We start from the raw sequence: 72,089 nt of genomic DNA, 5'->3' as shown, positions 1-72,089 counted from the left end.
TTATGCACATAGGGTATTCAACAAAGGAACTCATCCTACGTTGTAACAGAGAACAGGGATTACTACAAACTGCTATTGTCAAAGAAATCTTCCATAAAGAAATATTTATGCAGAATATTCTTTTTAGCACTGTGAGAAAACCTTCATTCTACAAACATTTGTTGATTACCTATGGCTTGCCAGACCCTGATGTGGTCCCTGAAGATTTAGCAAAAAATGAGACCGACAAATCCATACCTTCAGGGAGTTTACAGTCTAAAGAGTGTGTGTTTCAAGAACAGAGAGATCAGTGTGGCTGAGCCAAAACGGAGGGTGGCAGGCAACGACCTCTGAGATGAAGTAGATACCAGGCCACTTAGTGCTCTTCAGGCCATTGTAAAGGGCTTCTCAGGCGGTGCTTGTGGTCAAGAATCCAACTGTGCAGGAGACAGAAGAGATGTGGGTTCAATCCCTAGGTCAGGAAGATCCCCTGGAGAAGGGCATGGCAACCCACACCAGTATCCTTGCCTAGAGAACCCCATGGACAGAGGAGCCTGGTTGCAAAGAGTTGGACGTGACTAACACGACTGAGTAAACCATTATAAGGAACTTGGATTTTACTCTTTCCAAGATACAACCATTTGCAGGAGATACAAGCCTTCAGGTGTATATCAATCTGTGTCAAGGCACAGATTAATATATGCTGAGTTGGGGGGAATCAGAGAAGTGGCCCAAGTGGTTAGCACACACTTAATGACAAGTGGGCTATGAGCTAAATGCCAAAAGAACCTGAAAATGTGGATAGCTTTGGGGAGGGGAAGGTGGGAAAAATAGCAAGAAGAAGAGCTAAGAAGTAAAATCACTAATCATCAGGGAGACCTGCTATGTCACACTGGATGGTCACTTCATCATCACGCCTGTCTTCTCAGCCAGTGTGGGAGCTCCAGGAGCAAGGAAACCATCTTCTTCTTTCTGTTCCTGCATCTTGCACACACGATGCTCTGAACCCATTAAAGCAGATGGTGTGTACTGAAAACACCCAGAGGAGAGAGGGGAGGGGAATGTGGCATCAGGCTTTGTTGAAAACTGAAAGTTCATGAAGCATGTATAATAACCTACATCCATCAAATTTATGTTCCATCCACTTGTCTGTTGATCATTGTATCACATAGAAATGGCCATTTTCAAAATGTGAAGAACCTGCTTGAAATTATCTGACTTAAAATATAGACTCTTTAGAAGGATAGAACTTTCCTTTGGGGGCCTTGGAAGGAAACACAGAGCCAGGAATCTCCAGAATAACTGGATCAAAGTACAAAGGGGTCTGGGTATGTGTTGACACAGTGATGAGGGAACACAAAACAAGTTTCAGACATAAGCTCCATACCCAAGGCACAACGCCATACTAACTGCAGTCACGAGTGCGTGAGGGAGCTTGTCACGTCGGCAGTTCTGTTCAGCATTTCCAGGGAGAGAAGCTGCATGGATGTATCTACTGAAGGATTCTCCTGAGCAGTGCTGAGGAAACCAGCCAGTTAATAATGAAAAGCATTTATTAAATCCCTGCAAGACTCGTGCTTCTTCAAATTAGATGAAGAAATTCCCACTGAGGCCAAGTCACTAGGAAGACTCCTGAGGAACGTTAAACATCCTCAGCTCCTCTAAAGGAGCATTACCACCTAGACAGGGATCATCCCAAGCCTGGCACAGCAATAATTTCATACAGAAAAAATATAGGCAGCTATGTCCACCATCTTAAATATACAGCAGTAGGAAGAGCACTGGTGTGAGGTCAGGGGGAAGAAGGAGAAAAAGATGATGTCAGTGGGGATATCCTCCCTGACCTGGTACTGGAGGAGAATGGGCTTCCCTGCAGGAGATACAAGTTCAACCCCTGGGTCAGAAATCCCCTGGAGAAGGAAATGGCAACCTGTTCCAGTATCCTTGCCTGAAGAACCTCATAGACAGAGGAGCCTGGTGGACTACAGTCCATGGGGTCTCCAAAGAGTCGGACACGACTGAGCAAGTAAAACAACAACAAATATATGTGTGTGTATCTGAATCACTTTGCTGTACACTGAAACTAACACATTATAAGTCAATAAAAATTAGCATTTTTAAAAAATTTTATCAGAAAAAAAGAAAAAAGATAGATGTGATTGTTTTAACATATTGAAATTTAACATATTGCTTGTTACTGCAGCAAAAGCTTATTAATGCAGTCAATAACTTTGTAGAAACAGAAAAAGAAATAGTACACCTTGTAAAGGAAGCTGAAATGATGCCACCTCTTTTGCATAGCTATTCAGATGTCATAGATTCAAACTCTCCTTTAAAAATCTTCCAAGCAAAACAAAGTCAGCTGTGTCTGAGATCTCGTATACAGTATAAATGGGCTAGCACATTAGTAAGTAACGTGGTAGGTGATCAAGAAATAACTGAGGTAGGCTTGATCAATCAAACACTTAGCAAAGACATTACTGGGAAGATTAGCAATCTGAAAATCAGGAACCCTGGTTTTAAAGCCAATTGTACGTCTGAGTGAGCCTGTCAGGCACTAGTATTGCATGATTTAGGAGATACATGTATACACAAACACAGCCAGACAGATCAAAAACATCTCCCTTAACACTCTGGTCCAAAACTGTCGCCATGATAAACTGCAGCCTGCCCAGGAAGTACAAATCAGAAAGTGAAAGATCTGGAAGCTGTACCACGTGAGACATTGCTGATAACTGAAGAAACTGAGGATGTTTAGTCTAGGGAAGATAAGACTCCAAGAGACATGTTAGCTGCCTTCAAAGACTTGAGGATGTTCCCATAAACAGATTAGCCCTAATCTGAACAGATACAGACAGCAAAACGGGGGACAACAGGAGAAATTTACCAGGACATCCATCTCAGTTCAATTTGCTAGGTGTTCTGTTCAGATGGCGTAGACCCGGGGATTCACATATGTCTGACCTGTATCTGGCCACCCATGTGAAACCACAGTGACTGACAGACAAGTGACTCCACAGCTGAGATACAAACATAGAGCTGCTACTGACAAGCTTGAAGAAACAGAAGAGCAACAGAAGCCAGGACCTCAGCTGAGAATCTGCCACCAAAGACTCTGGCCAAGTAAGCCACAGTAAGCCACACATATGATGGTCCAGGGCTTCCCAGGTGACGCTAATGGTAAAGAGTTCACTAAGAGACATGGGTTCAATCCCTGGGGCTGGAAGATCCCCTGAAGGAGGGCATGGCAACCCACTCCAATGTTCTTGCCTGAAAAATCCCATGGACAGAGGAGACTGGCAGACTGCAGTCCATAGCGTCAGAAAGCGTTGGACAAGACTGAAATGACTTAGCATGCATGAAGGTCAGAAGGAGGTCGTGCTTTCAGAGATAGGGTGGTGACTATAGATGAACCCACCATGCCTTAACCTCCAGCACGTGTATGCATCTGGGACAGAAAAGTCAAAGGTGTAAGAGTACGAGAGCAAATGTAACATTCAAAGATCCAAGCAAATCTGCTAAGGACTGTCTTTAGATAATAAAAGACAGGAAAGGAGAAAGGCTTTCGCTAAAACCTTGAGAAAGGCAAACATGAGCACCTAGGATTGCAATACCAAGGTGTACAGTCTGCAGCCAGAGGATCCAGGAGGTTTCAGCAGAGAAGAGTTGTGGGTGAGGGCTGGCTGGGCAGCAGGCCAAGGGCCCCTGAGAGCTGCCTAGTGGGGGTGGGAGGGCATGTCAGCAGTAGGGGACAGAAAGACGTGGTCATCCACCAGAGCTGGGTGATGCTAGCACGTGGCTGTTCCCTGGCTCCCATGCATGCCAGGCCCTGTGCTACAAGCTCCATACACGTTAACTCTGATCCTCCCCACAGTCCTGTGAGCTAGTTCAGTTCAGTTCAGTTGCTCAGTCATGGCCAACTCTTTTCAACCCCATGAATCGCAGCACGCCAGGCCTCCCTGTCCATCACCAACTCCCAGAGTTTACCCAAACCCAAGTCCATCAAGTAGGTGATGCCATCCAGCCATCTCATCCTCTGTCGTCCCCTTCTCCTCCTGCCCGCAATCCCTCCCAGTATCAGGGTCTTTTCCAATGAGTCAACTCTTTGCATGAGGTGGCCAAAGTACTGGAGTTTCAGCTTCAGCATCAGACCTTCCAATGAACACCCAGAACTGACCTCCTTTAGGATGGACTGGTTGGATCTCCTTGCAGTCCAAGGGACTCTCAAGAGTCTTCTCCAACACCACAGTTCAAAAGCATCAATTCTTCAGCGCTCAGCTTTCTTCACAGTCCAACTCTCACATCTATACATGACCACTGGAAAAAACATAGCCTTCACTAGATGGACCTTTGTTGGCAAAGTGATATCTCTGCTTTTTAATATGCTATCTAGGTTGGTCATAACTTTCCTTCCAAGGAGTAAGCGTCTTTTAATTTTATGGCTGCAATCACCATCTGCAGTGATTTTGGAGCCCCAAAAAATAAAGTCTGACACTGTTTCCACTGTTTCCCCATCTATTTCCCATGAAGTGATGGGACCAGATGCCATGATCTTCGTTTTCTGAATGTTGAGCTTTAAGCCAACTTTTTCACTCTCCTCTCTCACTTTCATCAAGAGGCTTTTGAGTTCCTCTTCACTTTCTGCCATAAGGGTGGTGTCATCTGCCTATCTGAGGTTATTGATATTTTTCCCGGCAATCTTGATTCCAGCTTCTGCTTCTTCCAGCCCAGCATTTCTCATGATGTACTTTGCATTTAAGTTAAATAAGCAGGGTGACAATATACAGCCTTGATATACTTCTTTTCCTATTTGGAACCAGTCTGTTGTTCCATGTCCAGTTCTAACTATTGCTTCCTGACCTGCATATAGGTTTCTCAAGAGGCAGGTCAGGTGGTCTGGTATTCCCATCTCTTTCAGAATTTTCCACAGTTTCTTGTGATCCACACAGTCAAAGGCTTTGGCATAGTCAATAAAAATAGATGTTTTTCTGGAACTCTCTTGCTTTTTCGTGAGCTAGTTAGTGCCCTTCTTATCCCATTTTATAGACAGCACCAGCCAGGCAGAGAGAGGCTCATAGCTAGGAAAGGCAGAGTGAGACTTTGAACCTAGGAAATATGGCTTCTGAATTAGGTCCTGAACCAGAAGCCAGGAGCTCAGGGCAGAGAATAAGCAGTGAAGCTGGGGATGAGAGTGGAAGGGCTAGCACACGACCTGGGTACAGGAGTAGGGAGGGGTCTCCGAAGGCTTCTTCACATCCTGCGGTTGCAAGGAGGGGCTCTTCAAACCTGGCACCTTCAACTGCAAGTTCCATTTGCCTGGGTAAAGAATCCACCTGCAGTACAGGAGACACAGGAGACGCAGGCTCGATCCCTGGGTCGGGGAGATCCCTGAAGGAGGAAATGGCAACTCACTCCAGTATTCTTGCCTGAGAAACCCCATGGACAGAGGAGCCTGGAGGGCTACAGTCCGTGGGGTCACAAAGAGTAGGACACAACTGAGCAGGCCTGCATGCAAGCAAGGTACAGAAAGAAAAAAAAAAGGACGAGAAAGATTTTGCTGCATTCCTAACTGTCCAGCCACATGAGGGGCAGCTCCCGTCAGCCACTGCTTCCTGCTGCTCCAGATGTTCCAACAAAGGCCTGCTCCCGGGGAGAGTCAGGAAGGGATTTCTGTAATCCCTTCGTGTATTTGCAAAATCAGGCAGGAAAGATTTGAAGCTGGTTACTGTTTTGTTTGCCTTCATTTACTCCCTCTCCTCACCTCCAAAGGCAGGCTCCAACCTAATTCGATAATCCTACCTAGCCGATAAACTTCCAAGCCATAATTATTCTCATCCTCACACAAACCTGCTCTTACCGTCATTATCCTTGGAACCCACTGAACCCTCAAGCATCCAGGCCAACACTACAAGGATACCTCCCTCCTCCCAAGGGCCCCGCAAGCCTTCCTTAGTTATAGCTGTGAAGTATTTTGAGAAACCTGAATTAAAGTGCTAGAGAAAGCACAACACACATTTATTGCTCATCTTGGAAAGACAACAGCAATAAGCTTCCAAACTCCCTTTGATTAGCATAATCTGGGGGTAATGAATATGGATATTGTCAATAGTCACTTAGAAGCATGTTTTCTTTTGCACATTTTGTTCTCTCCAGTAAATTTCCAACCAAGAAAGGAAATGCCCCAAGTCCCTGCCTGCATCAATAAAGCAAACACTCAGAGGAATTACATGGGGGGAAACAGAGCCAGGAAGGAATTCTCACCACCTTCAACCTTTCTTCTGGTTGATTTTCAGTGTTTTCACCATGATTTCTGATTATCATTGAAACTCTCAGTTCCCTAACCCATCTGGTTCTTTTCTCAGTGTCCTTGTGACAGTTTCTGATGAAGGGCTATCAGAACAAATATCCCAAATGGTATCCAGATAGCACAGCATCCATAGTCACCTCCTGAAAAAGACAGCTGCTGAGAGGCACAGGTACCTGCCTAGGAAGAGAAAGAGGAAGTACCTGTGGGCCTTGGGACCTCACGTGGAGAATGGCAATGGGTCAGTCAGGGTTTCTCCAGAGAAAGAGAACCAAGAGGATTTATAGAGTTACTATATATATGAGGAGGGTTCCTTAGAGGAATTGGTTCATGTGTTATAGAGGCTGAGAAGTCCCATGATCAGCTATCTGCAGGCTGGAGAACCAAGAAAGCTGGTGGTATCAGTCAGTCTGATACCAAAGGCCTGAAAATTTGGGAGGGGCCAGTGGTGTGAGTCTTAGTCTAAGTCTGAAAGCTCAGGAACAACAGGACTTCCCTGGTGGTCCAATGATTAAGACTCTGTGCTTCCAATGCCAGGGGCACAGGATCAGTCCCTGGTCAGGAAACTAAGATCCCACATGTTGCATGGAGCAGCCAATAAATAAATGATTTTTAAAAAGAACCAAGATCACCAATGTACAAGGAAAGGAGAAGATGAATGTCTCTGCTCAAGCAGAATCAGTGAATTCACCCCTCCTCTGCCTTTTTGTTCTATCAGGCCCTCAACGGATCAGACGATGTCCACCCATGCTGTTTCGTCCTAATCTCTTCCAGAAACACCCTCACAGACATATCCATAAGTATTAATAGTTTACCAGTCAGCTTGACACATAAAATTAATCATCCCAGGCAGTATCTGGTTTTCTACACCAGCACTGCAGTCATTATTAACATAGCAGTGGACCCCCACCCTGCAGTGTTAGAATGAGCAAGGGAACTCTAAGGAATCTCTATGTTGATGCCACAGCTCAGACCAATTAAACTGGGGTCCCTGGGGTTGAGAGTCCCTTGGACTGCAAGAAGGTCCAACCAATCCATTCTGAAGGAGATCAACCCTGGGATTTCTTTGGACGGAATGATGCTAAAGCTGAAGCTCCAGTACTTTGACCACCTAATGTGAAGAGTTGACTCATTGGAAAAGACTGATGCTGGGAGGGATTGGGGGCAGGAGGAGAAGGGGACGACGGAGGATGAGATGGCTGGATGGCATCACTGACTCGATGGACGTGAGTCTGAGTGAACTCCAGGAGATGGTGATGGACAGGGAGGCCTGGCGTGCTGCGAGTCATGGGGTCGCAAAGAGTTGGACACAACTGAGCGACTGAACTGAACTGAACTGAACTGGGGTTGAGACCAAGCACCAGTGTTCCTGAAAGATCCCCAGGTAATTCCCCAGGGTAGCCAAGTTGGAGAAGCAGGGCGGCCATCGGCAGCAGGCCCACACCTCACTCCCCTTTGTATGCTGGTCCTGGGATTAACACATCAAGCAGCACGAGCCTTCAGTGACCAACAATGACCTTTTTAATAACGTAAATCACATTGTGTTGCCACCTTAATAAAATCCTCCCATGGCTTCTCATGGCTCTTAGAGTCAATGCAAGCCCCTCATCTTGGCTTGAAAGACCCTCAGCAGTACGAGTTTGCACACCTCAGGTGGGAGAAGGGAAAAGTGTTAGTTGCTCAGTCATGTCTGACTCTTCACCACCCATGGGCTGTAGCCCTTTTCATACCATTCATGGGGTTTTCAAGGCAAGACTACTGAAGTGGCTTGCCATTCCCTTCTCCAGAGGATGAAGCACAAGCTGGAATCAAGATTGCAGGGAGAAATATCAATAACCTCAGATATGCAGATGACACCACCCTTATGGCAGAAAGTGAAGAGGAACTAAAAAGCCTCTTGATGAAAGTGAAAGAGGAGAGTGAAAAAGTTGGCTTAAAACTCAACACACAAAAGATGAAGATCATGGCGTCTGGTCCCATCACTTCATGGCAAATAGATGGGAGAAACAACGGAAACAGTAAGAGACGTTATTTTGGGGGGCTACAAAATCACTGCAGAGGGTGGCTGCAGCCATGAAATTAAAAGATGCTTGCTCCTTGGAAGAAAAGCTATGACCAACCTAGAGAGCATATTAAAAAGCAGAGACATTACTTTGCCAACAGAAGTCCTAGTTAAAGCTATGGTTTTTCCAGTGGTCATGTATGGATGTGAGAGTTGGACTGTGAAGAAAGCTGAGCACCGAAGAATTGATGCTTTTGAACTGTGGTATTGGAGAAGACCCTTGTGAATCCCTTGGACTGCAAGATCAAACCAGTCCATCATAAAGGAAATCAGTCCTGAATATTCATTGGAAGGAATGATGCTGAAGCTGAAACTCCAATACTTTGGCCACCTGATGCAAAGAACTGACTCACTGGAAAAGACCCTGTTGCTGGGAAAGATTGAAGGCGGGAGGAGAAGGGGACAACAGAGCATGAGATGGTTGGATGGCATCACTGATTTGATTAACATGAGTTTGAGCAAGCTCCGGGAGTTGATGATGGACAGGGAAGCCTGACATGCTGCAGTCCATGGGGTCACAAAGAGTCGGACACGACTGAGCAACTGAAATGAACTGGACTGGACTGTAGCCCACCCAGCTCCTCTGTCCAGGCAAGGAATTTCAAGGAATGTCCAGGAATTTCCCAGGCAAGAATACTGGAGTGGTTGCCATTTCCTTCTCCAGGGGATCGTTCTGACCCAGAGATGGAACCCGGGTCTCCCTCATTGCAAGTCGGTCCTTTACAGGCTGGGCCACCGGGAAAGCCCTCAGGCAGGGGAGCTGAGACTAACTCTGCAAGCAGGGCCAAGGGCCAGCTCTGCCCTAATGCACTTCATGACGGCAGAGGAGCTACTGGACCCCCTGCCTTCTCTGCCTCGTGTGTCAGTGCAGGTTTGCCTAGGATTCAACCAGCTGACACACGTAACGCTCTAACACGGCACCTGACTCCTCCTCGCCACCCCAACCCAGTGTCACTCAGTTCCCAAAGCAGTCATCCCGTCTCCCCTCTGGCCCGGCTCTGCAGGACACCCTCCCTGACACCTGGCATGACTTCCCACCACTCGGGAGCCGATGCTACGACTACAGAGACCCTCTCACCCCTTCACTGCCCTGTTTTATTTTCTTTATAGCCTGTATTCATTCACCAGGGCTGCTATAACAAAGTATCATAAACTGCATGACTTAAACAACAGAAATGCATTATCTCACAGTTCTGGAGGCTACAAGTCTGAGATCAAGGTTCAGAAGTGTGGGTTTCTTCTGAGGGCTTTGAGTAAAAATCTGTTGCTGGGCTCTCTCCTAGGTTCTGGTGCCTGGCTGGCAGCCCTTGGTGTCCTCTGGAAGGCAGATGCATCACCATGATGTCTGCCTACATCTTCACATCCCGTACTCCCTGTGTGTGTGGCTCTGTGTCTAAAATTCCTCTTTTTATAAGAACACCAGTCATGTTGGATTAGGGTCCCATCCTACTGCAGTGCGGCTTCATCTTAGTTACCGCTGCAGAAACTGTGTTTCCAAATGAGGTCACTTTCTCAAGCACTGAGAGTTAAGGCTTCAACATATAAATTTGGGGGGAGGGGATACTGTTCAACCCATAACATACCTTCATCCCTCTCTAGAATGATCTGGTTTTATTTTTCTGTCTATTGAATTATCTTGTCTCTCCTCACTGAATGTCATTGCTTATATTGCCCGATTGTCCTGCAATGGCCATGCTATGCCTTTGTCACACACAAAAAATAATAAAAGATAAGTCTTTCAGAAAAAACACAAAAATGAACCTTCTCCCTTGCACTGTGATTTGGGTGACTATCTCATCTCCAGTTCTAGACTGGAAACTCCATGAGAGCAGGGACTGTGTCTTTGCATCCCTGAGCTTAACACCATGCCTGCTCATAATAGATGCTCAGTACATACTGGCTGGGTTGGATTAAACAGATATGTACACTGATTTCCCCACAGGAGCTCAAGAGCTCAAGTAGAGCACTATTCTTGCAGCCTTCCAGATATACCTTTTCTCACAAATCTGGAAATCTTAATAATGTTAGCACTCTAAGCTTTTGAATGACACTGCCATATACAGTGGCATGATTCAACTATACTGATATCTTAGATGTTGTCAAGAATTAACACACAGCATGAAGCAATGCTGTCAAATCTAGGAGGAAATTAAACCAGTAGGTCCATCACCCAATCCCTGTGAACTAAACTGCCACATTTCACCTAATTCTAATTAGGTTGTGTTTGCAATGTCTTTAGAAGCAGACAAGTGTTACATCAAGTGCTAAGTAGTATTAATTAATAATATTGGTATATTATACCAGCTGGTACTTGCTGTAAATGTAAATGTTCTAAGCCTATCTGTATAGTACCTGGAATCAATGTTCTAGCTGTACTTTAAAAATTCTTCATAGAATTTGATAAAGCCTCTGACTTCCAAGTCTTCCCTGGTAACTCAGATGGTAAAGAATCAGCCTGCAAGGCAGGAGACCTGGGTTGAATCCCTGGGTCAGGAAGATCCCCTGGAGAAGGGAATGGCAACCCACTCCAGTTTTCTTGCTTGGAGAATTCCATGGACAGAGGAGCCAGGCAGGCTACAGTCCATGGAGTCACAAAGAGTCAGACATGACTTAGTGACTGACGCTTTAACACTGACTTCCAAAGAAAGTAGCTTCATATAATCTTTGCATTTTCTGTAACAACTTGACAAAATTTTAGAAATCATCTATTACAACAATTCTCAAATCTATCAGACCAAGTATCTCTTTTTTATAATAAACATTTTGACACACCCTTCTTTAATGTCCTAAAGCAAAATTCATGAGTAACCTGCCTGTATATAACTTATTTCAGTATATAAACACTCAGGCAAGTACAAATATTGTCATAAGATGCTGGCACTGTATGAAGAATCACTGTCAACATGCCAGTTTCAAATGGCACCTTTGCGGGCTGTTATAGGTGTGCTGAATGGGCGATGCAGTACCATGGGTTGCACTGAAAGGGGGTCTTGGTTTTCCAAAATGGTGATGAACTCCTTTCAAGTTTCAAATGAAAGAATTTACAATCTTCCTTCAATATATTCTATAATTGCCTTCCTGGAAAAGCCAAGAGACTGGTCTACTAAAAACATCCAAAATAGTCTCACGTGCTTATATGTTAAACAGGGATAGGTTTCAGTTCACATCATCATAACCAGATTCTTCCCCTACAAGAATATCCAATGAGACATCTGAAGATAGTATGACACCACCCAACACGTTTAGCATCTCTGGGCCCCACCCACCAAATGCCATGGGCACTGCTCCTACCCCAACCTCTGAGAGCAAAAATTCTCAAAATTTTCCACTTCATTAGAGAACAAAATTCCAAGACAATCCATGGGGTGGCTCTGCCCCTCTTGAGATCTAACTTTACATCTTTATATTAAAAAATGAGGATTTGTGTCCCCAAAGAATATGCTCAAGAATCACAGACCAAGCCTTAGCAGAGCCAGGTAAGAGGCACTTGTGGGTTGACAGAAGAGCATCTTCCACCTGCCAGGCATTGTCTTAAGATCTTTCTGTGTATGTGTATCCAGCTCTTTGCGAACCCATGGACTGTAACCTGCCAGGCATCTCTGTCCATGGAATTTTCCAGGCAAGAATACTTAAGTGGGTTGCCATTTCCTTCTCCAGGGCATCTTCCTGATCTAGGGATAAAACCTGGGTCTCCTGTATTACAGGCAGATTCTTTACCATCTGAGCTACCAGGGAAGCCCCTAAGATCTTTTTAGACAAACACTTATTTAATTCTCACATCAACACAAGGCAGGAGGCTTGACCATCCCCACTGTACAGTTGAAACTGAAGTACAGAGACATGACATAACTTACTGCAGGTCCCGTGGCCGAGCCCTAACTCAGACCACCCTCTTCAGAAGGACCATGCAACATAGCACAAACTACAGACTGTCATTTAGGACTGGGAGGGACACAAAGCGGGCAAAGCAACCCTCTGCGTTATGAATACACAGGACAGATCAGTTCCACCAGTTCCGTGCACCGACCTCACCTCTGTCTCCAGGTCATGGTTTGTTCCCCGCTTGGTCTCACCTTCCTCTTTCTTGTGTGTTTCCTGCAGACATTCATGCCCAGCAGAAGGCTGCTGCAGGTCCCTCTGGACCTTTCCTGAAAGGGAGATCCCCATTCACTAGATGAGTTCCAGAAGCAGCCACTGAGGCTTCTGCAGCCCGCCTCTGTCAGCTGACCTTCACCACTGCCTGTCTCTCAGGATGAGTGGCTTCCTCACCTCCCTCGACCCCCGGCGAGTGCAGTGGGGGGCCGCCTGGTATGCCATGCACTCTCGGATCCTGCGCACCAAACCGGTGGAGTCCATGCTGGAGGGAACTGGGGCCACCACGGCACATGGCACCAAGCTAGCCCAAGTGCTCACCACCGTGGACCTCATCTCGCTCGGCGTCGGCAGCTGCGTGGGCACGGGGATGTACGTGGTGTCTGGGCTGGTGGCCAAGGAGATGGCAGGACCCGGTGTCATTGTGTCCTTCATCATTGCAGCCGTCGCGTCCATACTGTCAGGTAAGCCTCTCGATGAAGGCGAAGGCCGCGCTCGCCAGCCTGTTACCGTTCCTCCCGCTCTTCTGGAGTATTCAGTAGTGAGAGGTCTGAAATGGTAGAGCTTTTTGCGTTGACTAGCCGGAAGTTCAGCGCTAGGTTTGGCTCATTGGGTAGCTTCCTTTTCCTTTGGTTTCTCCATCCAAATAATTACCCTGGTGCCTACCCACTGCCCAATGTCTCATTCCCTGTCGTGTCCCAGTGGCTCTATTTTTATTCTAAGTCTCCTTTCATGGGAAGGTAGGTCAGTTCCCTTTGCGTGGGGGGGTTCGTGGGGGGGGGGGGCAGGATATAGCCAAGATATAAATAATAAATAATGGATAGGCAGAGTAGCAAAATGACACGTCAGTAAACCTGATGCAATTGGGACTTGACAAGTCTCAAACTGGCATTGTGATCTCCAAGGAGGAGGAAACCAAGCTAAGAAATATAAAGCATTGTGAGAACCACAAAGCACCACCTGCTGCAAGCGCTTCAACAGCTTGATATTCTGCAGCGGTAGCTCAGCAAGCCCCTTCTCTCTCCTTGAGAAAAAATCATAAAGCTCATTTGTTTGTTTTTTTAAATAAGGCACCAGGGCTTACATACTGATAGTTTATGAAACAGCGCTATTTCTTTTTCCTCTTTCCTCCTCTTGAGTTGGGGTCCACAGTATTTTCCCAGAATGCCAGGGATGGGTCAGTGGAAACCCTGAAAAAGAAGGGAAACGTCTTGCTCTTGATGCTTATACTGCAAAAGCTCAAGGTGGATTTGAGGGTGGCAAATCACGTGGGTCAAGTCGTGTCTTGGCAATGAATGCTGTGGCCTCTTCAAATGTTTCTGGAGCAGTAAAGGTGCTGACTTATACTGGGAGTTCTGTGTACTAATGCATACGACCACAAGGAGAGTTCCACACTAGTATCACACATCCAGGCTAAATAGTCTTCATCTTTATGGGATGCACGGGCTTCCCAGGTGGCATTAGTGGTAAAGAACCCACCTGCCAATGCAGGAGAAGCTAGAGACGTCTTCCCTCTAGGTTGGGAAGGTTCCCTTGGAGTAGGAAATGGCAACCCACTCCAGCAGTCTCACCTGGAAAATTCCATGGAGAGAGGAGCCTGATGGGCTACAGTCCGTGGGGTCACAAACAGTCAGACACGACTGAGCATACACCCACACATGCACACATCTGGGATGCACAGACCAGGGACATGCAACCACAAAGTACACTGCTTTACGTTCGTCATCTTTTTAATGTGATGAGAAGAATGATTCTGTGATGTGAAAGATTTATCTCCTGCCATGGCTTATATCCTTGTTGGTTTTACCACTATATTTTCCTTAAGTCATTCTCTAATATGCCTGAATATCCTAATAACTGAGATTCCTGCAGAAAAGAGGACTTTTTTCCTTATAGATGAAAATAAATTTTATTCACATGAATGAATCCTGTGGATGCTTGAAATTCTATTAACCTGATTGCAATCATTTTCAAACTTGTTTGGCAAAGAAATTACTTGGGGGAAGATGCCAGATTCTTACTCACCATAAATTTATAAATCTGAAAATGTCAGCATACAGAACAGAATAGCAATGGTAAGACAAAAGGCAGGCATATAACCACATGTCCTACAGAAGGCATAGGGCAGATGGCTAAGGTCCTGCCTGGTCAATGCAGACCACTTGCTCTCTGCTCAGTCGCTCAGTTGTGTCCAACTCTTTGTGGCCCTATGGACTCGAACCCTCCAGCTCCACTGTCTATGGATTTTTCAGGCAAGAATGCTGGAGTGAGTTGCCATTTCCTTCTCCAAGGGATCTTCCCAACCTAGGGATCAAACCCGCATCTCCTGCATTGGCAGGTAGATTCTTTACCTGCTGAGCCATCGGGTAAGCCCCACAGTCTCCTCTATGTCCCATTCTATTGTGCCCCAGTCCCCCAAACCCACAATAGTTCCCACAAGTGAATCCCCACAGCTTATCCTTCATGGTGCTAGCTTACATTTAGAAATCAGAACCAGGCCCAGTCACATTCTGGGAGCCTCTCCCCCTCTAAACGTGCTCATGTGTAACCTAGACCAGGGCTCTGGAGGGAGTATTGACACCACAGATATTGGCAAACACTACAAATCAGCATTTGTTTGTTTGTTTGTTTGTTGTTTTCAGAGAGTGCGTTGTTATACATTAACCAGCACATCACTGGCCTAGCTTCTCCGAAGGCCCCAGTACTATCCAGTAACTCCACCAGGCACCAAAAGAAAGCTCTGCTTCTCCCCCATTAGGGACACTCCTCTCTGCACCTGATCTCAGCCATAGTACTGCTCTATCCTTTGTAACAGACACCTCCTCACTGAAGCCAACCAGAACCTTCCCTGAGCTCCCAGCCAGGGCCAGGACCAAAATAACTATGCCAAAGTTGGCAATTTTATATTAGGTTTCTTCATCCAGGCCTCTCACTCTATGATCCTTGGTCACTAAACCAAGGAAAGCACCCCTCCACCATGTTCCTTCCACTCCCACATCGTGACCTCAGTAGTGCCTCCCACTGGATTCAGTTCCCCACCGCTTCTCCATATCACAGTAGTCAAGCTCCTGTCTACCCTCAGGCTTTTTAATACATGGTCCTTTTCTCCTCTGGCCTTAAGCAGAATGGTTTTAATTTGCATTTCCCTAATTATGAATATTTGAACATCTTTTTTTATTTATTTGCCAGGCATATATATACTCTTTGGTAAAGTGTTTGTTCAAATCTTTTTCCCATTATTTAATCGGAGTCTTCAGGCTTTTTTAATCAACTTTTAAAACTCCTTTATATAGTTTGCATACAAGGCCTTTATTAGATGTGTGGTTTTATAAACATTTTCTCTCAGCTTGTGGCTCATTTTTAAATTTTCTTTTGATTTTGTTTTCTTTTTTAAAATGCTGATGCCCAGGCTCTACCCCCTAGAGATTCTAATCCAATTCAGTTGGATAGGGGTACAGCCCAGGGATTAATAGCTTTTTTTTTTTTTAATTCCCTGGGGAATTCTAATGTGCAGCCCAGGTTAAGAACTACTCCATTATAGGAATCAGGACCTACCTATGGAATAGCCATGACCTACAAGAAGAGGGAACATATGCTAAGATAAAAACTATTTGGCCAGCAGATTCTTAAGAGATTTTTACCCTTGTGGCATCATCCTCCATGCCATGCAAACCAGTTTACAATACAGAACAAATCAGACTAAGAGAGGGAGCCACTTTCTCTATAACTGGACAAGTTTCAAAGCTACAATAATTTCCCAGGCTCCTCCTACCATTCCTGCCCCAACACCACAGCTGCCCACAGCCTATCACAGGTAGAGGAAATTTATCAGAGGAAGCAGCTTGTGCTGTAACCTTTACCCTTCATCCAAAAGGTCTTATCTACTCTCAAATAGCTCAGCAGCACACATCCAGACCCCATGCCCGTGCCAAACCTTAGAAACCCTTTGTGTATACCAGATTGTATAAACCAGATAGGGGAAGTAGTTTTCTCTCTGGTCACTGCTGACAGATTTATGAAGAGATGAGGGATGAAAGCAGGATAGTTTTCAGAGTTCTCTAGTTTAGCTGGCTTGGGATGAAACACAAAGCAAGGTCTCCATGCCAGCGACACCTGGCCATTCAATGCAACCTGCCCCAAGAGGCTCCTGTGGAGGTGAGTGGGGAAATCAAACTTGTTTATTTCCAGTCCTTTTAATATTAATAAAACTGAACCTCAAATAGAGTATAGGTCTGAATGACCCCGAAGATCATGCACTGTCTACGATAACTCTTTGAGCCCACATCTCAGGGGGTTTTGTAAGGATAAATGACAGTAAGCATTCACAACATAAGTCCCCTGGCTGGTACACAGTACTGATAATTTTTATCTGCTCATGAAAAACAGTAGCAAAAATCTAATAAGATACAGTTTGGGAAAGCTGTATTGGGTACCCACTATATGCCAGTCTTAGGGCAATACCAGAAATAAATAAGAAATTGTCTCTACCCTAAAGGACCAATCACTTTTTGGGTTTATCTCCACTGTTGGAGATGAACACTAAACCTGATAAGTAATTACAGCAATAATAGTACTGATAATAACAGTGGCAGCAGAAGCAGATGATTTGAGCACTTCCTGTGTACCAAAAGAGTTCTAAGTGATTTACACATTATTTCACTCAGTCTTCACAACAACCCTATGTGGTAAGTGGTGTTATTGTCCTCATATTACAGATGAGAAAAAAGGAGGTTTCTGAAAAGTTTGGCAGTTGGTTTAAGGTTCTTGCTTAAGAGGTGACAGAACAGGGAAGGGCATGAACAGTCTGACTCCAGGGACCACTTGGCACTCTCAGTCTATGGTTCAGCACTAGGGTTGATCATTTTGTGTTAATCATGTGAAAGATTCTCACTCTCTCTTTCGCATCTTCTCATCCATCGGTGAGCCCTGGTAACTGAATCCCTGGGGAGGTGGTAAGGGGAGCAGAACTCTTTCCCACAGACGAGGCTCCCAATCTCCTCCCTGCGCCGGTTCTGCAGATCTCCACAAAGTTTAAGCTGGGCCTCCTCGTTCCTGTGTTCATCTCCAGTTGATTTTCACAGCCAAAGAGATCTCTAAAGACTTAGGGTCTATTTAGGTAGTCTGGTGAGCTTCCCCTCCTCAAACTGAAGCAGAGGTGAGAGGTGACCACCAGAAGGGTTGGCCCTTCTGCAACCTGTTTTCAATGACCCAGATCGCTCATTCATTCCACAAACTTGCATTTACTAGTTCCTCCAAACATATCTGAGAAGAAGGCAATGGCACCCCACTCCAGTACTCTTGCCTGGAAAATCCCATGGACAGAGGAGCCTGGTAGGCTGCAGTCCATGGGGTCGCTAAGAGTCAGGCATGACTGAGCGACTTCACTTTCACTTTTCACCTTCATGCATTGGAGAAGGAAATGGCAACCCACTCCAGTGTTCTTGCCTGGAGAATCCCAGGGACGGGGGAGCCTGGTGGGCTGCCGTCTATGGGGTAGCACAGAGTCGGGCACAACCGAAGCGACTTAGCAGCAGCAGCAGCAGCCAAACATATCTGAGAACTGCTCTTAATCACTAGGGGGAGTGGGAGAGGCAGAAACATTGAGAGGGTAGAGAAGAAATGCAAAGATGAACAGATGCGGGGCAGCCTTCAAGCTTCTTGAAGACTAGCTCTCCAACATATTGTCCAAATACACAGCTGTAAGTTGGAAATCTTAATAATAATAGCGGCTGCCCCTGATGTTTGTAAAGTCTCTAAGACATCAGTTAGTAAACACTTGATAAATGTTAGCCACTACTATTATTACTGTTGTTATTATTATTATTAAGCGAATACCGTGCCCTAGGCACCATGCATATACTACCTCATTTAATCCTCTCAGCCTCCCTGCTAGGCGATAGTACTGTTCCTGTTGTATAGCTCACCATAATAGCTAAACCACTGGGCACTAAGAATATGCCTGGCACCAGCTGAAAACCAGCTGCACAATCCTCCCAACAAATCCTACAAAATAAGTACCACTGTCAGATTCACCCTGCAGGTGACAAAACTGAGGTTCAGGGAGGTTGGGTGACTTGTCCAGGACAACAAAGTAGTCAGAGGCAAAAAAAGGCAAGTCTAAATTTGATTCTGCCTTCTCCAGAGGCTGTTACCCCCATGTTGCTTCATGCAGCCACACCCCCCCCAAAATTTAAAAACTCACCAGAGAAAACTGAGTGAATCAAGGAAACCCTCATTCTTTTTTTTTAACTAAAGCTTCATTGTTATTGGGGTTTTAAAAGAGCCTGCAGCTCACTCTGTTCTATTGATTAAATGAGTACTTTTCTAGATCAAAACTTCTGTAACCTGGGTCATGAAAGTGACTTCAAAGTGCAGTGCCTTTCCGTCACCTGTCAGCAGAGAGAAGGGTACTGTGAAGTGCAGGCAGCTCTTCCACAGGGCGCTGGATTGACAGCCCGGTAGGAAGGCTGTCAGTTACCAGTTCAGGAAAGGTGAGCACAATCTAATAGAAATATGCAAGTTTCTCAGATCACTTAATGTGAAAATAAGCTCCCTCCAGCAAACCCAGGAGAGGCTGGGCTTCTTTTACATCTTCTCCAGCACTGGCTGGGGTGGACAGGACATACTGAGAGCACCCAGCGTGGCTGTGGGAGGGACTGGTCACCAGCTCTGTGCTTGGCAACGCAGAGATGTCGCAGAAGACAGGAAAGAACTCCAAGACAAGGGGCTTGGCATGGATGCGAAGAAACAAGACAGGCACACATGAAATAGTCGTGGGCACTGCAGGAGACAAAGGGCCTGGCACACCTGGGATCTGGTCCAGCCCTGTCCCCCAGCAGCTTGGGACCCTGGAACAAGTCATTTACATCTTGTGCCCTCAGTTTCCTCCTCTGCAAAATGAAGAGTTTAGATTAAAAGTGAAAGTGTTAGTTGCTTCAGTCATGTCCAACTCTTTGCGACCCTATGGACTGTATCCCACCAGGCTCCTCTGTCCATGGAATTTGCCAGGCAAGAAAATTAAGAGTTGGTTGCCTTTCCTTTCTCCAGGGGATCTTCTGGACCCAGGGATCAAACCTGGGTCTCCTGCATTGCAGGTGGATTCTTTACCATCTGAGCTACCAGGGAAGCTTGCCCATATGAGTTAGGGTGAAAAAGAGAACCCAGGGAGGGGAAAGATTTGTAAAAAAAGGTCCAGTGCCTCAATTCCCCCCCACACACACCCCACCACCACATAGCATGGGAGTGACCAGTCCCAGAGCTGACATACCTCACTTCAAGCCCTGCTCAGCCATTTACTTGTGAGACTTAAAAAATGCACTTAACCTAGGGCTCCCCAAGCAGGTTGCCAAAAATGACAGATGTGCCAGGGTATTGTTCCCTTAGCCCTCAGGGCCACAGGAGGTGGCCAGGCTTGTCACTTGTACCTATGAACAGCCTCGTCCCTTTACACAGGACCTCCTGACCACATTCATACACGTGCCATTGTCTAGGTGTATTCTGCAAGTGGAAAAGATCAGGGAGTCCTGAGAACCTACCTAGATCTTGACCTCAATTTCTATAAATGGAATAATGACAGCCTCAGCACCATTATGACCTTGTGAGATTCAGATCACGTATGGAAAGCGCTAAGCAGAGCTGGTGCATATAGTCAGTATTTAGTAATGTTCGCTATTATTTTTATGACTATCACTACTGCTGACCAGGTCTCCAACCTAAGAAGGCTAGGCTTGTTCCTGGTGCAAATGAGCCATCTGTGGTTCAGATTCGGAAGTCCCTCCATGCACACGTAGCAGAAGACTCAGACCCACCTCCTACCCACCCTTTCTCCAGATAAACAGTGGGCGAAGAGCTTGCTTTTACTTCTGAAGGTATTTGCCCAAGAGGAACTCTATCTCTACAGGGACAGTCCCTTCAAACAAGTTGTGCTTCAAAACATACAAGAAGACGGTTCCTCAGAAGACAAGTAAATAAATATATAGAAAAATTCCAAACTGTAGTAAATGCTCCATGTAAATTAAACAGGGTACCATGACAAAGTACTCTCTCTCTCGGAAAAAAGATATTTAAGCAGCCTCCGTTCTGTGCAGTGAAATAGGGGCTAGAGATGAGTCAGGCACAACAACCAAGGATAGCCACCTGATGCAGGTGTGCAGATGGAAACCATGAAGAGCAGTTGTGCCAGGCACCAGCTCTCGCCCTTGGAGGCCTGGTAAAGGCAGACATTGTGACCGGCCACAGCAGCTCAGGGACTGCTCGTGCCAGCCACCTGCTCTAAACATCCGGTCCCACTCAGTGTCCCTCCTCATGCTGCCAGGTCACAAAGGCTGGGGTTAAGGGGCCAGGGCCACCCAAGTGAATCAGGGAGGGCCCTGCAAACTCTCCAAGCCCTGGAAAAGAGGTAAGGTCACCAAAGCAGAGGGGTATGAAGAGAAAAGAACTAAGGGCAGGACTTTGTTAAATGGCCACAGTCAGATGGAGATGGAGAAATAGGAAGCAACAATGGAGAAAGAAAAATGTAGGCAGAAGAGTAGGAATGAAACTGAAGGAAGAATAGATTCTTACACAAGGAAGTGAAGAATGTGTAAGTGCTGACATTTCAAGACCCAGGGACACTGATGACTGGCCTTTCCAGTGGACTGTCTACCTCCTGTACCCAGGAGCTGGCCACTTCTGGGGTACAGCATAGACAAACACTATAAGACAAAGGGTAGAGGTGGCACGAAAAAGAACAGCAAGCAATAAAGTGAACCTTTGATTTAACAACCCAGGGAATGCATTCATCCTGGACACAGCCTGGGCCTGTGCTTTATTGTGTGTCCATGGGTGACTGTATGTGTGTGAAAAGCAAGCATCACACGTTTCATGCTCTACTTCACCACTGACATAGACTTCAGTTCAGTTCAGTTGCTCAGTTGTGTCTGACCCTTTGCAACCCCATGGACTGCAGCACGCCAGGAGTTTTCTCAAACTCATGTCCATTGAGTCAGTGATGCCATCCAGCCATCTCATCCTCTGTCGTCACCTTCTCCTCCCTTCAATCTTTCCCAGCATCAGAGTCTTTTCAAATGAGTCAGTTCTTCACATCAAGTGGCCACTGTATTGGAGTTTCAGCTTCAACATCAGTCCTTCCAATGAACACTCAGGACTGATCTCCTTCAGAATGGACTGGTTGGATCTCCTTACAGTCCAAGGGACTCTCAAGAGTCTTCTCCAACACCACAGTTCAAAAGCATCAATTCTTCGGTGCTCAGTTTTCTTTATAGTCCAACTCTCACATCCATACATGGCTACTAGACATAGACTTGGGTCCCAAAATTCCATGCAAAGTAGTTGAAAATATAGAAATATATGTATGCATTTACATAATTATGCATGTATACATGAACACTCATAAATATATCTTTATATCCTATCAGTGCTTCAGGAATTTCCTATTCTGGAATGAATTCAATAATAGTCCTTGGCAACCTACTGTATAGTACAGGGAACACTACTCAAATGTTCTGTGCCAGCCTGGCTGGATGGGAGGGGGTTTGGAGGAGAATGGATACTTGTATATGTATGGCTGAATCGCTTCACTGTTCACTTGAAACTACCACAACATTGTTAATTGGCTCTACCCCAATACAAAATAAAAAGTTTAAAAAAATTAATAGTCCTTTGCTATTTATCTTTTAATCAGAAAATAATTGCCTTACAATGTTGTGTTGGTTTCTGCCATACAACAATGTGAACCAGCCATAAGTAAGCATATATCCCCTCCCTCTTGAACCTGCCTCCCACTCCTTGGCTATTTATCTTGAGATTTTAGTTATAAATACCCCAGTTTATAATTTCCTAGACTTTTTAAGGAAAATAAACAATGCAGTAAGTTCCTCTTATGTATAAAACATGGATACAAATGCCTGCTCCTTCACAAACACTTCTAAGCGTGTTTTAATTATGAGAGCACTCGACATGAAACATCAGGCCGAAAGCACTCCACGTTCCCCCTGGAGGGAATGCCTCTGTCAAGAAGCCACTGACATATGCAAGGGATTCACTGCTCCATTCACTGGAGTGGTCTTACCGAAGAGTCAGCTAAAATCCCACCTCTGCTACTGCATTCAGTAGGGGCTGTCTAGTTGGGAAAAAACCCATCAGGACCACTTAGATGAGAATCTGGCAAGAGCAGTAACCCCTGGATCCTGGTCAGCTGTGCCCAGTACTGTTTAACACACACACTATCCTTCCTACCTCATGGGCCAGTAGGCAGCAACACTCACTCCTAAAATACAAACTTCAGACTTATGCCCTAGGGAAGACCAAACTCTTCTAGAGTTTGTGGGCTAGAGAGCAGAAACAGGGCCGGAGAGGAAGGGAGGTGCAAGTGGTAGGCGTTCGTATCCTGGGAGGGAGGACAATTAGAGAAGCTGGAGCTGCCACCGGGTCCCTCCACCCAGAAAGTTCTCTCTAACTGCCTCCCAAATCCTGAGCCTCTCTCTGGCCCTACTCTGCCCTCCCTGCATGTGGCCACTTTGGAAAAAAGTCAAGATGATGCCTGTCTCTTAAGGGGGTTTCTCTGGGAATATCCTCCACTGAGAGCAGGCCCAGGCCCGCGAAAGACTATCTGGGTCTCACCCTCCCAGGCATCTGCCGAGAACACAGCCTGTCCCAGCAGAACCTGGTCCTACCTGCTCATCAAGTGGGCTGAGGAGGCCACACAAGTGCTCAAGTGTGTTCCCTTAGCACTCACTTTTGATCCTGCCCATTAAATTCTCAGGACAAGGGGGTAGTGGTCTGGTCCCCTCACTTCTTAAAACTGCCCTCTGTTGGTGCCACATTCCTGTGCTTCAGGAATAGGAGCATTGCCCAATTTTGGAGAGAAATGAGCTGGAAAATCTTTGACAAGCTGTTATTTCCATGCCTGCTCTCCTTGCCTTTCTGCACAAAGCCATTTTGGTCCAGTCATCAGAGTCATCTGGCCAAGGGGCAGCGCAACCCCATGGACTGCAGCCTACCAGGCTCCTCCGTCCATGGGATTTTCCAGGCAAGAGTACTGGAGTGGGTTGCCATTGCCTTCTCCACATAAAGAAAGGCTGAACAAGAAAATGGGAACTCTCTTTTCATCTTCACAATTTCTAACTGGATTTGTGGAACAGAACAGTTATCCCTATACTAAAGATTAAGAACCCAGAAAGAAATTTTTCCAGGTTCAGATTTAGAAGTGAACCAAGCACACACAGGGCTTGATCTGAATGCTAGATTACTTCTGATATCTCTGCTAATGTTGACTCTCTAACACCATCAGCCAACAATAATTGCTTCTAATCTCTTTTATTCCACCTACGAGGCCAAGGCTCCCACGTAAACACTCCAGAAGCTACTTCTAAGTAAAGTTCTCAGATTCCTTTTCCTCAACTATAATTACAGCCATAGATGCCGCTGGAGGGGTGCCTGCTAAATGCCAAGACCCATGACAGCTTGCCTGGTAGGCATCACCATTGCCATTTTCCAGATGGAGAAACTAAGACTCAGTGAATTGGGTGACTTACTGAAGGCCACAGTTAGCAAAACTTCTAGTTGCCATTTATCAAGCACTTACAGTGTGCTAGACACTAGGCAACATGATCTGTGTGCATTATCTTATTTAACTGTCCTAAGTACTCTCTGTCTCCCTCGAGAGGCTGTGTGACTCCTATGACACCTCACAGCTTCTCCTAAAGCCAAGAGGGGCTGCTGATGGAGACTCTAGCCTTACCTCACAGCTCACTTGAGCATCTGATGGGTAACTGCATACAATGGGCCTAACAGAGGTAGATGCCCCCAAACATGTTTTCCTTTTTGTAACATCTTTTGCCCTCTGAGGCTGCCTTTGATGTTTACCCAAGGTCACCAACATGAAATTGTTAGGAGCAGAAAAAAGGGCGGTTTGAGACCACCTGCCACCTTAGCAATGAAAAGGGATCAATCTGGGCCAGAAGACAGACTCAGAAGCAACTAACCCTGTGGATTCTTTAGTTGAAAGCAGCCACATGATCATTATTATTATTACCATCCTCATACCTTGATAAGGTATTAAAAATTAACTAATGTACACTAATGATGATATTAACAACAGCATGACTAGACTGTATAATTCATCATATTATGGAATAATATTACTGGAATTCATCATATTATGAAAACCATACCTCTAATAACCTTTAAAATATTTTCAAAGGGGAGATCAAGGCAAGAGAGTAAACAGTCCGATCACACTTAATCAGTGAATTATTAAACTTCCTTGACCTATTTTGGGGGTCACTTCTCTGACCTTGAGGTCAGCTTCTTTCCTTCCTGTCTGTATGTTGATATGTTGGTGCTGTGGGCTGGGAACTTTCCAGTTCTGTTTCCTCCCAACTGTAATTGGAGTCCTGTCAGTTTCAGTAAGTAATAGTGTCACACCCCTCTGATTGAAGATGCTGCCCATCCCCTAAACACAAGCTCTTATTGTCCACCTGAGGCCCACTTTGGCAGAAAAAATTATAAGTCTCTTCTCAGATGCAAAGAAACAGGAGTTCCAAGACAAATTATTTTTCTTCCAGACACATTTGTAAAAATTGGCCCAAGCTTCACTGACAAGTGATGAAGTAACCAAGGCTACTCAGGTAGAAGAGACAGTTGAGGTGAGACGGAGAGAGTGCCTGATGGATTACCCCCTGAAACAGAAACCCCCCAGTTTCTTGGCTGATGAAGAGCATAGGAACAGGACACTGGAACAGGGTCGTAGGGGTTCACACTTGACAGGGGGCTGAATAGATGTTTCTTAGATCCCAACAATATGCTTCTCAAGGGGGACAAAATGATGGGGATACTTCAGCACCACCTCCTGGAATTCAGTGCTGCTGAGAAAACAAATGTTTCCCAGAGAATTCACACATTATTTCTCTCTAGGGTCCTGTGATTTCTTGTTATACCCCACTCCAAAGCCACATGTAAGCAGAACTAGCAACCATAGCAACACAGAAAGTCCCCTACATACGAGTGAGTTCCATTCCAAGAGCCTGCAAGTCCAATTCATTCGAAAATCCAACAGAGTTAGCCTAGGTACCTAACACATTCGGCTATACAGTCCTGTACTGTAATAAGTTTATAATACTTTTCACATGAATAATACATAAAAAAACAAACACAAAAAATAAAGAAAACATTTTTAATCTTACAGTACAGTGCCTTGAAAAGTACAGTAGTACCAGCTACATCACTGCTGCTTTTATGCTGCTTCTAGACATCCTGGGCTTGAAATAAAGATACTGTGCTACTGTACTCTACACAGTAATGTACAGTAAAGTACACGAAAGCACAACCACTTGTAGAGGATTTACGCATGTGACAACATACGCTGGACACAGACACTGACTTATGTGATTGGACATGTGAATGCATGTTTACATCTTTGAAAGTTTGTAACCTGAAGGTTCATATGTAGGGGGCTCACTATATATATAACCGCTATAGCCTTGCTGTGAATTTATAAATGGAACAGAGACATTTTAAGAAGAATAAGAAAATGAGAAGGAGATGGATAACGATCATCTCAGCAAAATGCCATCTTTGGTGAGGATGTCCTTAAAGACATGTTCGGGTCTAAGTGGTGAATTGCTCTGGTGTCACCCAACAACTGATTCCTCCCCGAGTCTGGAAGACAGGATAAGTGGCACTCAGGAGGACTGCTGACAGATAAAACATGTTCAAAACAACCAGCCAGGCTGGGTATCTGCAACCTGTGGCCAGCTACCCCAGGCAGACGCTCTGATCAATATTGATGCAGGCCGGGACTGATCCCAGAGACCTGAATGAAACTGCAGGGCTGGTTAACTGTTTCCATGAACACTTCTCTCCACTGCTTCCCATACCTCCTGATGCCCTCTTTCCTTATGGGTAGTCCTTCCGGCTCTCTGAAGACCTCACTTCAGAACTCAATGTTGCATCTCTTTAAATCAGCCCATGTATTCCCCCAGCCCCTGCAACTAATATCTCCTTTCTTGTTTTCTTAAACTTGTTGCTTTTCTGGTCTGTCTTCTCCACTAGACTGTCAGACCCACAAAAAGAGGAACTATATTCTTCCTATTCACCTTTAAGTTCCTAAAATCTCACATAGATGCATCAAGATGGTGCCGTATAAATATTTCGTATGATGAAAGAATGAATTGGAAAGTGCCTAGAACTGGGTATCTGGGGACTTCCGTTTGGATCCCAGCTCTGTCGTTAACTGAATACTCAGCTTCAGCCTGTGGTCTACAGAGTATACTCAGAGGCTTTGGGGAGGCGTGGGATGAGGAAGGTCCTGGGCAGGCCTCCCACTCTCTCTTCAGACAGAGCCACCCAGTGTTCACTTACTTATGAATTAGGCTCTCAAATAAGACTTTGTGGGCAGAGTGGGGTTTACAAGCAAGACAAAGTTTTGTAACTATAGTAGATAACAGTACAGCCCTTTTCTGCTAGATTCCCCCAACCTAATAACCAGGTTCTTTCCCTCAAAACTTGGTCCCAGCCCCCCTCTGCAGACTCATCACCCTCAGTCCCCAGAGTTGCCCATAGATCATCCCAGCTGTGCCATTTTATCTGCCTGAGACCATCCTTTCCCATTTTCTTCTGCCTGGGAAAGCCCAGTTCACCCTTCAAGATGCAGTTCAAAAGCCTCCTCACTTTGTCTCCACTTCCCCAGCCATCAAAGAACCATGCTCCCCAAGAACCACACTCCCCACACTGGGCTCCCAGAGCACCTCATGTATACTCTATAGCATTAAACACCAGCTGTGGGGAATCATCTGTTTATTAAACCCTTTCCCAACTAGAATATAGACACTTCAAAGTCAGGAGAGCTGCCTTACTTACCGTTTAAGTCTCTGATATGATATCACCACAGTGCCTGATTTAGTAGGCACTAAAGGAAGGAAATTAGGAAGTCTGAAGTTATTCAGGAAATTAGTAAGTTCACTGATAAGTAGGTTAGTGAATTAGTCAATAAGTTCAACTACACGGTAATGGGAAAACCTCTGTTTATCTGAGTAGAGTAGTTGGCATGCAAATGTAAATAATCTCTAGATTTAATCTTTCTAAGAGCAAGTACACTTTTAAAAAGGACTTATTTGTCTGATGGCTCTCTTTGGTGGAAGGAAGAGGGAAACATATTTCTTGAGTGGAGAAAGTGTTCTCTAACTTATACCTACTCTCAGTTGGATCTCTCTCCTTTACATCCTCCTAGGGTGGAGAATCTTTGCCTCCTGGTTCTATGCCTCCTGGAACTAGAGAACGAGCACAGGTTTTAAGTGACAGGATGACATTATATGGGGAGGAACATATAGTGATTGTCTTGGGTAGTGCTGTCTTCAGCACAAGTTTAGAAAGTTCAATATTGTTTGTAGACTCCCTGGGAGCATCTAACTGAAGGTTAGTCTGTTACACCTATATATGTCATAGCAAAGCTCAAAAGAAATTCACATTGAAAGGAACCAAATTTTTCTGAACTTCAAATCACATATCACTTGAGGTATACACAAAGGGATTGACAGTGAATGTTTCAAAGATGAAAGCTTCTGGTATCTTGTCCCAAGCCTCTTTTCAATGTGTAAGTCCTAATTTTCCCTGGGGTTCAGGCTGGTAGTTAGTCAATTTAACCAAAAATAGTTCTAGATATAGAAATAAATCAGAACACTAGGGATACAAAATAAGAACAGGAGGAGGGGCTTCCCAGGAGGCGTAGTGGTAAAGAATCTGCCTGCAATGCAGGAGACACAGGTTCGATCCCAGGGTCAGGAAGTCCTCCTGGAGGAGGAAATGGCAACCCACTCCAGTACTCTTGCCTGGAAAATCCCATAGACAGGAGCCTAGCGGGCTACAGTCCATGCAGTCGCAAAGAGTCGGATACAACTAAGCAACTAAATGACAACAACGAATGTTTACAATAGACTTAAAAGGCAGCTAACCAAAAAGGGTATCAGAGTTGCAGGATGTGAGGAATAAATCACTCCTCTTCTCTTTAGTCCCACTGAAATGAAGCTGCTGTATTGCTCAACGACTTGCCTTTCTGAACAGCTCTGAAGGGAACACGTCCATCATGTCTGCAGCACACGCTTGATGGCCATCTGCACCCTGACATTATACTGCATATTGATTTTCTCCAGCTACACGGTTATCCTTTTGGAATCAATATGCCTCTCCCTCTCCAACCACTTGATGAATAGCCAAGGAATGCAAAGTCACTTTGATAACAGCAGAAGGCAAATATGATTAGGAGGGTAACTCTGGGGCAATAAATTTTTGAAATGAGTTGCTAAATTGAGTAGAGATTATTTATAAACTTATCTCTCATTTAGAATAGTGAGTCTGCTTCTTGGTTCACCAAATCAATTTTAGGTGATAAATATTCTGCAATTCTTTTCCTACTATTCTGCAATGCAAACTAGAGATAATGTTACCTTCCTACGCAGTAACTTAAAAAAAAATCACCTCTGTATGGAAGACAAAGGAAAGAAAAGTAATTTCTCATGAAAATAATATTTCAGCATATGGATGCTGGGGCATAACCCCTGTGAATGCAGCTGCTGCAAAAGCAGACTCACATACGTGTGCCATTTGGTGCTCAAAGACCAGGAGTCAAGCTGCTGCTGATGTGGCTTTCCCAAATGACAACCAACTCCTGGTAAATTTCAAACAAAACAAATTACAGCTGTCCCTTAATTTACCCAACTGTTACATCCCTGAATAATTCAGTGTACATAAAACCATACAAACAAAAAATGCTTTGTCCAGTGAAGATAGATTTAAGCTCAGAAATTACAAATATGTTGTGTCTTACATGAATGTCCACTGGGACTTTGGAATCAAGTAAGAGGACAATGCATCATCCTGTGGGACGGTCCCACACACTACAAAATGTCTAACAGCCCAGGCTTTTGCCCATTTAATGCCACGAGGGCCCACAATAATCATGTGAACCATAGACACCCTCATAGAATACCAAAACTCCCCCTAGGAGGCAGTACAACCTTGCAAGACTACTGGCTTGAAGTATTTCCTACAGGGCTTCCCCCATGAACACAAGAGTTGATTCTAGGTCTAAAACCAAAGGACAGTACTAGAAGGGAGCATAAAGCTCCTCTAATTGGCCCTCTAGTTTTACCCACGTGAGATAAGTAACTTGCCTTTGAATATTCAGTGACCACTTAATCTAGGATAAAAAATTCAAAAAAAAAAATGGCATCCTTTTCCATGGTTTTTATTTCTTGTTGAAATTAGAAAGACACCCTTGAATGTGTCTCTTACACATGAGATAGTTGGTGAGGGTGGTGGGGAGGGAGTAGAATGATTGACAACATTTTCCAGTTTTTTTCCAGGATACTGGAGTTGAAATCATTCATTCCTCATCACTGAGTTTCCCTGAATACACTCTATAAATGTGTGCTCAGTCGTGTCTGACTCTGCGACCCTGTGGACTGTAGCCCACCAAGCTCCTCTGTCCATGGGATTCTCCAGGCTAGAATACTAGAGTGGGTTTCCATGCCCTCCCGCAGGGGATCTTCTTGACCCAGGGATAGAATCCACATCTCTTGCATTGGCAGGTGGGTTCTTTACCACTGAGCCACCAGTGAAGCCCTCTAGCACCCACAAAAAGCTTGGATTCCTGCATGCAAATAAATCAGAAGCTTTCAAAAATAAAATCCTTTACAACATGTTTCAAAATGACAGTGTGTCCCAAAAAATGATTTCTGCGAGCAGAAACTATCCCACGTGATTAGTGGCTAATTCATTTTCCCACTGTTCTCCCCAAACCCCAGTCATCAAGACCCAAGCATGTTTGGGGTAAATAAGTACCTAAGATTCCATATGCTCCTACACCATGCACAGCACAGGGCCATTCCTCTGACCCAAGAGAGCAAGGGATGGGCAGGTCCCTTCACAAGACCTAAGGAAGACTTGACTCTTTGCTAATCACCCTTGGCCAGTGACTTGAGTGTTTTCTTACTTAATTTGGCAGATCAAATATTAAGGAGAAAAATATTGGCTCTCCAAGTTAAATCTGCAATCAAACGGATGCCCATTTCAAAAGTGCCACTTGGAAAAATCCTATTTATAAGCCTTGTACATTATCAGGTGGTAAAGAAGGATGAAGAAAAGAAGCTCACAGAGTATAAGAATTACTTGATAAAGTTGTGCATCCTGCACTAAAGAGAATAAATCATTTACCTCCCAAATCCTTACACTGCACTTAAAGAGACACCTACTTAACGTGCAAGCTCAAGTCCCCTCAAGATGAGAACACATAAGTTATACCAGTTCCCCCAGCAACCAAGAAAATATCATCAGGCCCTCACACTCTATACTTTCCTCCTAGAGTTCCTCAGGCTTTCCTTCCGAGACCACTTCCTCTTAATTTTAGACTCACTCTAACAATTTAAACATTAGGTGTTAGAAGCAGCAATTTAGAAAAAGAGGAGGTCAGACCACTCCAGGTAAGCCCCGCAACAGTAACAAGAAGAAATGACTGACAGTCTGACCTCCAAGGAGATGGAAAACTATTTTACAAAGTGGAGGGAAGAGGGCTGACACAGAAACTCAAAATAATAACAGCTTAGGCCATTCAAGGTAGGGATGAACAGCTTTGCTGGCCTTGAGAGCATCTCCATAATACAGAACAATATAGTAACTAATGTGAAAGGAAACGATGCTTAATACATTTTGTAACAGAATTCCATATAACAATAGAATCCTATTGTTGAAAGAGTAGGAAGATTCTAAAGAGAGCATCCCAGCCTAATTCCTTTACCTTACAAAGAAGGAAACACATAGAGCGGTGCACAGGTTCGAGGCAGAGTTGAGACAAGAGGGCAACCCAGCTGTCCAGGGCTCCTTCCATATGGAGGCGCCGGCACTGAGGCCACCCAGGGGAAGTAAGAAAGGGCGCGTCGCATGTAGTCATGCATTGTGTCACTGCTTCTGATGTCTCTGCTTTTGTATCCGTGCATTGATTTTACTCTCTTCCAAAGGAGAAGAAACTTGCTCTCTTCAGTCACAAAAGAATGAATGATTTTTCCCTGATTTGTGATGAGAACCGCCAGGCTGGCCCTGAACAAAATTGGAACTGAAAGTAATGCTAACTTTGTGTTCCCCTCTACCTCTGTCTCCCATTCCTGGTGTGTCTCCTCCAAGCTGTTACTCCGTCCTCCCTCTCAGTATCCCACCCACTGGCCCCAAATCTAGACTTTCTAGTACCATGTAGAATATTCTCCCAACTTCCAGAAGTTTGATATACTCCCAGCCTCTTTCTAATTTAATTTCTAATTCTATAAAACAAAAAATATACCAGTGTTTCTCAGAGGCAATATACCAGTGTTTCTCAAATATAAGTGGCAAGCTTATTAAAATGCATATTCCTGGTCCCCATCTCCTGAAATCACAACTCAATAGATGACTCTGATCGCTTTTTGGCCTTCTGGCTAAGATCAAGTGCAATAGATGACTCTGGTAGAAGTGTCCCATTAGACCCACTTTGGAAAGCATGTGACTTCTGCCTGCCTCTCCAGCCTCGTCTCCTCGCAGTCCTCCAGTGGTGGAAACCCAAAACTTCATACAGCCTCTCCCCACCATGCCTTTGCCTCACAGTCCTCCTTCTGAGTCCAATTAATTCCTCCATATACCTCAGAACCAGCTGATGCACACGTCTCATCTCTGCTCTCTGTGTTCCTGTACGTCTCTGCATTACTGAGCTCATACAGCCTACAAAGTGTGGGGATTTACTGGCATAGCTCCACTTGATGGCTAGGCCCTGCCTCATTTGTCTTTTTTCTATTCCCAGCATTTGGCATCTTGCCAAGCACATAGGAGATACTCTAAAGGTGTTCATTAGATTATCTGCTGCATGTGCCTAGTTATTTATTTACATTTGCATTTTTAATTAACCTCCCATCCCATATAGTACAGGATTTTCAAAGACTGCTCCAGGTATCACCCTTAAATGAGGAACACATTTGGTAACAAATAAAAATGAAAAGAGAAGAATGCTAACATAATCTAACCTTGGTGACATCAGTTGTATGGTCATAATGAATTAGACCCAAGTTCACTCAGGATATCTGACACTTATGGAACAACAACAGAGATACATACAATAAATGGGAGTTTTTCTAATAAAGAAGATCAGTTTCTAATCATTCCTTAGAATTAGGTCTGGCATTCAGGTTTATTTAGACTTTTTACAGAAGTAAAGTTGGAAGACATCAGAACTGGCTTTGAATTGATTCATTTACATAAAACTTTGCGTGCTTGTTCTAAGACCCCAGAGATGTCCAGGATTATCTTCCCAGATGGTTAGCCACCAAAAGGTTAGCTCGTCTCCTGAAATCCATCTTTCATGTGTGTGTCCCATGCAGGTGTCTGCTATGCAGAGTTTGGAGTCCGCGTCCCGAAGACCACAGGGTCAGCCTACACCTACAGCTACGTCACTGTCGGGGAGTTTGTGGCATTTTTCATCGGCTGGAACCTGATCCTGGAGTACTTGATTGGCACTGCGGCCGGTGCCAGCGCTCTGAGCAGCATGTTTGACTCACTGGCCAACCACACCATCAGCCGGTGGATGGTGGACAGCGTGGGGACCCTCAACGGCCTGGGTGAGCCTGCCATAGCCTCTAACTCCGACATGCAAATTCACTAAGCCAAATAAAGCGGCTCCTCTTTCAGGATGCCTTTTGGCAACAAGTACCTAGGGCCTTAATATGTCTTTTTTTTGCCAAGTGATGGATGAATGAATCTGTCCTAAAGGAAACTATTCTAATTTCCATAAAAGTTTTATATGAAAAAATGTTCATCACAGCCTTGTTTATAATAACAAAAAATTAGAAACTGTTTAAGTATTCTACATTGGAGCAACTGATTAAGTAAACTATGGCCGTGTATAACATAGCTAGCAATTAAAAGGATGACCAGGAAGTCTGTTGAAGAGCGTGGAATGTTTTTAATGTAATGCTGTATGACAAAGGACACAAATTGTATATGCGTCACGTTAATAACTATATAAAAATACGAGTAATTTGGAAAAAGAACTATGAGGAACTTCTCTGATGGGTTCTTTAAAAGATTTTTTAAAATTTATCCTAAACCAGCATGCATTAATTTTTAAATAAGAGAATATATTTAAAAGAAACAAAATGAATGGGTATAACAAAATGAGTGAATACTAAATAACCAGAAGATCATGTAACAAATACCTTGAGACTTCAGGTTCTGAGCCCCACCTTCCATTCAGTTATCTGACTGTCCCTTCACAATCAAGGGAAGCTAAACTGTAGTGGAGGAGACTTTGGAAGTCTTGCTCCAAAACATCCAGGGACTAATTCAGTGGCTGCATACAAGTCATTGGTGCCCCTGTCTCAGAAGAGCTGACCAAAATGCTGAGCACCTAGATATGATGAGAAAATTTTAAAATATGAAGACAACACCTTCTCAGGATACCGATTTCATAGAATTTTAGGTCCGAAAGCGTCCTCCAAAATCAGGTAGCCCAAATTTTTTACTTTACAGATGAGGTTCAGAGAAAGGAGACATTTGCCCACGACCACACAGCTGGTTACAGGTCAGAGTTGAGCTGAAATCCAGGAGCCTGACTGCTGAAGCAGTGCCACTTTCCCTCTATAGAGGGCAGGAGTCCACTGGCCAACAGACAAGACCAAACAGGCGGAGAGAGTTCCCCAGCCATCTTCTTTGCAATCACACAAATGGAAAGAACACCCTTCTTCCAATAATTGTCAAAGACACACATTTTTAAATTTGCTAATAAAGAGATTGCTGGAATGAAATAGAATACTCATGGGCTATAAAGTAAACAACAATGAAGATAAAATAGTTCAAATAACACGTTAGATCCGTGTATACACTTGAATGTCCTTGGATAGCCCTGACTTCAGATGTCCCATGCCTTGGCTCCAGAGGAACTACTGTAGTTGTTATATTATGAATCCCCATTTTTGGTCCAGGATATCAGGTCATCTCACCTACATACCAAAACCTTCCCATTTGCAACTAGACACCTGTGGACCACACACACACCCCCGATTCCTTCTCCTTCTATGACACACTGTCCACCCTTCTCTGAGTGCAGATGCACTGGGTGGGCCTGGACAATATTATTAATTCACATCTTATCCTCTAGGGAAAGGAGAACAGTCTTACCCGGACCTTCTGGCTTTGGTGATCGCAATCATCGTCACCATCATCGTTGCGCTGGGGGTGAAGAATTCTGTGGGCTTCAACAATGTACTCAATGTGCTGAACCTGGCCGTGTGGGTGTTCATCATGATTGCAGGCTTCTTCTTCATCAATGGGAAATACTGGGCTGAGGGCCAGTTCTTGCCCTATGGCTGGTCAGGGGTAAGTTCATTCCTAAATCCCTGTGGGTGTACCTGCTGCATGCTCTGCCTACTACCCTATGACCAGTTTGAGACATGAGTTAAAAGAAATGCTGCTTATCCCATAATCTTCATGGCACTCTCTTCATCACCTTTTATCTGAATTTCATCAGAATGTTCTGAAGAAATAGTTCTTTTTTTCTTTAGCTGTTTCACAAACATTTCTTGAGCTCCTATGTTATATGGAAAATGATAATAGATTTGAAGTTTTGATCACTTGCAATTATGCCTAATTCTGCATATAATATCTCATTTAATCTTCCTGCAGTGCAGGAGACTGGGATTCTATCCCTGGGTCAGGAAGATTCCCTGGAGAAGGAAATGGTTACCCACTCCAGTATTCTTTCCTGGAGAATTCCACGGACAGAGGAGCCTGGCAACACTCCATGGGGTCACAAAGTGTCAGACATGACTAAGGGAGACTAACATTCACTCAATAACCTTGCAAGGAGGATATTTACATTCTAGTCTTACCGATGAAAAAACAACACTCAAAGAGGTCAAATGACTTGCTACTAAGCACATAGTATAAGTGCCCAAGTTAGGAGCCAAAGACAGGACGGTCTGATTCCAAAGCCTGCACATGATCAGCTCAGTCGTATAGAATCTCTCTATAGGACTGTTCAGTTCAGACAGTTGGTAAATAGACAAGCAGTAAAAAGAGGCCCGAACAGTGGGCAGGCAAGGAAGGGGTGAGCATTGCTTCAGTATGGAACTAAGAAAGGAACAGTTCTCAAATCTAAGCTCAATGTTTGATCCAAGGCGGAGAGTCCTGCTGGGGTCTGAGAGCAGAGAAGCCCACTGGTGTGGTCTGGGGGATTGACAAAAGAGTGGGCTGGACCAAAACATCTTCAGATCTCATCCCAGTGATCTGACGGTGTGGTTTATGCTAAAGAAAGGTGGAAAGGTCCAAGCAGCAAATTCTTTATACTGACAAGTGCTAGTTCTAAGTCACACCTGAATTCTTCCTCTATATGACTAAAAATGCCACCTTTACAGATTTACTGGTAAAATTCGCTTGCCCAATCTTCTTTTTTTCAAACTGTAGAACAGAAATCAGAGAAGTTCGAGCTAGAAGGGATCTTAGAGGCCCCCTGGTCCCACCCCCTCACATAACAGATAAAGAAACTGAGGCCAGAAGACAAACCCACTCAGCATCAGGGACAGAAGGCAGGATTCCACCAGATTTGCTTGTGTAGTCTTTGCTTACACTGGCTTTCCAGGGACCAGAAATTGCTCTTGGAGAACACTCAAAATAACTTCTGTGTATTCTAAACCATGCCACGCTGTTCAGTGAAGAGAAATAAGCAAGGAAACAATTTAAGCCAATGTTTCTAGTCTTCTGCTTATCAGTAAGAATTCTGCAGAACCACAGAGTTCATCCCTCCTCCTTGAGGTGAATAAATCCTCAAACTGGTTAATACCAGAAGAAGAGACAAAGAAACACTGTTGACCCCATTCTGGATCCCCAAGTCTATATTTTCTCATGATACAAATTGTTCCCTTCCTATCATATAAGAAAACAACAAATGATAATAGTGACAAATAAAGAATGTTTTCCCAGAACTCAACTGCATTTTCATCATAGCACATGAAAATGTTCTCACTGTTTTCTTAACAATGTAAGAAATTAGTGGGTCAGGGACTTACTGTAAGGCTTTGGCCAACAATTAACTTCTCTGCTTTCCAATTTTCTCAGGTATCAGGTGGTAAAACTAATTGCACCAAATGTTTGCAAAAAGATGATAAAACCTTAGACATTTTTAAGTCCACATTGTATAATTAGTAACAATGATCATGATGGAGGAAGGAGCTAGAATTTACCCACTACCTTCTGGGTGCCCAGCACATGCTCTATGAATATTATCTCACTCTTATAACAAAACTCTGAAGCAGGTGCCGCTATCCCCAACTTACAGATGGAGAACTCAAGGTTCAGAGAAGCTGGGTAACTTGCCGGAAGTCACTTAGCTAGTCAATGCCAGGACTGAAATCCCCTCCCAGCTGTATGGCTCCAAAGCCCCTTCCACTACATCGAGTACCTTGTGTATGATGACCCCTGCCTTCTGAGTCTTCTTAACACTTCCTTTAAACTTCACAAAGACTGGAAGTCTTGGAGCTGGGAGGAGCATTAAAATGGGAGCATAGTTAAGCCTGGGGCTTCCCAGGTGGTGCTGATGGTAAAGAACCCTCCTGCCAGTGCAGGAGACATAAGAGACACGGGTTCGATCCCTGGGTCAGGAAGAACCCCTGGAGAGGGGCATGTAACCCACTCCAGTATTCTTGTCTGGACAATCCCATGGACAGAGGAACCTGGCAGGCTACAGTCTGTGGGGTCACAAAGAGTCAGACCTGACTGAGCAACTGAGCACAAGAAAAGTTAAGATCACAGGTCTAGACGATAGTAGAGTGAAACTCAACTCCAGTCCTGGAGGAGTCAAAGTCCTTATTCACTCCACTGCTCCCAGGACCTCACGCATGGGACCAACTGTCTTTTTTTTGCACCTTTGGCCACTGACCTCACTCCAACCCAAACCTACTACCTGGAGTAGGCTGGTCGTTGGTCACCAAAAAAAACCTGGCTGGGATTTTGGATTTTTCGCTGTGAGTCCTCTTTCCCTGCAGGAAATTCAAATCTGTGTCCTAGTGGCTGTGCCTATAAACATCATCTGAGCACAAAGGACAGCCCAGCGTGAAGATGGTGCTGACTCATCCTCTCTGCCTGGCCTTGGATTTCTGCATTGTACATCTCCTCCCCAGCCCACTGCCTGGACCTGTTCTTTCTTGACTTTGGTTTTAGGTCACTTTTCCAGTCCAGCAAGGGCACTCTGAATATACATGGTATTTTTTGAGATCTGACACCTTCTCATGAGCATGTCATCCACCAAGTGAATAAACACACTCCCTACTCTGTTCTCTAACAACTGTCAGCAAAATCAAGTTGCCTACTTGCCAACTGCATGAACTTCCTCACTCCTTAGGGAAAATCTGACCCCCACCCCTGACCAAAAAAAAAAAAAATCTGATGAAATTTGTTAGTCACTCAGGCATATCCAATTCATTGCAACCCCATGGACTGTAGCCTGCCATGCTCCTCTGTCCAGGCAAGTTTATTGGAATGGGTTGCCATTTCCTTCTCCAGGGGATCTTCCCAACCCAGGGACTGAACCTGAGTCTCCTGCACAGCAGGCAGATTCTTTACCATCTGAGCCACAAGGGAAACCCACCTCTGACAAGGGGACTTACAAGTTCAGAGTACCAACCCCCTTTCTTCTTCAATACCGATAGGTAAGATGGGATGAAGGACACCATTGTGGAGGGAATGGTTTATACAGATACTGTTACATGACTTAAAACACAACTCTCAAGGACTTCTAAAGGGTTAATGAGCAATCCATCCTCTGACCACGGACCCCTCAGAAGCCTAGTCTTTCCCTGTTCCAAACACTTCCTTCCAAAGAAAATAGCATAAGGAATGGTTTACTCACTTACGGGTTCTGGGTCAAATGCTTCTTTGGTCTTGAAGAGCTTAAGAACAACAAACATTTTTTCCCTATATCAAGTAACTGCTGGCCCTCGGCTGAACCCCGACTTCCATCTGCAATTCCTCAGCCCCTGAACATTGTTGGATGCGTATTCACTGTATGTTATTTGTTCTCGATGCTATCTTATGGTTTCTCTTTAACCAAATAAAACATTCTACCAGTACAAATAGCTCCCAAGAAAATGGTTCAGAGCAAGTATTTGTGGGGAATGCTGACAGTCTCCAAAAAGAGGAAAAGATGTTTTCCATGTCTCCACATTTGAATCCACTTACTCGAACCTATTAGCACATTCCACTGTCGCTGTGGACAAGCTACTAACAGATCTGGAGCAAGAGGGTGGTAGGGAATGCTGCTAAAGTTGGAGTTTTGTCTTGTTACCTTGAGAGTGAATTACACAAATGTGCCTAATTATCTCGTGGGCATATCTAAGGTAGAATATGGAGAGCCGCCTCATGCTAACACCTCTCAAATATCAGCAAGGCACAGGGATCCCAGCTTTTAGGGATCTCTGAAGTTGAATAGCAGGCCAGCAATGACATTCTTTTGTCAACTAATTAAGCAACAGTCCTCCAGCAACTGAAGCAGGTACTGCTGCCCCACAAAGCTCTGTAGAGGGAAAGACTGACCTGCATCGTCTGGCTGACCAGCTTTACCAGGCTGACCTTGAAAAATAATTTCCAGTGACGTCATCAAATTAAAAAGTCAATACTGGTTTTTATTTAAGTTAGGAGAAAGTACTGATGAAGGCAGAAACATGTACACACACACACACACATACACGCTTCACCCACTAATTTAATTCACAGATGCTCACCCCTGGGTACTAAACACATTCTTTCAAGCATGGAAGTGTATCCTAATTGTAAATACCAGAGGCTCGATCTGAAATCTGGGTAGAGTGAAGTAGAAAGCAGTTTTAGTGGTTTGGGGTAGAGACACATCCATACAGTTTCATTTCATGGCTTTGTTGTATTTACCAACCAGGGATTATTTGCTTGAAGGACACACACACACACACACACAAACTCATTCAAATTAACTCCTGTAAAAAGGTGACCGTATTTGTTAACTGTATTATCTTTTCTTAAATAATCTGTTTATTTAATCTATATCTTCCAGGCCAGAGTCTGTTTGATCCTGGCAGGTGTGCTGGTTTTCCTCCATTTGCCCACACTCCCCCAGATCACCCCTCTACTCCTCCTGCTCTGGTCTGTGCTCCAGAAGACCCCCTGCTGGTGGCTTCCTGTTAGGTTTAGCCAATGGGAGATATCAATCAGGAGATCAGAAGGGGAGAAGAGAACAGGCCAGGGTATTTCTTCCTCACTTCCTCTCAGCTTTGACCCCTAGAGTCCCTTCATGGAAATCATTCCATTTGAACCATCTGAGTTAAATTTCATGGCCTTTCCATCACAGTAGAACCTCCAGATGGCCTACTTTTGATCTGTTTAGTCTTTCTTCAATCATAGTGATAGTGATTTATAGTGAAGTTGCTCAGTCATGTCCGACTCTTTGCAACCCCATGGACAATAGCCTACCAGGTTCTGCCGTCCATGGGATTCTCCAGGCAAGAATACTGCAGTGGGCTGCCATTTCCTTCTCCAGGGGATCTTCCCAACCCAGGGATAGAACCTGGGTCTCCTGCATAGCAGACAGATGCTTAACTGCTTTCTAATTCTACATATGCAAATTGGGGCTAACAGACATTCTCTTTGCAAACTTATTCTCTCTCTTCCCAACTAACCTAGTTCCCATAGTTAATTTTCTGGTATCTAATCATTATCAGTAATTGCCATTCATGCTTTCACTCATTTGGGAAATAGCATCTGTGTTTTACAAATAATGTTCAGTTCAGTTGCTCAGTTGTGTCTGACTCAGTGACCCCACAGACTGCAGCACACCAGGCTTCCCTGTCCATACCAACTCCCGGAGCTTGCTCAAACTCATGTCCATCAAGTTGGTGATGCCATCCAACCATTTCATCCTCTGTTCATCCCCTTCTTCTCCTGCCTTCAATCTTTCCCAGCATCGGGGTCTTTTCCAGTGAGTCAGTTCTTCACATCAGGTGAACTAAGTATTGGAGCTTCATCTTCAGCATCAGTCCTTCCAGTGAATATTCAAGACTGCTTTCCTTTAGGATTGACTGGTTTGATTTCCTTGCTGTCCAAGGGACTCTCAAGAGTCATCTCCAACACCACAGTTCAAAAGCATCAATTCTTCAGCACTCAGCTTTCTTTATAGTCCAACTCTCACATACATACATGACTACTGGAAAAACCATAGCTTTGACTATATGGGCCTTTGTTGGTAAAATGATGTCTCTGCTTTGTACAGATGTAGGTCTTTGCTAATCTTGATCAATTTGTCATCACAGTAGCACTTCAGGTCTTGCAGTGTCCTCTAGGGTCCTAACCCCAGGAGGTCATGCTCAGAGTACTTTTTGCACATGACTGTATCCACATCACGAAGCACAGTTCCTGCTTCATGGGAGCAGTCAATAAAATATGTATCAAGTTCTAAAAGAAAAATAAGGAGGAAGAAGAGGAGGAATTTGTTTATGTTCTTGGTTTTATCTGTTCTAGAAAAACTTACAATAGTAATAAAAATACTACTGATAAGAGCAATATTTATTAAGCACCTACCCAGGTAGTGCTAGTGGTAAAGAATCCTCCTGCCAAAGCAGGAAATACAAAAGACTCGGGTTTGATCCCTGGGTTGGGAAGATCCCCTGGAGAAGGAAATGGCAACCCACTCCAGTATTCTTGCCTGGAGAATCTCATGGACAGAGGGGCCTGGCAGGCTACAGTCCATGGGGCCACACAGAGAGTCAGACGTGACTGAGTAACTGAGCATATATTCTACAACCGTGATGGACTATCTCATTTAATCCTTGTAACAATCCAATGAGTTAAATACTATTTTTATTTCCATTTAGGTGATAAAGAAAATGAAGCCCCATGGGCTTAGGAACTGCACTCCTAACCAAGTCCTATCCCACTCATACGCATGGCTCTGAGATTCCCCCTGGAGCCTACAGTGCACCTCTCCTCCAACAACTACATGATTCATACTTCAAAATTGGAAGGTGTTGCTCCAAGATACCTGTATCTTGGAGGCATCTCCCACTGAGCCTTCTCTTTCAGTTAGCCCTCCCTGTGTCCTCAGTTAATCTTCTTATGGCATGGTTTAGACCTCTCACCTTATTTTTTTTTGATAAATTAATTTATTTATTTTAATTGGAGGCTAATTATTTTACAATATTGTAGTGGTTTTTGCCATACATTGACATGAATTGGCCATGGGTGTATGTGTGTCCCCCATCCTGAAACCCCCTCCCACTCCCTCCCCATCCCATCCCTCAGTGTTGTCCCAGTGCACCGGCCCTGAGTGCCCTGTCTCATGCATCAAACCTGGACTGGCGATCTATTTCACATATGGTAATATACATGTTGCATTGCTAGTCTCTCAAATCATCCCACCCTTGCCTTCTCTCACAGAATCCAAAAGTCTGTTCTTTACCTCTGTGTCTCTTTTGCTGTCTTACATATAGGGTCATCATTACCATCTTTCTAAATTCCATCTGTATGCGTTATTATACTGTATCGGTGTTTTTCTTTCTGACTTACTTCACTTTGTATAATAGGCTCCAGTTTCATCCACCTCATTAGAACTGATTCAAATGCATTCTTCTTAATAGCTGAGTAATATTCTATTGTGTATATGTACACAATAGCTTTCTTATCCATTCATCTAGGTTGGACATCTAGGTTGCTTCCAAGTCCTAGCTATTGTAAACGGTGCTGTGATGAACATAGGGGTACACGTGTCTCTTACGTTTTTCCAGGGTAGCTTGGCCCTGAATTCTTACTTAGGACCTTCCCACCCTCCTGTATCTAAGACCATCCAGCACTGATCACTCCAAGTGGATATGGCACTGTAGCCCTGGGACGTCCTAAGTGGGATTGATTGCATCATCAGACTAATTGTCATAAAATCATGTATGATTTATAAGAAGGGTGTGTGTGTGTGTGTGTGTGTGTGTGTGTGTGTGTGTGCATGTGTATGGGAAGAAAGATGTTAAAGGAAGAGAAAGCAAGACCTGTTTTTCTGGAAGCTGTCTTAAATCAAGGCCTTTCTGGATTGGGGCAGCTTGGTGAGCCTGAAATTCCAGCATCCATCCATCCTTGAACACCAGAAACATTTTTTAGACAAGTGAAAACAAGTATCTTTCCAAACCTGTGAACCTCCGTGTACCATGAGGTGAGATCTCCTTGTCTGGAGGCAAGACACTTTCCACACCCGGAAATGCAGGACTGCTGGAGTGAAAGTGGGAGTTATCTCCTCTCCCAGATAGTAGCCCCCTGGTGACAACGGCTTGTATGGAAGTTCTTTCTACTAGAATAAATCAGGAGTTCTTAGATTTGTGTGTGTGCAGTAGACTCCTTGGCAGTCTGGTGAAGCAGATGAACTCCTTTGGGATTGTATTTATATTGTATATAAACTGTGTTTATAAATGAATAACCTAATTACATAGAAGTTCGAAAGAAACCAATTACAGTTAACCTATGAACAACAGCAGTTTGAATCAGACTGTTACACTTTTTTTTTTTTTCAAAAGTAAATACTATGGTACTACATCAGTGAGTGGTTAGCTGAATCTGTGGACATGGAACCACAGATATGGAGGAATCAAGTACACAAGGAACCATGGACACAGAGGGCCAGTATAAGTTATACTTGAATTTTCAACTGTGCTGGGGTCAGCATCCCTAACCCCCAAGTTGTTCAAGGGTCAACTGTAAATTCAGTTACAAAAATATTTTTAGATTGTGATATAACCATGGGCTTCTTTACTAGTGTTTTAAATATTAATATCTATGTCTAATAACTAACATAAATTGGAAGTAGCAATGAGCACAAAGGGTATTTCAAGATCTCTGCAACAACTAATATGATTGGGAAAATATCTGATTGGTGACAAATATCACAATACTGTTAGTTTGTCATCTATACTCATAATCAAAAGAAATGATAATATTCAATACAAGGGTAAGGAAAATAAAGATTTATCTTTCTCATCAAAATTCTCTGACTCTCCTGAATTGCATGGACCCCAGAATAAGAGCCCCCAGTTAGAGAACTGAAGCATTAGACCCCTAATGGGAGAGACTAGAGAAGAGACTAACTCATTTTACAGATGAGCAAATGTTGCTTTTGAAAGTTTGAGACAAGCTTCCATTTTGTGATGTACTTTGTAGGTTCTAGTTCTTCATGTTATGCCTTTTACTTATTGAGAAGTCAGTCAGAAAGGTAAGAGTGAAAATTTAGGAACAGGTATCTGCTTGGCACATTTTTAGAATTTCATCCTTTCTAAACCAAATATGGACAAAAAGGAAAAACTGGCCCAGTCTACAATGAGCCACACTCCTGGACTCCTAGCTAGAGTTTGCATGGTGTCAAATGCCTTCACCCCATACACAGAAAATACAGAAAAATCTTTTTCATTTTCCCCTAAAAGGATATCCCCAAGCATTTCTTACTATCAGCTGGTAATGAGAATGCTAAGGTGGGAAAACAGAATTTAAACTTTGAAAAATTCTTTGGAAGAAACTTACATGCTCCTCAGTGGAGGATTTTCACTGACATCTTGACCCATTAAATTACAACCATCTTTGGAATCACATAGGCCCCTGTCAGACAGACATCCAGCAAATGTCACTGGATACCACCTCCCCAGCTTCACTCTGCCTCACTCTTCATCCCTTCCGCAGCTATGTAGCCCAACTAGGCTGCCAAACCCCCAAAATCAGCTCTCCCTTTCTTTCCATAGAAGACAAGAGTCTACCTGAAAAATCTAAAAATCCTTTATATCATTTAACATCTGGAAGATACCCTGAAAATGATCTACCAAGGTCACTAGTAGTAATTTGAGCAGGAGAATTTGTGCAGCCTCATCTGAGACCCCTACTAAATGCCAGAAGCACGCGCTCCATGTCTCTGTGTCAGTCACAAGTGCCTCCCCACATTTCCAAACACTTCCTAGGGGTTATCACACAGCCTCTGGTTATGGTTGAGAACTACTAAATGAAAATAAAGCACAAATAAATTAATGAGTTTCCCCAAGACATAGGGTTAGCCAACTTACTGACTTACTTATAAGCCCACTTACTTCCAAAAATGATTTCAATGTGTTGAATGAACCTAATTTTTATTTGGGCATAATTCTTCTTATATTCATTTTATACATGAAGAAATTTCCCAGTGTCACACAGCTAGTAGAAGTCCGAACTCAAGCCTTTAGCACAAGTTCCACCATGTTACCCCTTCTACCACTCAGTAATGTCTGCTGATCATTGGGCAATTAAGGGGACCACGTGTCAGGCGCTGGTGACGCACTGACACTCTAAGTATTTCGAATGTCTTCATCTCTATAGGTGCTGCAAGGAGCTGCCACATGTTTCTATGCTTTCATTGGCTTTGACATCATCGCCACCACTGGAGAGGAAGCCAAGAATCCCAACACATCCATCCCTTATGCTATCACCGCCTCCCTGGTCATCTGCCTGACAGCATATGTATCCGTAAGTAACAAAGGCTTATCATGGCACCTTCCACATGGACTTTTCATATTTGACCTTAAAACGTGGCTCTGGGACTGGGTTTCCTTCTGTCAGGAAGTAATCCTTCACTTGTGCATTCGTGGTGTTTGTACGCGTATGTTCATGTTGCTCCCTCTTTTAACACGGGCTCAAGCTCACCCCACCTGCTGATGACAGGGAGAAAATCAGAGCTCCAAGCTGGACCCAGGATAAGCCCCAGGCCCTCACTTGGGCCGTGGCTCACATCCCTGCTCCGCCCTACGCACAGGCTCTAGGCATCCCGGCATCCGGTGCCGGGAGTGGGAGTGGTGGGGGGAGCATGCAGGGAGTGGGCTGCCGTCCAAGGAGTTCAGATCATAGGCTGGCAGTAACGGGTGGGTGTGTGAGCAAGCAGAGGCATTGTGGGCCTCTGTGCACCCTCCTCAATGCTCTTCTGTCTTCTGGGAGCTTCCCAGCAGCAAAGAGGCAAGGCTCCCCTAGAGTGGGGAAGGAGAAAGCAGAACTGTCCTGCAAGCCAAAGGAAAACATGAGCAGCCCTGGATATGGTGTGCCCACCAAAACATTTCTCTCCCCGTATAGGTCAGTTATCACTTCCCCTGTGCACACGGCTTCCCAGGCAGCGCTAGTGGTAAAGAACACGCCTGCCAATGCAGGAGACTCGGGTTGGATCCCTGGATGGGGAAGAGTCCCTGGAGAAGGGCATGTCAACCCACTCCAGGATTCTCACAGGGAAAATCCCACAGACAGAGGAGCCTGGAGGGCTACAGTCCATGGGGTCACAAAGAGTCAGACACGACTGAGCACAGAGCTTATGCAACACACATGCAACTTATCTTATCCAGCCCTGATTATCCCTGCAGACAGAATGTTCAGGAACAGCATGGGGGGAGAGGCAGCAGGGGGAGCAACAGAGACACTCTGCTGTGTATTCCCCCTCCTGTACCACCACCTCATACCTTCCCCTCCTCCAGGAGTCAGCCCTTGGAGCACAGACAGTAGAGTTAATCACAGTTCCTTCCTTGGGATAGTGCTTTATAGACCACAGAGTAAGTCTACCACATATTGCCCTAATCGAACATGGGCAGGAGACTCACCGAGAATTGCTGTAAGAGTCCACCCCACTCTCCTCCAGTCTACCCCACCACATCCCCAAAGAGGATGTTGCAAGTGATGACGTTATTGGGATTCCCTTCTAGAATGTGTGGGCCCTAACCACGCCTCAAGAGTTGTTTGGTCTTGGGTTGGTCTCCAGGCGCCAGGAGAAGAGCCACACTGCTGGGCTGTGGTCACACCTCTTGCCAGCCTCCCCAGTGGCCACTTTGTTTCACTGGGGGATCTTGGCTCCTGAGACATAGGCGAAAAAGTGATCTAGAAATGAACCACTCTCTCCTTTTCAGGCTCTGAACTCCCCCAATGATGCCAGGATTGGCCTTCATAGCCCAGGGGTCTCCTGGCCTTATGACTGGCGTCTCCATTGCCTGGGGCCAATTATGAAGGGAGGGATGTCATGGTAGATCTATGACATGTGAGGAGAAATAGGTCCCGGTTAAGCAAAGCCATAGTGGTCTTCTAGCCCACAGTAGAACTGGACTCCATTCTGATGCCATCATTTATTTCTTGGCCTGCCTGGTTCCCAGGACTGAGCTACAGAGAGGAAACGGAAATAACGAGTCCCATCAGTTAATCAGCTATGGATCCTCTACACATTTATCTTTCGAGTTTTGATCTCTGGGCTTTGGGGTAAGACGTAGTAAAAACCCTGTAGGACCCGGAAAGTATAGAAGAAATGAGTCTTGTCCATGAGGGCATAGTGCTCATGGTCAGTGCCAGGCTCTGGCTACAGCTCCTGCCATCGGAAAATACCTGCACTTCACAGAGCTATCCATGTAGCTTCCGCTTTCAGGAGCTGAAATACCAGCAAACTTATTCCTCAGATATGAAAGGACCACAGAGAGATAGTAGAAATGACTCGGTCCAGTCCACTGAATTCACATGTGGGGAGGAAACCCTGAGACTAAGAGCGCCAGAGGCCAGATGACTGGTCTAAAGTAAAGGCACACGCCAGGAAGTGGCAGATGCAGGCTCCCATGCAGGACCAGGTCTCTCTCCTCTGCTATGGGACACCCCTCCATGCATCAGACTGATCCCTCTACCTCCAACCACGTTTCATCTTGTTTTAACAGGTGAGCATGATCCTAACTCTGATGGTGCCATATGACGCCATTGACACGGAGTCCCCACTCATGGAGATGTTTGTGGCTCGTGGGTTCTATGCAGCAAAGTTCGTCGTGGCCATCGGGTCAGTTGCAGGACTGACGGTCAGCTTGCTGGGCTCCCTCTTCCCAATGCCGAGGGTCATCTATGCCATGGCCGGCGATGGGCTCCTCTTCAGGTAAGGGCTATGCTCGTGGCATTCATTTTACTCTTCCATGCCTATCCAGGGAGACTGTCACCCATCTTCCCTGTCACATGGACCATAGATCTTGTCATATATCTTGGCAAATAGGTTGAGTGAAAATAATTTAGGTCCTAAAACAGCCCCTCAGTTTGACTCTGGGTCCCTCAATCTAGCAACAAACTGGTACATTCCCCCCACTGCCCCTCCCCTTTTATGTGACACTGCTGCTCCTTCGTAAAGATGGTGGGTGCCAAGATGCTACATGGGTGGCCTCCGGAAGGAAGGACCCATCCCAGGGGCATCTTAGGCTTGCCCTCACATTGAGCCCTGACAGCTGCCCCTCTGAAGTTGAAAAAAAGTTCAAAGTTACAATCAAAGAGAGGATAAGACCCTTTGAGCAGAACCTAGTAATAGCAGCAATGACTACCACCATTTATTGACCACCTGTGTATCCCAGGTATACGGTATCCCATTTAGTCATCACAATAACTCTATTTAACAGAACAGTGTACTAGATGAAAACTCAGAGAGGTAAAAACAAAAACTTGCCCCAAATCCCCCAGTTGCTAGGTGGAGGGGGTCAGGATTTGAACCCAGGACTGTTTGACCAGAATGACCAGATTTTTACCTACATCAAGACACTGACACTTCCAGTCCCATAATCTGGCCAGGAAGTAGCCTATCTGCCCATGGTACACAGGGGATGTGGCCCCATCTCTTGGTGCCTCGTGCCTCCTATGTGAGGAACTTGCAAGTAAAGCATTCTTCAAGTGCACCAAACAAGGAGCAAACTGCCAAGGAGGTCTCAGGAGTTCAGAGGGACCCAGCTCAGAAACTTCACCTCTGCCATCAGCTGTCACCTTCTGCAACACTTCCTGTGCATGCCCTCTGAGGTCACCACTGGGTCAGAGCTGAGACCTTGGGGGAGCTAGAGGCTGATCGTGGTGGAGATGTGACAACTTCACACATCCAAAAGGTCTTTCTGCTATCAAAGAAAACCGAGAGATGCTAGGCTTCTGAGCAGTTTATAGTCTTGTGTGAATCACAGAAATAAGGGAGGACTGGAAGAGCAGCAAGAATGAGGGCCAGGAGAAGAGGAAGGTGGAAGGTGGAGCCTACCTAAGTCTAAGGAACTGCTAGACAAGTGCCTGTCATTCAATCACCCTTGATGGTCTTCTCTATCTTCTCCAGTGAGTAACTGGCCGGATTTAGCTTTCATCCATGAGTACATGTTCTTAATGACTGTGCTATTTTGCAACCAAATCCCTGTACTTTCATTGTAGAGCAAGCTTCTCAGGCTTTGGCATAAATCAGAATGCTCTAGAGGTTTTTTAAAGTGTATAGTTTGTTGGGCCCCACTCCCAGAGAGTCTGACATAGTAGGTGAAACCTGAAAATACATATTTCGAACAAATTCCAAGGTGTTGCTAACAGTGCTGATCCATGGACCATACTTTGGGTAACACAAGTGGAGAGGACCACCAGGCAGGTATGTGACTTCAACTATCCCCTCTTCATAGCAAAGTCTGGGCTTCAATTTAGATTCCTGAGAACCTCCTAGATTCAATCAACCCACCACATCACATAATGAAGTAGGCACTTTAATAGAACAGTTTGCCTCATACCCAAGGAATTAAAATAGATTCTGTTTAAATTATATTTCAGAAACTAGATCCTGGAGTAGGAACAGCGACAGTATTTAAAGCAGTGAATCCAGAAGTAAACTGGAGGAGCAAGACCAGGAGGTGTTAAACCACGTTGAATCAATCACCGTTAACCCTCTGCTTGCCCCTCCTCCAGATTCCTGGCTCACGTGAGCTCCTACACAGAGACCCCTGTGGTGGCCTGCATCGTTTCAGGGTTCCTGGCAGCTCTCCTCTCCCTATTGGTCAGCTTGAGAGACCTGATTGAGATGATGTCCATCGGCACCCTCCTCGCCTACACCTTGGTCTCTGTCTGTGTCTTGCTGCTTCGATACCAGCCCGAGAGTGACATTGACGGCTTTGTCAAATTCCTGTCTGAGGAGCACACGAAGAAGAAGGAGGGCATTCTAGCTGACTGTGAGAAGGAAGTCTGCTCTCCTGTGAGTGAAGGGGAGGAGTTCTCTGGCCCAGCCACCAACACGTGTGGGGCCAAAAACCTGCCATCCTTGGGAGATAATGAGATGCTCATAGGGAAATCAGACAAGTCAACCTACAACGTCAACCACCCAAACTACGGCACTGTGGACATGACCACAGGCATAGAAGCTGATGAATCTGAAAACATTTATCTCATCAAGTTGAAGAAGCTGATTGGGCCCCGTTACTACACCATGAGGATCCAGCTGGGCCTTCCGGGCAAAATGGACCGGCCCACAGCCGCTACAGGGCACACGGTGACCATCTGCGTGCTGCTGCTCTTCATCCTTATGTTCGTCTTCTGCTCCTTCATCATCTTTGGTTCTGACTACATCTCAGAGCAGAGCTGGTGGGCCATCCTTCTGGTCGTTCTGATGGTGCTGCTGATCAGCGCCCTGGTGTTTGTGATCCTGCAGCAACCAGAGAACCCCAAGAAGCTGCCCTACATGGCTCCCTGCCTCCCCTTTGTACCTGCCTTTGCCATGCTGGTGAACATCTATCTCATGCTAAAGCTCTCCACCATCACGTGGATCCGGTTTGCAGTCTGGTGCTTTGTGGGTAAGCAACTTCCTTTGGAGCCTTGAAAGTTCCCTTCTAAGGCCTTGACCAGGCTTATCCCAAAGTTACCTCCTAGCCTGTCTGGGCATCCCCTTGCCAAGAGAATTCTGGCTGGTTCTATGGATCCTTGCTTTCTGCTTTAGAGTCAAAAAAGCCACGTGTGACCTTTCTGCCTGTTATGATCTTGGTTGTTCGTTCTGAAGAATGATACTGATCAATCCATCACTTCACTGAATAGCTTACTGGATATTCTTTTGTGGATAATTAGTATCATAGAAAGTGATACTTATTTCATTTTAAGTGGATCCACATTTTTTAAAAAAGGACAAAAATAACATATAAATTGAGGGTGGGAAAGGTTGATTGGAATTCTTAAAAACTAAAAATCATGAAGAATTTTATTTATCTTATGTTGGACAGAATTAAAATAGCAATCATGCCATATTTTTAAACAAGCAAAGTATGAATTAAGTATGCATTCTTGGCATAATTTTTTGACAAAAATTACATCCTGGCACCATTTAATAGTCCTCATTTTTTATCAACTTTCACAAAATATTTGAGCATTTCATTTTTTCCCAAGATCTTTCCTCATCCATTGATATTCCAATCATTTTCTTGGAAAATACTTATCACATCATCATCCTTGTTGATTTTCTCTTAGGTTCTCAACATCCACAGCTTTAAGTGAATTACCATTGCTCTCTAAACTCAACTTTCACTGCCTTCAGACAGTCTGTATCGTCCCCAAGATTTCTAATTTTCCTTTGGAATCAGTTTATATTATATTCACATTACCTGTTTAACATATTCTACCATTACTGATGAAATGGCTGGGGATAGGGGCTCATGATAACTTAAGAGAGATGTTTAAGTGAATGCTTAAGATTCCTTATTTATTATTTTTGTATTCCCTATATAATTCGGTAACCCTGGCATCTCTGGCAACAAATACTTAGCTAAGGAAGGTCCTTAGGTGCTTTGAGGAATAGGAAAGTAAAGAATAAGGGAGGCAAAATAAATACATGTGAATCAACCAGCCTGGGCAAGGCAACAAAAAGACTCACGGAGTCGTAGCCCAACCACTCCTTGAGATGAGGAATATGGGTGTTCAACGTGGTGACCTCTGTTCCCAAACCATATTGTTGTTCATGCTCAATAAATACCTATCTGTGATTATAAAGCACTCTTCAGATAAGAAAAAGGAATCTTTCAGTCAGAATAGTTGGGAAGGACTTTAAGGAGGCAGAATTTGAACTGGACAACAAGATAGGTTTTAGACAGAGGGAAGTGGGGGGCGGAACACAGTAATCAAAGGCGAGAGCATATGTCTCCCAGAAGATTCCTCACCTCTGAAGGCCATCCTGCACCTTCCTGTCGGCATTTTGTACCAATTTTCCACTACCTAAGCCTCATCCCTTGTTAGACTTTAAGGGATCTCTTGAAAGGACCCCGCTGACCTGTCAAAGTTCTAAGTATTTATATGATTTATTCACAATCTCTCACTTCTGTTTAAACATTTTGCCACTGGAACAAGAAGCAAACCAATGCAAAGATGATACTATGGGTAGAAATGACTGAAGTGTGTAGAAATATTAGTCATATGTTCGTCAAATGAATAAAGGCACAGACACAAATACCCCAGAATTTATTCACCTTTTCCTGGACTATCCAAGCTAGGTATAGCCTTCAATATCTAGTACAGTGTTAGCCACAGTGTGGTAACCATTCCACTGTTAATATTTGGACTGATTTTAGAGAGCATATGAACTTTTCAAAATATCGTATGGTTATTACTCACTTTCACAAACACTACACAAACAGACATACTCAAATCATTGCTTTTTAATTATTTATTTTAATTTTGACTGTGCTGGGTCTTCGTTGTTGCGCTCAAGCTTTCTCAGGCTTTCTCTAGTTGCTGCGAGCAGAAGCTACGCTCTAATTTCAGTGCTTGGGCTTCTCATTGCGGCGGCTTCTTTTGGCTTCTTTTGTTGGAGCAGAGGCCCCAGGCGCACGGGCTTCAGTAGCTGTGCACGAAGGTTCAGTATTTGCAGCACAAGAACTCAGCAGATGTGGCACACAGGCGTAGTTGCTCCAAGGCATGTAGGATCTTCCCAGACCAGGGATCAAACCCGTGTCCCCTGCACTGGCAGGCAGACTCTCATCCGTGGTACCACCAGGAAAGCCCAATTATTTTTAATTTCAAAAGTGAGTTAAACAGAAGAAAAAACATGAGTACTTAAGCCATATGATTCAAAGCGATAAATAACACTTATATGGCACTTACCACATATCAGCCATCATTCCAAAGGCTTCACTTATATTAACTTATTTAATCCACACAACCAGATCCATTTTACAGATGAGGAAACTAAGGCACTTGACTGAGGTCACATAGTTAGAATATAGCAAAGCCAAATTAGAACTCAGGTGGTATAATTCCAAAGTCCACAATCATAGTCACTACATTTAAAATATAGTGTATAAATAAAATATAAATAAAGTTTGAGAAACATTGAAACACTCCCCACTTCTCCCTCTCTTAACTATACAGATAAGTAAACTGAACTTCCAAAAGGTTCAATAACATGCTCAAGGTCAGCAAGAATAACAGGAAATTATTCACAGAGCTACCACAATCCAGAATCTCCATGCTCAATGGGGGCCTCCTACCTCCCCACCACAGTGCTTCTGAGCAGACCTTCATACCTGCCCAGAATGTTTGAGATGTAGTCTGTGCAGATTAACAGAGGGCTGGCTTCATGGGTGGATGATCTGTGCAGTCACACAGGGCCTTGTGCTTGGCTTAATGCTCTGGTGCTGCCTTCTTGAATTCTTAACAATGTTTTAACAAGAGGCTCCATGGTTTCATTTTTCACTGGGACCTATAAATTATGTAGTCAGTCCTGCATAATATCTGTGTTTCTGGAACACCAGAGGAATTTTGCAAAAGTGATGCAATGGCCTTTGGAGTCAGACAGCCCCAAGTTCAAATCAAAACTCTGCATTTCCTTGTGACCTTGGGAAATTCATTTAATTCCTTTGGGCCTCAGTTTACTCATCTGTAAAAATGCAGGTAATTCTGCTAGACTTGATCTGGTTGCAGTTTGGGGCTTAAACAAGAAAACAGCAGGGAAAGCAGTAAGAACTTTTTCTTTCCTGCCTTTCTTTTAAAAAGCTGAAATGATTCATTGTCTCCCAGACTAGCTGTCACATGCGAAAGTACAACATGAACCTGTTCTGACTCAGGCTGCCTTCCCAATTATCAGGCAGCAGAAAGTTCCCAGAGAACCTTTTGTAATCTTGCTGATAACACAAACTTCAAGCTGGCTCCAGAAACTGATACTCCCTGGCATGGGAGGGTGCCACCCTGCAGCCTGAGCAGGCCAGACAGAGGGCACTGGAGCTTGTAGTTTAAGAAGCACCCAGCTGCTGGCTACTAACTGCTTTGGTATCATTATCTCTGAGGGCTCATAGATAAGTTTCGCCCAGAGCAAAGATTCTCAGCTCAGACTACACAACAGAATCATGTGAGTTGCTTCTGAAACATTCTACGCCCAGGATCTCCCCACAGAGATGTTCTGATTCAATTGATCTGGTACGGCCAACCACGGTATTTTTAAAGCTTCCCTGGGTAATTCTGTTGTGTAGCCAGGTTTACAATGATCTAGAACGGTGGTTCTCAAAGTAAGATCCCAGACCTGCCACATCAGTATTACGTGGAAACTAGTGAAAAATGCAATTTCAGACCCCAGCCCAGACCTACAGATAGAATCAGAATCTCTGAGGGCAATGTAGATTTTAACAAGTCCACCTGCTAATTCTGCTGTGTGCTCAAATATGAGATCCACTGATCTAGAGAGAAGAATAAGACAATAATTAGCAGGTAGCCAGATAATTTAATTACAAAATTCCCTGGTTTTTGCTATATAAAATATATCCATCCCACAACCCCAAATTGGCTTAAAAAATCCTTAAGGATCTTATAGAATAAATTTCCCATCTCTAAACATCTGAGTCTCCAAAATGTCAGATTTTTCTTCTTCATCTCTCTATTCATAATATAAGTTTCCCAAGGAGAACAGTAGAGAGATTTCTAAATGGAGCTTATTATGAAACATCCACTACTTTTTAAAAAGATTTACATGGTTGGGCTGAGTCATAACTTGATAATCTTCTCAAACACATTTTTACCCAAATTTCTCTAAATGAATCTTAATTACAGCATTTTTGTAACAATGTTTAGCTAAGCTTTTGTCCTTCGGAAGAGCCCAACTCATATCGAGAAATGAAGCAGTTCTTAATAGATACCCAGCACTTGTTTCTTTTCCTTCCGACAAGAGAAATAACACACAGCAAAAGTTTAATAATCCCCACCAAAATGAACACAAAGCCAGCCTTCATTTACCTTTTCTCTTAAATGATGCCGTTTTGTAAAAGAATACCTCAAGGAGTTGGGCAGAGTCCCAGAAACCAGCAGGGACCAGTAAGAACACTGTGTGATGGTATTCTCCAGGCACGAGTCAGGTCTACTGGTCCCTGAGGGCCTTTATTGTAGATTAACCATCCGTTAGACCAGCTCACAGGTACCCTTACCCTGCATGCCAAGTTGCTCCAGTCGTGTCTGACTCTTTGTGACCCCATGGCCATAACCCTTAGTCTAAGTGTTGTCAAGATTTCATTTGGAGTTTTTTCAGTACCTCTGAGGAAAACCAGGTGGCGCTGGTAGTAAAGAAGCCGCTGGCCAATACAGGAGACTAAGAAATGCAGGTTCCATCCCCGGGTTGGGAAGCCCCCCTGGAGAAGGGCCCAGCACCCCTCCAGCATTCTTGCCTAGAGAATCCCACAGACAGAGGATCCTGGCAGGCTACAGTCCATAGGGGTGCAGAGAGTTGGCCACAACTGAAGCAAATTAGCACACACACAGCTTTAGAGAACAGACGGGACGTGTGATTTGGGCACGGACCTCATAAATCCTGGACTAAACCATCAACATCCCAAAGAGAAGACACACTTCACGGTTTTTGCCTGAGCTCTCATCTGAAATCCTACTGGAAACTGACTCAAAGCAGCCATTGTGATGAAGGGAAGAGATGGGAGAGAAGGGGGCCATGCATTCGACCTGAGAGGGCACCAAGATACACAAATTCCTGGGTGCTGGGCCCTCCTCCAGGGGAGCTTCCCAACCCGGGGATGGAACCTGCGTTTCTTAGTCTCCTGTATTGGCCGGTAGCTTCTTTACTACCAGCACCACCTGGTTTTCCTCAGAGGGACTGAAAAAACTCCAAATGATATGTCCCATAAATCAGTTCGAAATTCTCCTTGTAGGAAGTGGGAAAACAACTGTCAGCTTCAACATCAAAATTATACTCAGAAGAGAAAGAAAAATCACAGAGGCCAGGATGAGGATGGCAACAAAGCCAAGCTGATTCCAAGAGGGAGGGAGGAAGCAGGTAAACCCTGTAGCCGCTGAGGCTGCCTGCTGGTGGAGGTGCTGGGCTGGCCAGGGAGACACCTGGGGAGGAGGGGGCGGCTGAGACTGGAGGGCCAGGAGACCACGCAGTGGAAGGCCCTGGAACAGGTGTGTGCGGTTCAGCCAGAACAGGCAGTGCTGTGAGTGAGCGATGGGCTCCTCTCCCTCAGCAGTGCAGGTGTGAGGCCATCCTACCCTTGTGCTTGCAGTTTTAGCTTGTTTGTTCTCCTTGCTGTCTAGCATCCCACAGTGTTGACATACCACAATGTATTTATCCATTCTTGTATCCATGGGCATTCAGCATGGCAGCTGCTACGAACATTCTTATACATGATTTCGATGGACACACAGGGTTTGTGCTTTGGTTGGGTTTCTGCTGAGTTAGAGGTGGAACTGCTGGAGTTTTTCATGTTCTTTAAGAAGGCTGCCTTTGGTCTTATAGCCATTATACTCCTCGAATAAAATAAAGGCCCCCAGCTCCATTTTGCAGCTGGGAAACTGAAGCATAAAGAACATGACATTATGTTAGATCAACTGCAGGCCCAGAAGAGAAGCTCCTCTGGTCTCCACTTCGTCCTGAGCCTTGCTCTTCCTGGCCACACCATATTAAACAAACCTAACTGTTGTTACAATCAACAGGGCTTGTGGGTATTTAAAAAATAACCAGCAAAGTGGGAGTTGGTGGGGATTGTGCTGGATGGGAGGGCACCTTCTCATTACTATCTTCATTTCTGCACCAGCAAGTGTCTGTTTTGGAAAGTTGATCCCAGACTAGAAAAAATAAAAAAGCCTCTGGGCATAACAAAGTGCCTCAGTTATCTGCAGCAGGCAGGGCTTCCTGCCTGAATGGGCGCCCCAGAAAGAGACCGCTCCACCCAGCCTGCGGTCAGGTGGCCCACCCCCTCTGGCACTGAGTGTGGAGCCACGGGCAGGGCACAGGAAGCTCCTGGGGGACTCTAGAGAGCAGGAACCTACTTCGTGACCTGAGCTAGAACCTGCCAGGTTGGAAATCTGTCTAGCTCTGGGTCACCTAGTCTCTTTTCAGAGCTGAGTTTTTGTCCTAGGATTTCTCCCACATGATCCAGAGGACCCCTTACCCATCTCATTTGTAGGTTTGAGGTCATTTGTTTAGTTTGCACAGGATGACACAGGGCTTTGCACAGGGCCAAGACAAGTGGAATAAATAGGTGTTTTGCCAGCTGATACTGAGGTGCTCCAGGCTTGTGAAAGCAACTTAGCATCCCAAACCTTCCTGTAGGCCCCCAATAGGCAGCCCTCCATGCAGACTCAAGAGATGTGAGTTCTGATGCCATTTCAGTCCCTGCATACTGTGCAGGTCTTAACTCCTCTGGGATGATGTGCGAGAAAGCAGGTTTGTATAAAGGGCTTTCCAATCACAAGGTGTCCTGTTACATAAAGAAAGCCCATTCAATGGATGAAGGCATGATCCTTCACCTCGTCCAGCCCGAACCTCTCAAAGGCACAGAACTGTCTGGAAAAGAAGCCAGAGCCTCCCTCTGAATATTTACCTTCCATATAAACAGCTTCCCATGGGACTCATTGCCATTACTGGGTGCCCAGTACAGCCATGTTTGCTGTGAAAATATTGGAACACTTCTGTGCCTTCTGCTAACTAGTTGCTGCCTTGAATGCCCCATCTACAATCCATCACATAAAAAATAACTCCAGCCTAGCAGGGAGCCTCCAAGACCCTCTGCAGCACCAAAGCTGGCTGCCTTCTGATTTTTCACCTGCCTTTCATTTATTCAGATATCAGATAGATACCTACAAAGCAGTGGATCTACGTTTTTATGGAACTGGAGAATTAAATCCACAAATAGAATAAATAATATTACTTATCAATTAGCCACCTTAGTCTTGAGACTTTATTCTAAATGACTTCTGGCTTATGCTAAAAGCTAATCCACTGTCAAAAGATAAAACTTTGCCATCCACAAGGATTTACAAAAGAATAAACCCAATCCCACTGACAACCTGAATAATAGGACCCAAAACCTATTTCAAGCAAAGACAGCATCATTGGAATAAGTGTGTAGCTTTAAAAAGTGAAGAGTCTATCCAAACAAATAATTCAGGGAAATTTTGATGCTCCTGGATATCAGATGATATTAAGGAATTATTAGTTTTTAGACGTGATAATGGGACTAAGTTAATTTTTCTAGAGGAGTCTATTTTATAGATACCTGCTAAAGCATTTACAGAGAAAACAGGATGGAAGGAATTTGTTTCAAAGTAATCTAAAGAGAAAGGGGTAGGTGAGTGGGTGTCAGGAGGGAAAGAGCTAGTGATGAATACATGGGCCTTTTTATACTGTTCTCTCCACTTCTGTATGTTTCAAATTCTTCAAAAGTAAAGTTCAGGGACTCCCCTCGCAGTCCAGTGGCTAAGACTCTGCGCTCTCCATGCAAAGGGACCAGTTCAGTCCCTGGTCAGGGAACTAGAGTCCGCATGCTGCAGCTATAAGATCCCGCATGCCACAACTAAGACCCGGCACAGCCAAATAAACAAATAAGAAAATAATAAATGTTATAAAAAGTAAAGTTCAGCAAACTCGTTTCCAATTAGTATATACCTTCCAACCACCCCCTGGTAGGTGGGAGAAATAACAATTGGAAGCAGCCAGGATCAGGACATGGAAGGACCTGGAAGAAACTGCCGTCTGCACAGTCTAAACACTGACTATGCAGCTATAGAAAACCCTGTATTTGGTCTTGTGCCACAGTCTTCTGTGAAATGCCATAATCATAACCTACACACACACACACACCATTCTCAGGAGGAATCTAAACAAGATAACACTTGTAGAGTATTTTTAGTTCCTTGGGAGAAAGGCCGCACCACTGTAGGACCTCAGCACCCAGGGGCGCTGGGGGAAGTGTTGTCCAGATGGTTCAGGATTCCCAGAATCCCCACAGACTTTTCAGAAACTACCTCATGCTTCATTCTCTGAGCCAACTGCAAAGGAGCAGAAACAAAGCACGCTGCCCCTACACAGGAGGCTTTTAGCAGCTCTGTTTACTCCTCCAACACAAAGCCCTTGTTTATGTGTGACAGATGGTAATACGTGTTTCTCTCCGCCCGCCCGCCCTCTCTCTCTCTCTGCTCCCCTTTCATTTGTTCCCCTCTGTTTCTTTGTCCCTCTCCATTCTTCCTTTTCTCCAGTCCTTCTCTGCCTCACACCACTTTTCCTGAACTGACTCAGGGGCCAGCAAGAAAGATAAAGGCAGACAGAACACCAGCCCCTAGGAGAGCACATGTGCCCAAGCTGTCTATGCAAGCTGTCAGGCCAATGCACACAGTCGCTTCTGGGTGCACAGTCCTCATATTTGAAACGTACTTTTGAAGACAGAGGGACACACCTTAGAAACTGTAAGGGGCTCAGAGCAAACATTAAAAGGCCCATAAATATTTATGGGACATTTCCATGGGTTGCTTTCCCAAAGTAATCATAGTTGACACATTTGCGTACTGACACATACATACACACACACACACACACACTCATGTTCCTTCCAAGCCCAACCACTCCCGAAACAAAACCTAAGCTCGCACTGACTATTTCTGCGCTAGGCAGTCTCTAATCCAGCGAGGGAGGGGATGTGAAGGGCTGGATAAGCTAGAACCTTCTCTCTCATGGACTGCTGGTGCTGCCCCTCACATGCCCAGGCAAGTGACCCAGTCTTTCCCAGTCTCCATTTCTCCATCTGTAAAATGAAGGTATTCGAACAGATCAAGGACACAGACTCTTTCCCAGCTCTAAATATCTATGATTCTATAAGGAATCACACCAAAGTTCTTAGAGAATTATCATAAACCAATCTATCTGATGGGCTTCCCTGGGGGTTCAGACAGTAAAGAATCCACCTGCAATGCAGGAGATGCAAGTTCAATCCCTGGGTCAGGAAGATCCTCTGGAGAAGGGACTGGCTACCCACTCCAGTATTCTTGCCTGGAGAAATCCGTGGACAGAGGAGCCGGGTGGGCTACAATCTATGGAGTCACAAAGAGTCGGACACAACTGAACGACTGACACTTTCACACTTTCACTTCACAGTCTATCAGACAAAACACCCCAATACTTGGTAGGGTTAGGGGAAGGTCTGTCAGAATAGATGTCAAACCAGTGCTTGATGACCTCTGTAGTACAGAGAAGAGAAGCCAGGGGCAAGGGGAAAAGAAAAAATTTTATTAAGTTTAGTAGGGAAACAACATGCTTACAAACAGGATCTGAGAACGGGATCAAAAAGGAAAGAACTGACATAACAGACACCAAGCAGACAGAGGAGGCAAGCTCTGCCACCTACTTGGATGTCTAGGAGAAAAGATAGCAAGAAAGAAAAACTGGGCAAAAGGAGGTGTGTGCCTGACAATAAACTCAGTCTCCTGAAATTTACTCTCTCATTTCAAATGTGGTTCCAACAGGTATTCTCCAAGCAGCAAACTGGTAGCCCTTTTAAAAGAGGCCTCGATTTGGTGCCTTGTTCTCCACAATGATAAGAACTATCCCCCATGCCCACCCCACCCCCAGCACCAGCCAAGAAAGAGTAAGATCCATGCTCAGAAAAAATGAAATTGCTCTTTGAGAACAGCCACATCTGCCAATGATTAACTCCAGGATTTATTACCAATTAGGACTATAAATCTCTGCTTACTTTGGCTCCTGGAAAGTTGATTTCACAGGAAAATGAGGTGGGGAGGGAGTGGTGGTGGCAGGGAGAGTCATTTGTGACAAGAAGGGAGAAATCCAAGCTTAAAAAGACACACTTCAAATTCAAAAGGAAGCAGAATACCTTGGGGACCAGAGCGGAAAGCAGGCTTCACCTTGTGGTTCTAAGCAAACAGCCCAGCAGATGCCCACAGGGTTAGCAAAGTCAGAGAGACTAGGGTCACCCAGAAGAATGTGTTGGTACCTGGAAGGAGTTGCAAAACCAAGGGGACGGCAGTGGCCCGGCCACCAAACGGCCAAAGTGGGCAGTGGAGCACACGCATCAAGAGTTTGGGGGGTTTTTTGGCCACGTCACAAGGCTTGCAGTGGTATTTTATGAGTCTATTTTATCTCCTTTGTTAGTCTATATTAATATTATGGACTGAATTGTGTCCCTCCCAAATTCATATTGAAGCCCCAACCGGCAATGTTGTTTTTTCGCCAAGCTGTGTGGCTGGCAGGATCTTAGTTCCCCAACCAGGGATTGAACTGGGCCCAGGGCAATGAAATGGTAAATCCTGACTATTGGACTGCAAGGGAATTCCTGCCTCAGGAGCTTTAAGGTTCCTTATCTCAGGGGTTCTCAGCTTTGGCTGACTACTGGAATCACCTGTGAAGCTCTAAAAACACCTACACCTGAGTCACAATGAAGACCAATTAAATCAGAATCTTCAAGGGATGAGGTATCAGGATTGTGCAGGAACTCCCCAGGTGACCCGCCAGGTGCAGCCAGGGCTGAGAATCACTGCTTATGTCGTTTCCTCCTCAGAGCAGCCCCCTGTATTGGTATAGTACTCTCGAGATTTCATACAAGAGAAAGCTGAGGCACAATGAGGCCCAGTAACTGGTCCAGGGTTACACAGTGATGGAGGCAGGATTTGTACTCAGACCTCACCTTCTTAACCATCATGCCCCTTGGCCTCCAACACTATGGTTCTCAGCATTCCAGGCCCTGAGCCTCCATGGGCTTTTCTCAAACTATTTTCACATATTTTTTTCCTAAAAATTCTTATAGTAATGAGACATTAGCCCATATAATGCTACAGGTTAACTAGGAAGGGAGGCTTCTTTCCTTTGCTTGGAATGACATCAAAACAAGGAGGTTGCACTGAACATTTCATGCTCATTGGGAGTTCTCATTCATCCCTTCAACAAGCATTAAGTGCCAGTTTTCTACAGTCTATAAACTAGAACCACCTGTACAGAGAATCACACGACAGATACTCTAAGGTCGTAACAGTGGCATGAGAGTCCACAGGCACTGAGAGTCCACAAATGAAAGTGGACAGCTGAGTGATAGTGAAGTATGATGACCCTGGTGAGTGAAAAGGGGCAAAGTACATCACAGGCTCATAGATGCATGTTGCTACGTGGTAAAATGGGGCTTCCCAGGTGGCACTAGTGGTAAGGAACCCGCTCGCCAATGTAGGAGACAGAAGAGACGTGGGTTCAATCCCGGGCTGAGGCAATCATCCGGAAAAGGGAGTGGCAATCTACCCCAGTATTCGTGCCTGGACAATCTCATGGACAGAGGGAGCTGGTGGGTTACATAGTCCATAGAGTTGCAAAGTCAGACACGACCGAAGCAACTTAGCACCCACACATGTGGTGAAATAAAAGAATGAGCCCATAAGTGGAAACCTGGGATCGTAAAATGCTAGGAGAAGGCTGGGAGTACACTGTGGGTGATCTGTAACTATTTAAACCAGAAAAGAAAAGGCAAATTCCTGGCTGGCACCTACACGAGTATAGTGAGCTAGATGTCAACAGGGGAGTGGGGACTGAGGTCACCTCAAGTGCGCCATATGCTGACTAAAGAGATGCCCAGTTCTCACCTCCAGCCAGAAGTTTCCATGTAGGAATGTGGGTACAGCATTGTCAGTCCTCCTGCTCTAAGCATGGGTTGCTTAAAGATCTACCATTTTTAAATGGCATCTAAGTCGAGTCTTTTCAAAACACTGTGCGGACCAAAGAAAACACATCCACCACCAGGCCTGCTCTCATCGTTGAGAGTAAGCCCCCTGCTTGACGCGTGGATCCCCAAACAACAGCTTATTCACCTGTGCTTTCCCCCACTCACCCCACCCCCGCTGCAGGTATGCTCATTTATTTTGGGTACGGCATCTGGAATAGCACCCTGGAAATCAGCGCCCGAGAAGAAGCCCTGCACCAGAGCACGTACCAGCGCTACGACGTGGATGACCCCTTCTCAGTGGAGGAGGGCTTCTCCTATGCCACTGAGGGCGAGAGCCAGGAGAACTGGGGCGGGCCGGCCGAGGACAAAGGCTTCTATTACCAGCAGATGTCAGATACGCAGCCCAACACCCGGACGAGTAGCAAGGCGAAGAGCAAAAGCAAACACAAACAGAACTCAGAGGCCCTGATTGCAAACGATGAGTTAGATTACTCTCCAGAGTAGGAGCACACACACCAGAAATGTGCAGACATGGTGGCAATTTCTTTTCAGTAACTTCACCTGTGGGCTAGAAGGTGGAAACTTCTTTGGCTCTTATTTCAAAACTCCAGCCTTCCCCAAAGTCAGTCCCCAGTCATAGCCTGTCATTTGCCACCTCTGCTCTTCACGACAGTTCTGCGGAAGGGCGTCACCTGGGTCCCATAACTAGTCCCCTTGCAAAAGCAAACAAAAAACTAAACTAAAAGCTATGAGAAATTCTATCAGGTGCAACCATCAGAGCAGATGGCAGTGTCTCCCAGGCCTTTGCTTTGCTGGTTGAATCTTTTTGCTTCTTACTAAGGCCCCAAGAAGCAGGGAGTGAAACCCCTGGAGATGTGCCAAAGCAGGTGGGGTTGGGCACAAGGCAGCATTTCAACCACCTGAGATCTCAAGGGCAGAGCCCTGTTCTCAGAACGCTAGGCTGAGAGCCACTCCTCGAGGCCACATGGCACTTGGCACTTTCTCAGAAAGCAACATTTTGTTCTGAAGTCTCACAAAAACAAATTCATGGTGATGCCTACTTCTTTTTCCTTCGCCAAGGTTCTCACAGTCTCCAAACTAGAGCTTTAGAATGCAGCAAAGGTCGGGAACTCTGAGACCATGATCCCAAAGATCTCAGACTCACTGTAAGACAGTAAGACCCAATAATAAGGTAAGAAGCACCATCAAAACTCTACTTAAATGCCCAGGAGGGAAAAAAAAACAAAAACCAAAACTGAATAACCATCTCTTGCAGTGAAGGCCAGAAGGGCACTGGCAAAAATTAACTCTCTGTCATGTCATGCCTTCTCTTACACCAGACTCTAAGCTCCTGCTGATATGATGAAAGAGGGCAAAGTGGGAGCATGATTTCATGGCACTAATATGCCTTGAAGAAATAGGCTATTTGTTTTATGATCAGATAAAAAAGCTTTACAAGAAGAAGTGACCCAGCCACTGAGATCACATTGCAAACTCTATTTCAGATTTCTAAAATTATAAATTCTGAAGTTTTTTGAGAAATGCAACCACTTGATTGGTGGGTGCTAATCCGAAAACAAAAAATACTGAAGCATAGCTACTTAGGTAATCACATTCCATGAGATCACATTTCACTCTGAACCCTACTCCTCTGGAGTAGCTCACTTTCAGACATGGATTTTTCCTGTTATTTCCCAAAGTAGTTTCACTAAAGCCCAGAGAAAAAAATCTACCTGATAAGGTCTAAACCTTGGAGAAGTGCAAGGCAACCCACTCCAGTATTCCTGCCTGGAGAATCGTCATGAATAGGGAAGCCTGGTGGGCTACAGTCCATGGGGTCGCAAAGAGTCAGACACGACTGAAGCGACTTATCACTCAAGGTCTAAATCTGGACCGTAAGAGGGGCTCTTAAAGATTATTTTCTCAGAAACAAACTAGAAGAGGACATTTGCATCAAGAAAAAAACACATGGTCTATGCATTCTAGTCTTGGGTTATAGGGATTCATACAGTACCTTGAGATGTGTACACATGTATGTGAAGGCACAATTTGGATCAAACTAAAATCTTTGTGAGGATTTCCTGAAAGCAGGGCAAAATAGTAACTTCTTTGTTCTGTCTCCTGGACCTCGAGTTACGCCAAAAGTTTTCCAGAACATCAACTAATGTTTAGGTCTGTTCTTTCTTAAAGGTTGAGGTTTGTGCCATCTTGGCATGGTTCAGGATTATAGACAGGACACAAAAGCACATTTTTATGTGAAACTAACCATGATCAAAAATGCACCAAATCCTAAACAATAGGAATAAAAAGAAATGTAACATCTGCCCTTGGAGGTTCACAGCCCAGGGAAAGGGCAGCACCGGAACCTGATAAATGTAGACAAAACAACCAAACATGGCAAGTCCTCTAGGTTGATGAACTGGGCTTTAAAACTAATAATATTTATAAAAAGGCTAACTGAAACTAGTTTTTCTTTAATAAATTGGATTTCCCTCCCAAAGCCAATGTATGCCATTTAAATTCAAATAAGTACTGTTCTCCAGATCTTTTTTTTTTCATTCCTCTATAACTCTGGTTTTCCTGAGGTCATTTTTTCATCTTAATGTAATGCTTGGCAATTCCATTTCTCTCTCCCCTAAGATTAACCATAAAGATACAGTGGCTGGTGTGTGAAATATATCTTTGGAGATTAAATTAGTACTTCTTGTGAAAACAAACTTTGGAACTGGTCTTAGGACTGAACAAATCTGCCTAGTTTAAATATAATCTATTAGACTTGAGACATATCCAGACAGATGGGGTGGAGCTGTATTTATTAAAAGTGTTCAAAGAGAAATATGAGAAATACAGATGCAAAATAACGAAATCTTAACATGCGTGAAAGAGCTTCCTTTTATTAATAAGGTGTAAGTATTACTGTAACAACTGTCTGCTGGCAGATATGTGGAGTTTCTGTAGCATGAGAAGAGAGAACTCATACTTGGTAAACCCTGTTGGTACTGATTTCATAAAGACCCTCTCGAAATCACCCTCATTCCAGGAGTCATTTCTCTCAAATAGTATCTCTATATTTTTTTTAAGCTTTGCTCTCTTTATTGCTCTAAATTGGTTAGTCATTTCACTAGTGACCTTGTTTTTTTTTTTTTAATTAGTCAGTATGATAGAAAGTTTTTCAAGATAAATAGACATGTTTTTCTCTCATGGTTCCCAGCCTCTGTGAAATAGACTCAGATTTCACAGTGCAGTTTTCAAATATCATTAATCACTAGAATGATATTAGCATCTCCTAATTCATTTTCTTAAGACTATATTTGTGGGACCACATTAAAAGTAAGATCACCCTATAATTACCTCAGACACTTAGCCCCTTGAACAACATCCTAGGATGACCTATATGTTACTGAATCCTCTGTAGCAAGAGCTCTTTCAGTGAGATTTCATTATATGGATTTATAGCTTGGAGCTAATTATTTGGTTTTTTAAATGTATGCTACTTATTAGTACTCCTTCATTTCCAGAGGATTTCAAGTGGTTATTAAAATACATATAATACAAAAAAAAAGAAATGAGGAATGTGAGGCAAATAAAAATAGAAAAGAAAGGATAAGACAAAGCTAGAAGTGTATTTAGTGCACAAATGGAGAACCTTGATATGCATTGCTAAATTTGCCAATGAGGGAGCAACTTAAATAATGAAATTGTTGATAATGACAGCAAGAAGTATTTCAGCATGATAAGACTAAATCTTTCCTCAGGAAGGCAAAGAATTGCAATAGCTTAGACCACTGACACCCACAGAAAAGCTTCAGGGCTAGATTTTACTAACTACATGTGCCTGGCTTATAGTGGGTGTTCAATAAATATCTGATAATCTGATGGATGGGTAGATGGATGAATGAAAGGAAAATGAAATAACTTATTCAACAATATTTGTGGAGAGCATATTATGTGCTATAGAGATTCAAATATGGAAAAGACCTTCCTCCAATGGAAAGATCAAAGAGAACGCAGCCCTTGTGTTGAGCCTTGTGGGATGGGCAAAATTTTGCCAGGTGGAAATGAAGGAGATGCCTGCCAAGTGCAGCATCAGCATGAGTAAGGGATAGATTGTGGCTGATAACTATCCCTTGACTAATAATTTGTACTGTGTCTCCTTCAAGGGAAAGCAAGAAGCTAGTTTGACAAGAATACATGATTTATATTTTGAACTGTAGGAAATAATGCTGAGAAGGCAGGTCCGGGCTCATGCACAGATAGACATGAGTGCTGAACTGAGCTCGCCAGCTCTCCTTGGGTGGGGAAGCACTGAGAAAATGATGAAAGTATGAATCAGTGAAGGCTGGACTTTAAGAAGCTGGAGCAGTGGCTTCCTCTGCCCAGGCAAGGAGTTAATAAATATATACACACTCCAAGTTGATTTCACATATTAAAGGGGAAAAATATCCATACTTAAAACAACATATGATACTTCCTTTGAAATCCTGTCTGATTTCATCATTAGCCGAGAAGTTTGTTCATTTAACATGTAGACAGACAACACAGTTATTCCCAGCCACATTAAAATTTTCAGTAATAACGTTTAAACAACAAAGCTAACAACATTTTACACCTACCTAACCTAAACTGCAACTCAAATTAAAACTGCAGCTCAAGATTTTACTCAAACCTGAGTACAAAGCCACTTTGAACTAGTGAAAGGAAAAGAATGACAGAATTAGGTCAAGAATCCAGTTCTACTTCTTAGCAGCAAACTAACAGCTAATCAAATATCAACATAGTGGTTATGATGAGCCTTTTTAATAAACAGAGGGAGAAAACTACTGAATTTAATGATCTTTCTTTCTCTAAAACCTATGGGTTGGTCAGGATATAAACCTAGTAATATTGGGAAAATAAAACACAAACTCCTTCAAAGAAATATTTTCTCCCATTCCAAAAAGAGTTGATGAACCTGAACTCCTTTACACCCCACTTGTTGGAAATCACCTTTACAAGGGGCTATAACTCTTCACAGCAACATAAAGAGAAGCTACAAGAGTCTGAGAATCAGCCTAAAAGACTAGAAGAAATTGCTGTCCACTTTCTCACCAGGTTTTAGCAGGGTTGAGATGTCAGTGAAACCCCACTGAGGGTCAGCCACAGGTTTACTGATTTTGCGTCTCTGATTAGACTGCCTTGTTGGGTGGAGATGTCAGAAATCGGAAAACGTGTCTGAAGCCACAGCTGGGGTCAACTCACCGAGTCCAGGAGGCAATCAGCAGTCCACTCTTGGACTAAAGCCCTCGGGTTAGTCAGCACTCCGAAGCTGGCCTTAGTATCTTATGCTAGTGGAGAGAACAGAGCAAAGGAAACACGCCCTCCAAATGTGCCACGTGAAATTCGCACTCCATTTTCTTGCTGTTTTAGAACATAACTTGTTCAGGAGCGTTTTTCTATCCCAAATTTTCGGGGAGCCTCGGTTTCTCCCATATGCATGCACCTCCCAGACTCTAAGGACCCCTTTGTCTACAGGGGCCTCTAGAGTCCCTCGGAAAGATGGGTGCCAATCTGTACGCAGCAATGGTGCCGCAGTGAAAGAGCCCGTAACGTGTAAATGAACAACGCGCACGCAGGACAGCGTCCCAGCCAGCAGGCCTCCGCCACGACCGGAAATCCGGATGCTCTTTTCCCAAGGCAATTGTATTTCTCAGCTGGAATGATGATGGGTAGCAAGAAACGCCTATCATGTCCGATAGTCCTGTATCTACTTTCATTGTCTCAAAGATTTTAGAGGAGAGGCTGTTGTTAACTTTCTTCCCGCTCAGGAGCAAGTTCGTTTCTAAAAAGCTTTCCTCTTTTTGCTTGGCTTGAGTAACTCACGCATCCTTTTGAAATACCTAGGCACTTGCCTTTCGCCAAAACTCCTTCTCTAAGAAAACGTTTTCTTCTTTTTTTAGAACTTAAAGCCCAAAAAGGATTAGTGGACGTTTTGAAGGCCATCGAAAGTGAACATATTTTCTGTAGTATCAACTAAAATAGTGTTAGAAGTCATTAAACAGTATACTGCCTGTATGGAGTTAACAAAATGCACAACAGCTTTGGGCTTGAAGTCTTCTGAAAGCAGGCGACTGTAATTCCATATTCTATAAGACCATGTAGTGCATTTTGATACAATAAGGAAAGAAAATGGCTTGGTATTAGAACTAGGAACTAAGAAAATGGCTTGGTATTAGAACTTGGTATTAGCCTGTGGATTTTTTCATATAGACTCTGTGATTTTCCCCTCATTTTTCTGACGGCATTGGTGACATTGGCTAATGGGAACTGTGGGTCATGTGAGTCCCCCAGGAAGTGCAGACTCTGAAGGACTGTGTTCATTCTGGTACTGGGATGAGGAAGCCGTTCCTTGGACATCTCCTACTGATTGGTCTTTGCAGTTCCAGATACTTTGCCTCACTCACTCATGCTCACAAAAGCTAGAATCTACCCTGGAAATCATAAACCCCTACTTTCCAAAGCAAAAGCACGGTTAATGCTATGATGGTGTATAAATACCTCATCTGTCTGGGCTGACAGAAGGGGCTGCAGGTCTTTTAAAGAGCAGCTACAGTCCTCATTCCATGTTGGCACACCATCTAACCAGGACTCACATTCTAGCTTTTCTCACTGTGGAAAAGAAATGTTACTGTTTAATTCATATCCAAAGTTATAAATACAGCTTGTAAATTTTACTAACATGTTTCATTTTTGTTTGGTCCTTAAGAAGTACAACTTGCTTTCTGCAGATGGTAACTTCTGGTGTTGTTCTCTGCTTTTTTTTTTTTTCCTGGTATGAACTTCTGTATTTGTTAAAGTTTGTTCGTTTTGTGGTTTCTAATTCCCATTGGTGCACTGTACAATGGGGTGTGTAGTGTTATGAAGAAAGAAATAATATGCAGATATGTTATGAAGTGTGTTTTATTTTTAAATGACTGTGATGTTGACAATATATTGATTTATCAAGATACTAAGGGAAAAATTCTAAATTTACCAAAATGTGTATATTTTAATAAATGCATAAAGCTTTATTGTGTGCCTTTAAATTTTAAAATGGGCTTATAAAGAAAGTCAGAAACAAAAGTGTCTTACTATAAAATATCCATAGTAATGTAAAGCTCTTATACAAGAAGCGACCAAAAGAAAAAAATAGAAAAAAAAAAAAAAAGGAGCTTTCCCATATTTTGTTAATCTTAACCAATATCTGAAGTCTGCTACGTTCTTTCCATATTAAAATGGAGATGAATAAGTGAATCTTGCCTTAAATGTTTCAACTGTCCTTTGTAGAAAAGCAAGATAAATGAGCTCATTTTTTGGAACTAATTGCATTATTGTGGAAAATTCATTTTCAGAATAAAAAAAATATTTTAAAAATTACAGGTAATCGACTATTAAAATTTAAATTTGAAGAAAGTCAGTGTCATCCTACCTTTTAAAATTCACTTTACTTCGGTAAAGAAACTAAAACTTCCACTTTAGCAGACTTGGGAGAACATGAAGTGACTCCAACTCCCTCTCACCATTTTCCTCCAACAAGGTGCAGGGCTTTACCCAGGACCCTGCTCACTACGCTGCCTTGTGAGTTACCCCTTTCCCAGTTCCAATTTCCAGTCACAGCCACACATCCCTCCACCCTTTTGGCACCACAGAACATTAGAGTCATTGCCGATGTCCATTTTATGGCCTAATTGCAAGAACATTACCTGCCTATGGTTTCAAACCCAGTTAATGATGATAGCATTCATTTATTTTACTTTTTGATGGCATACATAGTGACATCTGCAGAAAAGATAGAGACGAGCATCAAGGTCACATATTGTCCACACCACATGAGATGTGAAGAACCTGCCTTGTCTTTATTACCTACAACTCCTTAATCTCCCTTGCAAAGGTCTACCCCACTGGGTAGCAGGGGAGAGAAAAACAAACTTTTAATATATTAATTTATGGAATCACATTTGCCTTCCAGTTTGGTCTCTTTTTAGATGATCTAGTCTCTTTGTAATAAATTCTCCATCTTCTGGATTTCCTCCCTTCTCCCTTGCTTCTGTCCAAAATGGCATCTAGGAGCAGAGCCGATGAGATCTCATAAGAGAGGGGAGTTCAGGTGTAGATGAGAACTAGGGTGCTCTGGATCACTAATGGATGCTCCTGCAGAATGACACCCTGGGTAGCTCCCTGGACAGATGACCACTGAAGAACAACGGGCCGTGTGGGTCTCATGATGACACTCCCTTCCAAAGTTCATAGGCCTAGCATTAACTCTGGAAAAGTTCCTGAACACTGACTCCTCTTCAGCTGGACTCCAGACCTTCGCTGGTCTGCTGAGGCCTCAGCACTTCTGGATTAGAATTCACTGCATCCCACCACGGGATGGGCCTGAGAACCAGGAGCACCATCTGGGGCTCAAGTAGCAGCCACGCCTGTCACTAACGATACACCATCGTTTCTGGGCTCTGCTCACAGAGGCATAGAGCCCGTGGTGTGCGACAGCCTGCTCATGAGAACGATTAACTTTCCATGACTTTGGTGACTCAGTTACAGAATCAATCATTATTAACACTTAACGTCTACAAACTTACAATTAGTTATATTGAAAGTAAAGGTGATAAATACGCAAAACTGTTTTATTACATGTAACTGTGATCTATGCTCTTGAGGTTATTTACAACTGTTATGTCTGTATGGAGGAAATACTATGTAATGATGTGCTATTACACATTTCTTCCCAGCTCTGTGTTCAGTGAATTCACACTGATAGCTTGAAATCAGCCATGGTGAGCGTTATTTATGCCATGCAAATTGGCACAAGCTGCAAGATCAGGGTTGGTTTTTTTTTTCCTTTCCCAGAGAGCTGTCTATTAAGCCTTTATAAGCACACCACAAACCAAAACAGTGTATTAAAAAACAAAGACTTTGCTGATAAAGATCAGTATCGTCAAAGCTATGGTTTCTCCAGTAGTCATGTATGGATGTGAGAGTTAGACCATAAGGAAGGCTGAGTGCCAAAGAATTGATGCCTTCAAATTGTGGTGCTGGAGAAGACTCCTGAGAGTCCCTTGGGCTGCAAGGAGATCAAACCAGTCAATCCTAAAGGAAATCAATCCTGAATATTCATTGGAAGGGCTGATGCTGAAGCTAAAGCTCCAATACTTTGGCCACCTGATGGGAAGAACTGACTCATCGGGAAAGACTCTGGTGATAGGAAAGACTGAAGGCAAAAGAAGAGGACAGCAGAGGATGAGATGGTTAGATAGCATCGCTGACTCAATGAAATTAATCTGAGCAAACACAGGAGATTGTGAAGGATGGTGTGCTGCATTCATAGGGTCACGGAGGGTCAGACACAACTTGGTGACTAAACAACAACAAGCACACCACAGCTTATATCTTTTCCAGCTAACTGTATCATAACCCTTTGGATGTTTTCAGGCATTCTCACTCCTATCACACACTGCCCACAGAGTGGGGAAAGCCTGGACATGTATTTTTCCCTCTCTATCTTATCTCTATTTCTCTTCCTCTCCCCATCATCCAGCAGGACCAGTAGGAACCGGCCTAGCCCTCTTCTTTCAGTCTGAAAAAGACTTCCCTATGTATTATCCTTCTTCCGGGGCAGGGTGGGGGTGGGGGCAATAAGCCTGGTAATTTAGTCTTACTGGTGGGAGGATGCCCATTTGCCTGTTTACAACAGTATCCAAGAAGAGTCATGGGGCAACCTGGAACTAGGGATTATCAGGATCAAAAATAATTGGATTGATATTCCAAAATACAACCTGATTACATGAGTCTTAAGGTTGAAAGGTTATTTAATAACAAATACTGATGACAATTTGGAGAAAATGGAACCCTTGTGCACTGTTAGTGAAAATGTAAAATG

At 44.2% G+C, this 72,089-nt stretch overlaps 1 protein-coding gene across 1 annotated transcript; it reads left to right on the top strand.

Moving 5' to 3' along the window:
* Positions 1 to 12,451: 12,451 nt before the first annotated feature.
* SLC7A14 (solute carrier family 7 member 14) lies at positions 12,452 to 65,778 on the top strand. The gene is made up of 7 exons (XM_040249029.1): positions 12,452 to 12,901; positions 32,831 to 33,067; positions 34,606 to 34,823; positions 44,838 to 44,984; positions 47,186 to 47,394; positions 49,200 to 50,077; positions 62,376 to 65,778. The coding sequence occupies exons 1-7, from the start codon at positions 12,598 to 12,600 to the stop codon at positions 62,696 to 62,698; spliced, it is 2,316 nt and encodes a 771-aa protein (XP_040104963.1). The 5' UTR covers positions 12,452 to 12,597; the 3' UTR covers positions 62,699 to 65,778.
* Positions 65,779 to 72,089: the final 6,311 nt, after the last annotated feature.

The sequence above is a fragment of the Oryx dammah genome, unplaced genomic scaffold, assembly GCF_014754425.2.
Source record: "Oryx dammah isolate SB20612 unplaced genomic scaffold, SCBI_Odam_1.1 HiC_scaffold_2, whole genome shotgun sequence".
Lineage (NCBI taxonomy): Eukaryota > Metazoa > Chordata > Mammalia > Artiodactyla > Bovidae > Oryx > Oryx dammah.
Note: the sequence above shows the minus strand (reverse complement) of the source record. Positions and strands in the feature narration are given on the sequence as shown.

Excerpts from the sequence above, each read along its gene's own strand:
- SLC7A14 (XM_040249029.1), top strand. The coding sequence starts at position 12,598 with ATGAGTGGCTTCCTCACCTCCCTCGACCCCCGGCGAGTGCAGTGGGGG. Across the intron at positions 34,824-44,837 it reads TGCCCTATGGCTGGTCAGGG|GTGCTGCAAGGAGCTGCCAC; the intron begins GTAAGTTCATTC and ends TCATCTCTATAG. Across the intron at positions 47,395-49,199 it reads GGCGATGGGCTCCTCTTCAG|ATTCCTGGCTCACGTGAGCT; the intron begins GTAAGGGCTATG and ends CCCCTCCTCCAG.